Source organism: Ambystoma mexicanum, chromosome 9 (genome assembly GCF_040938575.1).
Source record: "Ambystoma mexicanum isolate Mex_15411 chromosome 9, UKY_AmexF1_1, whole genome shotgun sequence".
Taxonomy (NCBI): Eukaryota; Metazoa; Chordata; class Amphibia; order Caudata; family Ambystomatidae; genus Ambystoma; species Ambystoma mexicanum.
In genome coordinates, this window is record NC_090931.1 from 1,510,135,797 (window position 1) to 1,510,207,885 (window position 72,089).

A 72,089-nucleotide genomic window follows, 5' to 3' on the forward strand; every position below is an offset into this window, starting at 1 on the left:
GAACACGACTGCAACTTACACAGGTGAAAAAGGAGAAGACCCAGTGGTGTGTGAGGATGCTCTGAGCGAAGGGGAAGTGTACTTCGTAGACGGGTCAGCATCAATTGACATGGACACAGGAGAGAAACATGTGGGTATGGCAGTGGTGAGGTTAGAAGACGGTGAGTATGAGACACTAGTACAATACGGCCTCCCATCACATTACTCCGCGCAAGCAGCAGAACTGATTGCACTTATAGAAGCACTACATGCAGCCATGGGTTGTGCAGTGACAATATACACAGACTCAGCGTACATGACAACAACAGTACATGGGGGCCTAGCAAGATGGGGAAGGAGGGGGTTTCGACGAGCAGATGGAACACCAGTTCAACATGCAGAATTGTTGAAGGAGCTAATTGAGGCCCTACAAGATCCCACAGCGGTAGCAATAGTGAAGTGCCAAGCACATACATCAAACACAGATGTTGTGTCTTTGGGAAACGCGGCAGCAGACGCCGCCACCAAGGAAGCTTCCTACTTCCAGAAATTTGAGGCCGGTGAGTACGTGCTACAGCACAAAACAAATGAAGAGCTCCCAGAAGGCTACAATATGATGCCTGTATCACAGATACTAGAATTACAGGAGGGAGCTAGTGTAGATGAAAAATTGATGTGGGCAAAACGAGGATGCAGCAAGTCGGCCACAGATTTACTATGGCGACAAAATAACTCAGGAAAAGTGGTAATGCCAGTAAAATTATTGGAAATTGCATTTCAACAACTACACTTCCCTGCACACAATACGAAGCAGCACATTGCAGCAGAAATACAGGAAGAATGGTTTGTGCGCTGTCTCCAGGAGCACATATCCCGACTAACACTAGAATGCACAACATGTCAGATATACAATTCAGGAATGACACTACGTACACTCAGGGGAACAATTCCAAAACCGAATGGGCCATTCAGAGAGCTACATATTGACTACGTGGACATGGGAGAAAGGTGCAATGGGGCACGTTACATGATCGTGGTTGTATGCCCATTCTCAAGGTGGGTAGAAGCAGGCCCATGCGCACGACCTGATGCCAAAAGCGCTGCAAAATTCCTAGTGAGGGAGGTATTCCCACGCTGGGGGATTTGTGACGTAATACGCTCCGACAACGGCACTCACTTTGTAAATGAGCTTTTCAAGGAAGTGACTACATTATTAGGAATAAAACATAAATTGTGCTCGATTTATCATCCTCAAAGTAATGGCGTAGTAGAAAAGATGAACGGACTGTTAAAAGGCAGGTTATCAAAACTATGCTTTTCATTAAAAAAGAACTGGATTTACTGTTTACCCCTTGCACTTTTTGAACTGAGGAATCAGCCAAGCAAAGACCACCATTTGTCCCCGCACAAGATCGTGACTGGGAGACGAATGCATACAGCACACTCTCCACTACGGGAACACTCAGATGCGCACAGGAGCGCCGCGATATTGGGTGAGGAGTTCACAGATTATTTGAAGAAACTAACAAGGGCAGCGCGCGCAATATCAAAGCAGCTTTCTCCACCCTTCACGAGAGAGGAGGGAAACACAACAGAGCCTGTTACGCAGCCTGAACCACAGCCACAGCTGATGCCAGGCGAATTCATATATGTAAGGAGTTTTGTGCGTCGGTGGAATGCACCACAGTTCCATGGCCCATACGAGGTAGTGTTTTGCACGCCCACGGCAGTAAAGGTGAAGGGTCTGAAATATTGGGTGCATTTGACCGACGTACGAAGGGCATATAGCACTGTACAGGAGGAGGTGAACGAGGAGGCACAGACAACAGCAAACAATGACGCCGAGAAGAATGTCTGAATATGAGCTTGTCCGTGTGACAGTAATGAACTTGAATGAAACAGTAGCTGACAAGTATACTTGGATTAAAAAGATGGTACCAAAAAAAAAAAAGAACATAGAACGACTCTTTAACATGTGAACTTATATGTAATTACTGATGTAATGAAATGTACGAACTGTTTACTCCCTTGTCTGTGGATTCCCATCCCTACAACCCTACCCGCTCCCATTCCCGTTCTATATACAGTGGCACTCATAGTGCCAACAAAATGTTTACTTCCATGCACTTAATGCACTTTTATATCTCAAACAGGAGCTACCATGGCATCTAACGGGCAGCCTGCAACGGATAGACTTAGTAGATTGAGAGGATTATTAAATGAGAGATGTCGATATTCGTATGAGTGTGGATTATCTATATGCATCACGTTGTTTTTTACAATAATGTTTGGCCTGGTTACGTATTGGTTTATAGCGTTCATCTCTATCGAGATGAACGAGGGGGGAGGGAGTAACAGAACTACTGGGACCAATACAACTGCAAGTGTCAATACTAAGGAAGGTGATTTTTTGGTATGGGACGGAACTAAACTTGTATGGGGTTATTATACCACACCATCCAATGCTGTGATCTCGAAAAATAAGGAGCTGCAGGATGAAATGCAAAATGATACACTGTCCCTACCAGAAATGTCTAGTTACAATGCTCGCAGCCTGAACGACCGAAACTTATCTGCTATATTATGGTTGTATAGCACCCCCACTAGCCAACCTGCCCCCTTAGAAAAAAACGATCTGCCAGTTAATGAAAAAGACGGAAAGGAAAAAATGCTAGCAACACACGAAAAATTATATGATGATTGGGCAAAGGGGGGCGGGAATGAGGAAGGGGGGTCTATTTTGTCCCTTGCCCAGGAGGCTGGGAAGCACATAAGAAACAAGAATAACAGACGGAAAAGGGAAGCAGGGAGGAGGAAGTATGATGAGTACTATGGGTTAGGGCTAGATAAGATGGAAGACCCACGACACCCCCACCAAACAAATAAGTGGTATGCAGATATGAGTGCAACAGCCAAACAAACAACAAACGAGAGCTGCTATGTCTGCTCCCTCATTCCCCATGCTTCAGGCACACCCAAAGTATTGTTACCCAAAGAATTGCCTATTGTGGATGCCCAATGTCTCCTTCATCTCACACTATGCAGAATTAAGAACACCTTCCAGGCACATGAAGTTACTTTTAGAATGCTGCAGAATGAGAAGACCTGTTATCCAAAGACAGTAGGAGTGGTATGTCTGAAGGAACCATTTTTTGTGATACAAGGGACACTTTTTTCTGACAACAAGTGGAAGGATGAAGAAGTAATGTGTAAAGCTGAAGCACTGAGGGGTGTGGCACCAGAGAAATTGCAATGGATAGAAGAAACGTGCACACCAGTATGGAAGGAACACATTTCAAAATTAACGTGGGTAACAGCCATTGAAAAGCCCTTCAAGCTGCAGAATGAAATAGACTATGAACTGTGTTTTAAAGGAGAGGGGAAAACGTCCATGGGGACAAACAAGAATTGCAACAAGACCCTCACCATCCCAGATCTGAGAAAAGGGACAGCGGCTCTGATGGACACATACTGGGTATGCGGTAACCAGGCATACCTGCACCTTCCCCAGTCATGGAGTGGCAGCTGCTCAATGGCCACTCTGCACTCGGCCCTAATGGTGATCCCAGAAAGCCACATTGACGGGAACAAAAGAACACAAGGAAGCGTGCAACAGAGTGCGGCCCAGCCTACTGCAGAATCACATATCTATGTCCTGTCTTCCGGGGGCAAGGAAGAAGTACTATCCCAAAACAGACGAGCATCAAACTACATATCAAAGGCATCATCTGAATTGTTGGCACAGATCCCAGACAGGTATCGACTATTCAGCTCCGCAGAAACATTCTTTGCCTCACTCATCTCAAGTGTCCAAGCAAGAGCGAACGCAAAATGGCTCCAGATAACACGCTGGGAACTGATTCAGCTGGCAAATGACACTGAAGAAGGGTTCAACGTAATAAAAGTGGAACTAAGAGCTTTACGGCTGATGACCATGCAAAACAGGTATGTCCTGGACCTATTGACGGTGATGGATGGAGGTGTTTGCCGAAAAATCGGAAGTGCCTGCTGCACTTTCGTACCTTCTGAAGACGCAGAAAACAGCTCCCTGTCCCATGTGATCGAAGCAGTGCACAACCTAGGAGAAAGAATGAAGATGGAAGGTGGAGCAGAAGACAGTACGTGGTTTGACAATATTTTTTCCTGGGTCCCCTCATGGCTTGGAATGACTGTGACATTTTTGGTGCCAGCCGTGGTGTTCCTCCTCGTCATTTTTTGCCTGTGCCAGGTGGGTCTTCGATGTTGTGCTAACGCAGTACCAAATGGTGCAATGATGATGGTGACAATGGGCAACTCCCACGGTACAATAAAAACGATGCAAGAAGCACAAGTACAAACAGGAACAGATAACACACCCAGATATCAGCTAGTGCCTATATATCACGATAAGGATATTGTAGACAAATTGTGGCACACCACCATCAAAGAGCCCCGTATACTAGAATGGTACAAGGAAGTTTGGGTAGATTTGGAAGGAGATGGCGGATGCATATACTTAACGTGTACCCCAGATGAGTATGCCAGGAGAGGTGAGAGCTTAAGGGGGGTGTGCAGAGCATGGATGCCCATAAAAGGAACACCTGCATGGGATGAGGCAGTGATGGACGAAGCAGAGTGTAGGAGGATAGAAGATTTAAAGTATTCGTTACTTAAGTAACGAAAGGGGGAAATGTAGGGGAGGGAAGGTCCAAAAGACCCCCCTTTCCTACATCCCTCCCCAGTTGAGGACCATGGCTCACTGGGCGTTCCCCCATACCACCAGGGCCCAGGCGGTGGGGGGCTCACCTACTGAAGACATTGCCCACACGTTGAATTTAGAAAGGCCGCAGAAACGATTTTCGTCTAACAAAGATGGTGTGAGCTCAGCGCACTGCAGCGCGGCCCCCACCCTTGAAGAGTTTCAATTATCCCTGTTGCCGCAACACCCTGGCAGATCCGCTGTGAGCCTGTTCCCACGAACAAAGCGGACATGAGCTAGCGTACGATACTAACACTGTAACATTTCACCCCTCCACAGTGTATCACTGCTCCCAGCTTGACCCGGCCTGCAGGCCTGGGTGATGAGAAAAACTGCAAAATGGTCATCAGATGGCAGAAAGTCCCAAAATATTAATGCCAAGACCATTTGCAAAAATGTGCATTTCTCCACAAAACCTCTGCTATTACGAAAACCTGCAAAATGCATAACCATGATAGAATACATGCTTCCATGATATTAGCAATATAAGAGCCCACACCACTGCAGTTGGGTGCAAACAATGAAAGAGCGTTCAAGGGTTATTTGTTATGTGTATCACCAAAAAACCGACACTCCATGGTCCTGTGCCATAACCAGACTAATGCTGCTAGAGTACAAGAGAAGATGAATGTAACTATACAGAGCGCTCATGTGAAGAACGTGCGAGAATGCACTCATCATGTGTGTTCGTTTAAGCCCCTTATGTGCCAATTCCGTCACGTACGGTGGCGAGTCATTTTCTATGTGCTCCACCAACCTCACTGCTACCTCACCGACTGTAATTGTATATGCATATAACTAAATGCTGTAGTTGTTAAAACATAGTGCACGAATAAGGTGCTCCGACTGGTTATATTCGAGACACATGTAGTAAAATCGAAATGTATGTTATCAAGTGATTCAAATAAGTATTATAGAATGTTCAAATATTTGTGATGTTTTCACCTATAAAGTCGGCAACACACGAGGAAGATACCTTTGTGACTATGTGCAAGGTCATTCCCCCTCCCACCCTGCGAAGACTGCCCAGCAAGAAAGCAGAGGCCCGCGCCGCACTCCTCCACCTCCCCCGACCAGACTGGAGCCGCTTCAAAGATTTGTAGCCCCCTCTGCAGCTCCCAAGGCCACTGCCCGCCACCTGCGTTATTTACAACACAGCAGTAAACCTCTGCCTGAATACACAGATCCACCAGCGCCCCCTCGTAAACCCCACAGCCCACCGGATCATCTTAAGACTTATGACTCTGTGTAATCAAGACACCCAACACTGTGGCAACATACAGCGGCCCATTCATAATAACTTCTAACAAGACAGAAAGACATGTACCGCCCGTCCCATGCCCTAAGACCCAGCCCCTCGACCTATGGTACCGGTCAACAGGACACAGGTAATCGTGCCCTGACAAATGACCATCAGACCCCTCACAAGGTGCATTCCTCCTGTGTTGCATTAACCTGTAGAATAACCTATTGAAAGATTTACTAACGAGAATAATATTGCAATGACTGAATGACTGCGGTGTGCATGGCCTAGGGCAAATAAGTCAGGAAAGGTATTCATCTCTGACACAGGCCACATTGGCACAACAACACCGCCCGGATGAACTCAAGCCGACCTGCCAGGCCCAGCCCAACCCACGAGGCTGACCAGTGACGTCTTCCAGCCAAGACCAACCACACCACAGCAGCACCTATAGTTAGTCGTCGCCACCCAATCCCATTGAACTTGTGCCCCCTATAGTATGTAGGTTCTGATGACGTTTTTTGTAAATATATACGCCTGTCTTTGCTATTGTCAGACAGAGCGCTCTCGGAGTTTGCAGAGTTCTTTGCATGCCCTATTCTGATTGATAAACTCCCATTTACGCTCACCCGCACTCTGTCTTGGCCTTATTCCCATTCTGGGAGAGTCCTTCATTGTCTCTCATTGCGGGGAGGATCGTGCTGGTTGGGGACGCTTGCCTTCAGTGGTGACCCCGATAGCGTGATTTTTATTATTTCTTCCTAACCTATCATCACCGTCCCCTTTTGGCACGAGAATCTCCGGTCGAAAAGGGATACGCACGGTGCGCCGGCTCCGGGAGGCTGCCCGCCAACGGCGACCGGTACACTAAGAAGTGCGCACTCAACAAAGAGAGGGTACGGGATCCCGGTTGAAAAATCCCCTTTGAGTACCGCTCGCCGGAGCCGGGGCTGACTGTTGAGCGGACGGCAACACTGCCTGGACGGACCCAGTTTCGGAGACTATCGGTTCAAGACGGGCACGTGAGTACTGAGTGCGAGCGATCATAAAGGGAGTGGGAGAGGAAATCCAGGACAGGGGACGAGGACGGGTAGAAAGGGGGGAGCACGTGGGTCTACTAAAGACCATTTTAAACTTTCTTTGCTTTTTCTTTGCATATGGCCATTAGGATCAAGAGGTGAATAAGAGATAGAAGTGACGGGAACCTAGCTCCGCGAGGGGGTAGAAGGCGGCGCCGCATAGTGCTATCTTGACTAGTGCTGGGAATATATGAAGAAGTGGATAATGAGATAAAAGTGTCTGGCAAAGGGAGACACGGAGAATATATTAGTGATTGCTATTCTTTCTATTCTTTTCTTTAGGGTTGGGGAACAATAAGAGCAAGAACAGTGCAAAACTATAGAGACAGAGCAAGAGACAGAGAGAATTCTATTGCAAAAGTAAAGATTAAACTTAGATACGTATATACGTGTATACATATAACTGAATAAGACGGATAGGGACAGCCGGCCAGGGAGGAAAGGGAGGGAGAATTGAATTTTGAATAGCGTGTTACATAGAGGTGTGTGCACATCGTATGTGTTAGGAGAGGTTTTGGTGTTGTGAGTGTGTAAGAGTGGTCATAAATGTATAGCCACTGAAGGGTCATGGTAAGTGTGGCCGGATAGAGCTCCATGAAGACAAAGATAGTATGGTGATGTGAGTGTGCCCCTTTTTGGTTTCGGGACTTAACGTTGTCGAGATCACAGACGGTTTGCTCTTGTATGTGCCCCCTAAAAAAGAGAAGAAGATAAGAGAGAGTGCAAAGTTACTTTTTATGGTATGCAGATAGGGGGTAGAACATAAAGGTGTTCGTTACTAACTGAGAATTAGAAGACACATACTTATATGGTGACACGTCCTACAGTGCCATTTTTGGGGATACACACAGATACACAAATACTAGCAGGGCACAGAACATGGGGGCAGAAACACCCTTATCACATATTTGTAAGAACCTACCTGGGTACGTGGAGCGGATTAAGAAATATCATGACCAATGGATCACAGAGTTAAAGGGAGAGGGGTTGCCCCAGATATGGCCCGAGGGGGGATCATTTGACAAAAGCGTCCTGGATATGGTAGTCACATGCATTTGTCTGAAATATAAGGGGAAACAATTGCATAATAGGAGGGAAATATTAGACCTCTGGAGGTTATTTGAAGAAATACCACCACCCAAAGCTCCAGCATTAAACCCTGACCTACCATCCACCACTGACAATCCACTAATGATACCGAGAGATGGTAAGGAACTGCCAAATGTAGAGCCACCAGTGGAGGTAATAAGTTTGTACCCGATATTAAATAAGCCTGTGCCCGCAGAAGGGTACAGCGACCCCACTTATGTGCCTCCCCCGACGGCTACTACCCCCCAACGACCAACGGCGCCCCCGCCATATGAGAGCACAAGGGAGCGAGCCCAAACAAGTACACAAAGAGTGGATATAGAAAAATTAACAGATGATTTAGAGTCAAGGCTCTCAATAGCCAAAGATGAGCTCTCAAGAATAAAAGACATATGCGAACGAACAGCACTTAATACAGCAAGATCAGGGCGCACGTCTAGAGCGCTGAGTGAGAGTAGAACAGTTGAAGACGGGTGGAAGAAAGGTGAAATACTGTTTAGGATTGAGGAAGAACCGACACGAATAATAGAAGTAGGAACACAAGAGGGGTGTACTGGTGATGAAGAAAGGCCTACAGGGAACAGAGAAGAACTACTATGTGATATAAGGGGCGATCTGGAAGAGAGCGACAGGTTGAGTATGGCAATAGGAGGGGAAAGTGAAGGGTTAGATGGTGCATGTTCAATGGGAACACTGGACGATGAGTGGACAGGACGTTTGAGAAATAGGGTGGGGAAAATGGCGTCACTGGGATCATCAGCAGCCAAACTGGGTACAGATGCCACGACGAAAGGAAGGTTACAACTCCCATTAATACATAGGGGAGGGGGGAGGCCAAATTATATCCCATGGGCCCAGATGGATAAGGCAAATTTGTTAAAGCTATTGCCCCCGTTATCGGGAGGGGCAAGTAAGTGGATATACGCCTTTGAGAAACACACTGCTGGGGTACCCCTAGCAAGAGGTGATGTGAAGAGCTTGCTTGTATCAGCAGTGGGGGACCAGGCCGACAGAGTGTGGGTAAAAGCTGGTTTCCCGGGAGTAACATTGGACTGTGATCGCCATGATGGGGCGTCCTTTAACACAGTACGTGCGAGGGTGTGGGATGCTCTGCGGGAAACGTTCCCAGATACGCCAGACCTACAGTCAGTAATGCAATGTACCATGAATGACGGGGAAGATGCTATGGATTACATTTTCCGGGTTCAAGAAATGTGGAGAGCAGAAACGGGCACGCCCTGGTATCAATCAACATCATTATTTTACTTCATTATTAAAAGAGGGCTCCCAAAAGAGGTGCAAAAGGCGCTCGATAAGATAGCAGGCATTGAAGCGAAGGGGTGGCCGGAGATCCAGAGCATAATAGTGCACCACTGTAAGCGAATAAAAGAAAGGGAGAAGGAGGTGGCGCAGAAAAGATTGGCAGATGAAGCGAAACTAGTGCAGACAAAGTTGGTGAAGGTCGCAGCAGCAGTAGCAGCGCTCCCACACAGCAGGGAGGGGGATGAAGAGGAGGAGGGGCAGATCGCAATACAAGGAAGGATGGCAACTAATTGGGCTGGAGCAGGGCAGCGGCAGTGGAACGAGCAGGAGCAGAGCGGAGGTCCGATGTGGCAAGAGTGGGCCCCACGAGGGGGACGAGGTGGATACAGGGGCCGAAGGGGTGGACAGGGGTACGGGGGAATGGGAGGAAATGGATGGCAGGGTCCCAGAGGTCCACAAGGGAGTTGCTGGAACTGTGGAAGATGGGGACATTACTCTAGGGAGTGCAGAAGCAGACAAAACAATGGGTTCCAAGAGGCAGAGAATTATGGTCATCCCCACCCAGGGAGCCCATATGGTCTCCCGATGGGACAACAACAGCAGAGAAGCGCAGGCCAAGGGCCCAATGAGCAAATACAAGGGTATCATTATAGAACACAGAACCACCCACAAAAAATGACACTATGCAGTACACGCCAGGCAACCCTTTCGCAACAGCAGCAAACGGGGCCCCCGCACCAGCACCCTATAGTGGCGTGTCAGCGGTTTCAGGGAGCGTCTTCAATCAAGGGGGGGCAATGAGACACCCCGCATAGGACAGCCCACAGAGAACACTTGCGTGTCCAGTTCTATCTACCACCTACGATGCATCAGAGGAACCATTGCTAGGGGCGCAGATAGGAGACAAGCAATTTATATTCATGGTGGATTCGGGAGCGGAGAAATCATGTATTAAAGAGGGCCGGTTCCCGTTATCTAACCGGAAGTTAGAGACGCAGGGGTTCTCTGGGGCTGTAATCGAAGTTCCTTATACAGAAGCATTGGATGTAACAGTGGGGGGTAAAACGGTAAAAACACCCTTACTGTATTATGAACACTCACCAATAAATTTGCTAGGGAGGGATCTCCTGAGTAAACTCAACATGACCATATCCTTCACTGAGAGAGGCATAGTGTGTTCAACACCCGGAATATGCCCATTGCGCGCAATGTTGGTAGTACAGGCCCACACAACCACACAGGAAATACGAGGTTTGCCAGATAATGAGGAAATGTTTATTGAAGGGCTAAAGACATTGGCCCTCATAATCCCAGAGCTGAGGAGAATGGACTGGAGGATTCCAGCGGAGTTCCTCTTCCGCCCCATAGTGTGCCCGACACAGCACCAGGGTCAGTGGTATCGTTAGACTTGCACGCTGTGCAGGTATCAGCAAAAAGGATCTCTGTGATTGGAATTGACATGGATGGATCTGAGTGGCGTACAGTATTGTGTACAAATGCTAATATCGCCCTAAGAGAGTTATCAGATGAGGATCTCTTCTCGGAGGCGGAGGGGGATGGTGAAATAGTAATGGAAATAGCAATGCCCTGTGACATACTGATTCAAGCAAGGGAAATCCCTGTTCAGCTAATGGCAGTGGTGGGAGCACCACCGTCATTCTTCGATGATGACATGAGGCTCGTACCAAATAATTTGTGGACAACCGGCCCCCATGATGTAGGGCTATTACATGGAGTACAACCTGTAATAATAAAACTAAAACAAGGAGCAATTCTACCACGACTGAAACAGTATCCATTGTCCCGCGAAGCTGAGGAAGGGATAAAAGAGACAATAAATGCACTACTAGCACAAGGAATAATAGTGCCTTCAAACTCCCCATGTAACACATGTATTTACCCAATCAAAAAAGCAAAGGGAGGGTCCTGGAGAATGATACAGGATTTACGCCCCCTAAATGATGTGATTCAGAAAGAGTTCCCTTTGGTCCCAAACCCTGCATCAATATTATGCAGCATCCCAAAAACAGCATCACACTTCACAGTAGTCGACTTGAAAAATGCATTTTTCTCAATCCCCCTGGCTGAAGAGAGTAGATACTTGACAGCATTTACACTAGGGGGAAAGAGATACGAACACTGCAGGTTACCACAGGGGTACTGTGAGAGCCCGAGCATATTCAACAGAATATTACATGAAGACTTGGGAAACCTATCAGTTGAGAGTACAATAATTCAGTATGTTGACGATTTACTCGTCTGTGCACAAGACGAAGAGACATGCAGAAAAGACTCAATAACACTCCTGACTTTACTGGCCAATAAGGGGTACAAGGTAGACAAGGAAAAGCTACAGTACTGTCTGACAGAGGTCTTATACTTAGGACAGCTAATATCAAAAGATGGAAAGAGAATAATACCAGACAGGGTAGAAGCAATAAGATCAGTAGGAGAACCCACAACAGTGAAAGGCATGCAGAAATTCCTGGGAATGTGCAACTATTGCCGAGCATGGATATTAGATTACGCGGCATACACAAGGCCCTTACTACAAGCGCTCAAGGAAGCACAACAGGAGAACAAAAAAATAGAATGGTCAGAAGAAATGAGTGCCTCCTTTAATTCATTGAAAGAGTTAATTTCAAGCGCTCCAGTACTGGCAAATCCAGATTATGGACGCGAGTTCTACCTGTTCTCACACTGCAAGAGAACACTCATGACAGCTGTACTGACACAGAAGACGTCCCTAGGACACAAGCCTTTGGCTTACTATAGTGGCACTTTGGATGCTGTGATGCAAGGACATTTCGCGTGGGAGCAATCACTCGCTGCAGCCGCGTTCGCAATTGAGAAAAGTGCCACAATAGTAATGGGATGCCCGGTAACATTGTTTGTGGAACATTCATTATTTGCAATACTTGAGAGGTCAAAGAGTACACTGACAACACAGCGGGCGACAGCTTATGAAATAATATTGTCCAGCGCCAATATCCATGTGGTGAGATGTAAGACAGTGAACCCAGCGACATTTATCACAGAAGCGTGCACGATAGAGGACATGCAGGAACACGACTGCAACTTACACAGGTGAAAAAGGAGAAGACCCAGTGGTGTGTGAGGATGCTCTGAGCGAAGGGGAAGTGTACTTCGTAGACGGGTCAGCATCAATTGACATGGACACAGGAGAGAAACATGTGGGTATGGCAGTGGTGAGGTTAGAAGACGGTGAGTATGAGACACTAGTACAATACGGCCTCCCATCACATTACTCCGCGCAAGCAGCAGAACTGATTGCACTTATAGAAGCACTACATGCAGCCATGGGTTGTGCAGTGACAATATACACAGACTCAGCGTACATGACAACAACAGTACATGGGGGCCTAGCAAGATGGGGAAGGAGGGGGTTTCGACGAGCAGATGGAACACCAGTTCAACATGCAGAATTGTTGAAGGAGCTAATTGAGGCCCTACAAGATCCCACAGCGGTAGCAATAGTGAAGTGCCAAGCACATACATCAAACACAGATGTTGTGTCTTTGGGAAACGCGGCAGCAGACGCCGCCACCAAGGAAGCTTCCTACTTCCAGAAATTTGAGGCCGGTGAGTACGTGCTACAGCACAAAACAAATGAAGAGCTCCCAGAAGGCTACAATATGATGCCTGTATCACAGATACTAGAATTACAGGAGGGAGCTAGTGTAGATGAAAAATTGATGTGGGCAAAACGAGGATGCAGCAAGTCGGCCACAGATTTACTATGGCGACAAAATAACTCAGGAAAAGTGGTAATGCCAGTAAAATTATTGGAAATTGCATTTCAACAACTACACTTCCCTGCACACAATACGAAGCAGCACATTGCAGCAGAAATACAGGAAGAATGGTTTGTGCGCTGTCTCCAGGAGCACATATCCCGACTAACACTAGAATGCACAACATGTCAGATATACAATTCAGGAATGACACTACGTACACTCAGGGGAACAATTCCAAAACCGAATGGGCCATTCAGAGAGCTACATATTGACTACGTGGACATGGGAGAAAGGTGCAATGGGGCACGTTACATGATCGTGGTTGTATGCCCATTCTCAAGGTGGGTAGAAGCAGGCCCATGCGCACGACCTGATGCCAAAAGCGCTGCAAAATTCCTAGTGAGGGAGGTATTCCCACGCTGGGGGATTTGTGACGTAATACGCTCCGACAACGGCACTCACTTTGTAAATGAGCTTTTCAAGGAAGTGACTACATTATTAGGAATAAAACATAAATTGTGCTCGATTTATCATCCTCAAAGTAATGGCGTAGTAGAAAAGATGAACGGACTGTTAAAAGGCAGGTTATCAAAACTATGCTTTTCATTAAAAAAGAACTGGATTTACTGTTTACCCCTTGCACTTTTTGAACTGAGGAATCAGCCAAGCAAAGACCACCATTTGTCCCCGCACAAGATCGTGACTGGGAGACGAATGCATACAGCACACTCTCCACTACGGGAACACTCAGATGCGCACAGGAGCGCCGCGATATTGGGTGAGGAGTTCACAGATTATTTGAAGAAACTAACAAGGGCAGCGCGCGCAATATCAAAGCAGCTTTCTCCACCCTTCACGAGAGAGGAGGGAAACACAACAGAGCCTGTTACGCAGCCTGAACCACAGCCACAGCTGATGCCAGGCGAATTCATATATGTAAGGAGTTTTGTGCGTCGGTGGAATGCACCACAGTTCCATGGCCCATACGAGGTAGTGTTTTGCACGCCCACGGCAGTAAAGGTGAAGGGTCTGAAATATTGGGTGCATTTGACCGACGTACGAAGGGCATATAGCACTGTACAGGAGGAGGTGAACGAGGAGGCACAGACAACAGCAAACAATGACGCCGAGAAGAATGTCTGAATATGAGCTTGTCCGTGTGACAGTAATGAACTTGAATGAAACAGTAGCTGACAAGTATACTTGGATTAAAAAGATGGTACCAAAAAAAAAAAAGAACATAGAACGACTCTTTAACATGTGAACTTATATGTAATTACTGATGTAATGAAATGTACGAACTGTTTACTCCCTTGTCTGTGGATTCCCATCCCTACAACCCTACCCGCTCCCATTCCCGTTCTATATACAGTGGCACTCATAGTGCCAACAAAATGTTTACTTCCATGCACTTAATGCACTTTTATATCTCAAACAGGAGCTACCATGGCATCTAACGGGCAGCCTGCAACGGATAGACTTAGTAGATTGAGAGGATTATTAAATGAGAGATGTCGATATTCGTATGAGTGTGGATTATCTATATGCATCACGTTGTTTTTTACAATAATGTTTGGCCTGGTTACGTATTGGTTTATAGCGTTCATCTCTATCGAGATGAACGAGGGGGGAGGGAGTAACAGAACTACTGGGACCAATACAACTGCAAGTGTCAATACTAAGGAAGGTGATTTTTTGGTATGGGACGGAACTAAACTTGTATGGGGTTATTATACCACACCATCCAATGCTGTGATCTCGAAAAATAAGGAGCTGCAGGATGAAATGCAAAATGATACACTGTCCCTACCAGAAATGTCTAGTTACAATGCTCGCAGCCTGAACGACCGAAACTTATCTGCTATATTATGGTTGTATAGCACCCCCACTAGCCAACCTGCCCCCTTAGAAAAAAACGATCTGCCAGTTAATGAAAAAGACGGAAAGGAAAAAATGCTAGCAACACACGAAAAATTATATGATGATTGGGCAAAGGGGGGCGGGAATGAGGAAGGGGGGTCTATTTTGTCCCTTGCCCAGGAGGCTGGGAAGCACATAAGAAACAAGAATAACAGACGGAAAAGGGAAGCAGGGAGGAGGAAGTATGATGAGTACTATGGGTTAGGGCTAGATAAGATGGAAGACCCACGACACCCCCACCAAACAAATAAGTGGTATGCAGATATGAGTGCAACAGCCAAACAAACAACAAACGAGAGCTGCTATGTCTGCTCCCTCATTCCCCATGCTTCAGGCACACCCAAAGTATTGTTACCCAAAGAATTGCCTATTGTGGATGCCCAATGTCTCCTTCATCTCACACTATGCAGAATTAAGAACACCTTCCAGGCACATGAAGTTACTTTTAGAATGCTGCAGAATGAGAAGACCTGTTATCCAAAGACAGTAGGAGTGGTATGTCTGAAGGAACCATTTTTTGTGATACAAGGGACACTTTTTTCTGACAACAAGTGGAAGGATGAAGAAGTAATGTGTAAAGCTGAAGCACTGAGGGGTGTGGCACCAGAGAAATTGCAATGGATAGAAGAAACGTGCACACCAGTATGGAAGGAACACATTTCAAAATTAACGTGGGTAACAGCCATTGAAAAGCCCTTCAAGCTGCAGAATGAAATAGACTATGAACTGTGTTTTAAAGGAGAGGGGAAAACGTCCATGGGGACAAACAAGAATTGCAACAAGACCCTCACCATCCCAGATCTGAGAAAAGGGACAGCGGCTCTGATGGACACATACTGGGTATGCGGTAACCAGGCATACCTGCACCTTCCCCAGTCATGGAGTGGCAGCTGCTCAATGGCCACTCTGCACTCGGCCCTAATGGTGATCCCAGAAAGCCACATTGACGGGAACAAAAGAACACAAGGAAGCGTGCAACAGAGTGCGGCCCAGCCTACTGCAGAATCACATATCTATGTCCTGTCTTCCGGGGGCAAGGAAGAAGTACTATCCCAAAACAGACGAGCATCAAACTACATATCAAAGGCATCATCTGAATTGTTGGCACAGATCCCAGACAGGTATCGACTATTCAGCTCCGCAGAAACATTCTTTGCCTCACTCATCTCAAGTGTCCAAGCAAGAGCGAACGCAAAATGGCTCCAGATAACACGCTGGGAACTGATTCAGCTGGCAAATGACACTGAAGAAGGGTTCAACGTAATAAAAGTGGAACTAAGAGCTTTACGGCTGATGACCATGCAAAACAGGTATGTCCTGGACCTATTGACGGTGATGGATGGAGGTGTTTGCCGAAAAATCGGAAGTGCCTGCTGCACTTTCGTACCTTCTGAAGACGCAGAAAACAGCTCCCTGTCCCATGTGATCGAAGCAGTGCACAACCTAGGAGAAAGAATGAAGATGGAAGGTGGAGCAGAAGACAGTACGTGGTTTGACAATATTTTTTCCTGGGTCCCCTCATGGCTTGGAATGACTGTGACATTTTTGGTGCCAGCCGTGGTGTTCCTCCTCGTCATTTTTTGCCTGTGCCAGGTGGGTCTTCGATGTTGTGCTAACGCAGTACCAAATGGTGCAATGATGATGGTGACAATGGGCAACTCCCACGGTACAATAAAAACGATGCAAGAAGCACAAGTACAAACAGGAACAGATAACACACCCAGATATCAGCTAGTGCCTATATATCACGATAAGGATATTGTAGACAAATTGTGGCACACCACCATCAAAGAGCCCCGTATACTAGAATGGTACAAGGAAGTTTGGGTAGATTTGGAAGGAGATGGCGGATGCATATACTTAACGTGTACCCCAGATGAGTATGCCAGGAGAGGTGAGAGCTTAAGGGGGGTGTGCAGAGCATGGATGCCCATAAAAGGAACACCTGCATGGGATGAGGCAGTGATGGACGAAGCAGAGTGTAGGAGGATAGAAGATTTAAAGTATTCGTTACTTAAGTAACGAAAGGGGGAAATGTAGGGGAGGGAAGGTCCAAAAGACCCCCCTTTCCTACATCCCTCCCCAGTTGAGGACCATGGCTCACTGGGCGTTCCCCCATACCACCAGGGCCCAGGCGGTGGGGGGCTCACCTACTGAAGACATTGCCCACACGTTGAATTTAGAAAGGCCGCAGAAACGATTTTCGTCTAACAAAGATGGTGTGAGCTCAGCGCACTGCAGCGCGGCCCCCACCCTTGAAGAGTTTCAATTATCCCTGTTGCCGCAACACCCTGGCAGATCCGCTGTGAGCCTGTTCCCACGAACAAAGCGGACATGAGCTAGCGTACGATACTAACACTGTAACATTTCACCCCTCCACAGTGTATCACTGCTCCCAGCTTGACCCGGCCTGCAGGCCTGGGTGATGAGAAAAACTGCAAAATGGTCATCAGATGGCAGAAAGTCCCAAAATATTAATGCCAAGACCATTTGCAAAAATGTGCATTTCTCCACAAAACCTCTGCTATTACGAAAACCTGCAAAATGCATAACCATGATAGAATACATGCTTCCATGATATTAGCAATATAAGAGCCCACACCACTGCAGTTGGGTGCAAACAATGAAAGAGCGTTCAAGGGTTATTTGTTATGTGTATCACCAAAAAACCGACACTCCATGGTCCTGTGCCATAACCAGACTAATGCTGCTAGAGTACAAGAGAAGATGAATGTAACTATACAGAGCGCTCATGTGAAGAACGTGCGAGAATGCACTCATCATGTGTGTTCGTTTAAGCCCCTTATGTGCCAATTCCGTCACGTACGGTGGCGAGTCATTTTCTATGTGCTCCACCAACCTCACTGCTACCTCACCGACTGTAATTGTATATGCATATAACTAAATGCTGTAGTTGTTAAAACATAGTGCACGAATAAGGTGCTCCGACTGGTTATATTCGAGACACATGTAGTAAAATCGAAATGTATGTTATCAAGTGATTCAAATAAGTATTATAGAATGTTCAAATATTTGTGATGTTTTCACCTATAAAGTCGGCAACACACGAGGAAGATACCTTTGTGACTATGTGCAAGGTCATTCCCCCTCCCACCCTGCGAAGACTGCCCAGCAAGAAAGCAGAGGCCCGCGCCGCACTCCTCCACCTCCCCCGACCAGACTGGAGCCGCTTCAAAGATTTGTAGCCCCCTCTGCAGCTCCCAAGGCCACTGCCCGCCACCTGCGTTATTTACAACACAGCAGTAAACCTCTGCCTGAATACACAGATCCACCAGCGCCCCCTCGTAAACCCCACAGCCCACCGGATCATCTTAAGACTTATGACTCTGTGTAATCAAGACACCCAACACTGTGGCAACATACAGCGGCCCATTCATAATAACTTCTAACAAGACAGAAAGACATGTACCGCCCGTCCCATGCCCTAAGACCCAGCCCCTCGACCTATGGTACCGGTCAACAGGACACAGGTAATCGTGCCCTGACAAATGACCATCAGACCCCTCACAAGGTGCATTCCTCCTGTGTTGCATTAACCTGTAGAATAACCTATTGAAAGATTTACTAACGAGAATAATATTGCAATGACTGAATGACTGCGGTGTGCATGGCCTAGGGCAAATAAGTCAGGAAAGGTATTCATCTCTGACACAGGCCACATTGGCACAACAACACCGCCCGGATGAACTCAAGCCGACCTGCCAGGCCCAGCCCAACCCACGAGGCTGACCAGTGACGTCTTCCAGCCAAGACCAACCACACCACAGCAGCACCTATAGTTAGTCGTCGCCACCCAATCCCATTGAACTTGTGCCCCCTATAGTATGTAGGTTCTGATGACGTTTTTTGTAAATATATACGCCTGTCTTTGCTATTGTCAGACAGAGCGCTCTCGGAGTTTGCAGAGTTCTTTGCATGCCCTATTCTGATTGATAAACTCCCATTTACGCTCACCCGCACTCTGTCTTGGCCTTATTCCCATTCTGGGAGAGTCCTTCATTGTCTCTCATTGCGGGGAGGATCGTGCTGGTTGGGGACGCTTGCCTTCAGTGGTGACCCCGATAGCGTGATTTTTATTATTTCTTCCTAACCTATCATCACCGTCCCCTTTTGGCACGAGAATCTCCGGTCGAAAAGGGATACGCACGGTGCGCCGGCTCCGGGAGGCTGCCCGCCAACGGCGACCGGTACACTAAGAAGTGCGCACTCAACAAAGAGAGGGTACGGGATCCCGGTTGAAAAATCCCCTTTGAGTACCGCTCGCCGGAGCCGGGGCTGACTGTTGAGCGGACGGCAACACTGCCTGGACGGACCCAGTTTCGGAGACTATCGGTTCAAGACGGGCACGTGAGTACTGAGTGCGAGCGATCATAAAGGGAGTGGGAGAGGAAATCCAGGACAGGGGACGAGGACGGGTAGAAAGGGGGGAGCACGTGGGTCTACTAAAGACCATTTTAAACTTTCTTTGCTTTTTCTTTGCATATGGCCATTAGGATCAAGAGGTGAATAAGAGATAGAAGTGACGGGAACCTAGCTCCGCGAGGGGGTAGAAGGCGGCGCCGCATAGTGCTATCTTGACTAGTGCTGGGAATATATGAAGAAGTGGATAATGAGATAAAAGTGTCTGGCAAAGGGAGACACGGAGAATATATTAGTGATTGCTATTCTTTCTATTCTTTTCTTTAGGGTTGGGGAACAATAAGAGCAAGAACAGTGCAAAACTATAGAGACAGAGCAAGAGACAGAGAGAATTCTATTGCAAAAGTAAAGATTAAACTTAGATACGTATATACGTGTATACATATAACTGAATAAGACGGATAGGGACAGCCGGCCAGGGAGGAAAGGGAGGGAGAATTGAATTTTGAATAGCGTGTTACATAGAGGTGTGTGCACATCGTATGTGTTAGGAGAGGTTTTGGTGTTGTGAGTGTGTAAGAGTGGTCATAAATGTATAGCCACTGAAGGGTCATGGTAAGTGTGGCCGGATAGAGCTCCATGAAGACAAAGATAGTATGGTGATGTGAGTGTGCCCCTTTTTGGTTTCGGGACTTAACGTTGTCGAGAATCACAGACGGTTTGCTCTTGTATGTGCCCCCTAAAAAAGAGAAGAAGATAAGAGAGAGTGCAAAGTTACTTTTTATGGTATGCAGATAGGGGGTAGAACATAAAGGTGTTCGTTACTAACTGAGAATTAGAAGACACATACTTATATGGTGACACGTCCTACAGTGCCATTTTTGGGGATACACACAGATACACAAATACTAGCAGGGCACAGAACATGGGGGCAGAAACACCCTTATCACATATTTGTAAGAACCTACCTGGGTACGTGGAGCGGATTAAGAAATATCATGACCAATGGATCACAGAGTTAAAGGGAGAGGGGTTGCCCCAGATATGGCCCGAGGGGGGATCATTTGACAAAAGCGTCCTGGATATGGTAGTCACATGCATTTGTCTGAAATATAAGGGGAAAACAATTGCATTAGGAGGGAAATATTAGACCTCTGGAGGTTATTTGAAGAAATACCACCACCCAAAGCTCCAGCATTAAACCCTGACCTACCATCCACCACTGACAATCCACTAATGATACCGAGAGATGGTAAGGAACTGCCAAATGTAGAGCCACCAGTGGAGGTAATAAGTTTGTACCCGATATTAAATAAGCCTGTGCCCGCAGAAGGGTACAGCGACCCCACTTATGTGCCTCCCCCGACGGCTACTACCCCCCAACGACCAACGGCGCCCCCGCCATATGAGAGCACAAGGGAGCGAGCCCAAACAAGTACACAAAGAGTGGATATAGAAAAATTAACAGATGATTTAGAGTCAAGGCTCTCAATAGCCAAAGATGAGCTCTCAAGAATAAAAGACATATGCGAACGAACAGCACTTAATACAGCAAGATCAGGGCGCACGTCTAGAGCGCTGAGTGAGAGTAGAACAGTTGAAGACGGGTGGAAGAAAGGTGAAATACTGTTTAGGATTGAGGAAGAACCGACACGAATAATAGAAGTAGGAACACAAGAGGGGTGTACTGGTGATGAAGAAAGGCCTACAGGGAACAGAGAAGAACTACTATGTGATATAAGGGGCGATCTGGAAGAGAGCGACAGGTTGAGTATGGCAATAGGAGGGGAAAGTGAAGGGTTAGATGGTGCATGTTCAATGGGAACACTGGACGATGAGTGGACAGGACGTTTGAGAAATAGGGTGGGGAAAATGGCGTCACTGGGATCATCAGCAGCCAAACTGGGTACAGATGCCACGACGAAAGGAAGGTTACAACTCCCATTAATACATAGGGGAGGGGGGAGGCCAAATTATATCCCATGGGCCCAGATGGATAAGGCAAATTTGTTAAAGCTATTGCCCCCGTTATCGGGAGGGGCAAGTAAGTGGATATACGCCTTTGAGAAACACACTGCTGGGGTACCCCTAGCAAGAGGTGATGTGAAGAGCTTGCTTGTATCAGCAGTGGGGGACCAGGCCGACAGAGTGTGGGTAAAAGCTGGTTTCCCGGGAGTAACATTGGACTGTGATCGCCATGATGGGGCGTCCTTTAACACAGTACGTGCGAGGGTGTGGGATGCTCTGCGGGAAACGTTCCCAGATACGCCAGACCTACAGTCAGTAATGCAATGTACCATGAATGACGGGGAAGATGCTATGGATTACATTTTCCGGGTTCAAGAAATGTGGAGAGCAGAAACGGGCACGCCCTGGTATCAATCAACATCATTATTTTACTTCATTATTAAAAGAGGGCTCCCAAAAGAGGTGCAAAAGGCGCTCGATAAGATAGCAGGCATTGAAGCGAAGGGGTGGCCGGAGATCCAGAGCATAATAGTGCACCACTGTAAGCGAATAAAAGAAAGGGAGAAGGAGGTGGCGCAGAAAAGATTGGCAGATGAAGCGAAACTAGTGCAGACAAAGTTGGTGAAGGTCGCAGCAGCAGTAGCAGCGCTCCCACACAGCAGGGAGGGGGATGAAGAGGAGGAGGGGCAGATCGCAATACAAGGAAGGATGGCAACTAATTGGGCTGGAGCAGGGCAGCGGCAGTGGAACGAGCAGGAGCAGAGCGGAGGTCCGATGTGGCAAGAGTGGGCCCCACGAGGGGGACGAGGTGGATACAGGGGCCGAAGGGGTGGACAGGGGTACGGGGGAATGGGAGGAAATGGATGGCAGGGTCCCAGAGGTCCACAAGGGAGTTGCTGGAACTGTGGAAGATGGGGACATTACTCTAGGGAGTGCAGAAGCAGACAAAACAATGGGTTCCAAGAGGCAGAGAATTATGGTCATCCCCACCCAGGGAGCCCATATGGTCTCCCGATGGGACAACAACAGCAGAGAAGCGCAGGCCAAGGGCCCAATGAGCAAATACAAGGGTATCATTATAGAACACAGAACCACCCACAAAAAATGACACTATGCAGTACACGCCAGGCAACCCTTTCGCAACAGCAGCAAACGGGGCCCCCGCACCAGCACCCTATAGTGGCGTGTCAGCGGTTTCAGGGAGCGTCTTCAATCAAGGGGGGGCAATGAGACACCCCGCATAGGACAGCCCACAGAGAACACTTGCGTGTCCAGTTCTATCTACCACCTACGATGCATCAGAGGAACCATTGCTAGGGGCGCAGATAGGAGACAAGCAATTTATATTCATGGTGGATTCGGGAGCGGAGAAATCATGTATTAAAGAGGGCCGGTTCCCGTTATCTAACCGGAAGTTAGAGACGCAGGGGTTCTCTGGGGCTGTAATCGAAGTTCCTTATACAGAAGCATTGGATGTAACAGTGGGGGGTAAAACGGTAAAAACACCCTTACTGTATTATGAACACTCACCAATAAATTTGCTAGGGAGGGATCTCCTGAGTAAACTCAACATGACCATATCCTTCACTGAGAGAGGCATAGTGTGTTCAACACCCGGAATATGCCCATTGCGCGCAATGTTGGTAGTACAGGCCCACACAACCACACAGGAAATACGAGGTTTGCCAGATAATGAGGAAATGTTTATTGAAGGGCTAAAGACATTGGCCCTCATAATCCCAGAGCTGAGGAGAATGGACTGGAGGATTCCAGCGGAGTTCCTCTTCCGCCCCATAGTGTGCCCGACACAGCACCAGGGTCAGTGGTATCGTTAGACTTGCACGCTGTGCAGGTATCAGCAAAAAGGATCTCTGTGATTGGAATTGACATGGATGGATCTGAGTGGCGTACAGTATTGTGTACAAATGCTAATATCGCCCTAAGAGAGTTATCAGATGAGGATCTCTTCTCGGAGGCGGAGGGGGATGGTGAAATAGTAATGGAAATAGCAATGCCCTGTGACATACTGATTCAAGCAAGGGAAATCCCTGTTCAGCTAATGGCAGTGGTGGGAGCACCACCGTCATTCTTCGATGATGACATGAGGCTCGTACCAAATAATTTGTGGACAACCGGCCCCCATGATGTAGGGCTATTACATGGAGTACAACCTGTAATAATAAAACTAAAACAAGGAGCAATTCTACCACGACTGAAACAGTATCCATTGTCCCGCGAAGCTGAGGAAGGGATAAAAGAGACAATAAATGCACTACTAGCACAAGGAATAATAGTGCCTTCAAACTCCCCATGTAACACATGTATTTACCCAATCAAAAAAGCAAAGGGAGGGTCCTGGAGAATGATACAGGATTTACGCCCCCTAAATGATGTGATTCAGAAAGAGTTCCCTTTGGTCCCAAACCCTGCATCAATATTATGCAGCATCCCAAAAACAGCATCACACTTCACAGTAGTCGACTTGAAAAATGCATTTTTCTCAATCCCCCTGGCTGAAGAGAGTAGATACTTGACAGCATTTACACTAGGGGGAAAGAGATACGAACACTGCAGGTTACCACAGGGGTACTGTGAGAGCCCGAGCATATTCAACAGAATATTACATGAAGACTTGGGAAACCTATCAGTTGAGAGTACAATAATTCAGTATGTTGACGATTTACTCGTCTGTGCACAAGACGAAGAGACATGCAGAAAAGACTCAATAACACTCCTGACTTTACTGGCCAATAAGGGGTACAAGGTAGACAAGGAAAAGCTACAGTACTGTCTGACAGAGGTCTTATACTTAGGACAGCTAATATCAAAAGATGGAAAGAGAATAATACCAGACAGGGTAGAAGCAATAAGATCAGTAGGAGAACCCACAACAGTGAAAGGCATGCAGAAATTCCTGGGAATGTGCAACTATTGCCGAGCATGGATATTAGATTACGCGGCATACACAAGGCCCTTACTACAAGCGCTCAAGGAAGCACAACAGGAGAACAAAAAAATAGAATGGTCAGAAGAAATGAGTGCCTCCTTTAATTCATTGAAAGAGTTAATTTCAAGCGCTCCAGTACTGGCAAATCCAGATTATGGACGCGAGTTCTACCTGTTCTCACACTGCAAGAGAACACTCATGACAGCTGTACTGACACAGAAGACGTCCCCAGGACACAAGCCTTTGGCTTACTATAGTGGCACTTTGGATGCTGTGATGCAAGGACATTTCGCGTGGGAGCAATCACTCGCTGCAGCCGCGTTCGCAATTGAGAAAAGTGCCACAATAGTAATGGGATGCCCGGTAACATTGTTTGTGGAACATTCATTATTTGCAATACTTGAGAGGTCAAAGAGTACACTGACAACACAGCGGGCGACAGCTTATGAAATAATATTGTCCAGCGCCAATATCCATGTGGTGAGATGTAAGACAGTGAACCCAGCGACATTTATCACAGAAGCGTGCACGATAGAGGACATGCAGGAACACGACTGCAACTTACACAGGTGAAAAAGGAGAAGACCCAGTGGTGTGTGAGGATGCTCTGAGCGAAGGGGAAGTGTACTTCGTAGACGGGTCAGCATCAATTGACATGGACACAGGAGAGAAACATGTGGGTATGGCAGTGGTGAGGTTAGAAGACGGTGAGTATGAGACACTAGTACAATACGGCCTCCCATCACATTACTCCGCGCAAGCAGCAGAACTGATTGCACTTATAGAAGCACTACATGCAGCCATGGGTTGTGCAGTGACAATATACACAGACTCAGCGTACATGACAACAACAGTACATGGGGGCCTAGCAAGATGGGGAAGGAGGGGGTTTCGACGAGCAGATGGAACACCAGTTCAACATGCAGAATTGTTGAAGGAGCTAATTGAGGCCCTACAAGATCCCACAGCGGTAGCAATAGTGAAGTGCCAAGCACATACATCAAACACAGATGTTGTGTCTTTGGGAAACGCGGCAGCAGACGCCGCCACCAAGGAAGCTTCCTACTTCCAGAAATTTGAGGCCGGTGAGTACGTGCTACAGCACAAAACAAATGAAGAGCTCCCAGAAGGCTACAATATGATGCCTGTATCACAGATACTAGAATTACAGGAGGGAGCTAGTGTAGATGAAAAATTGATGTGGGCAAAACGAGGATGCAGCAAGTCGGCCACAGATTTACTATGGCGACAAAATAACTCAGGAAAAGTGGTAATGCCAGTAAAATTATTGGAAATTGCATTTCAACAACTACACTTCCCTGCACACAATACGAAGCAGCACATTGCAGCAGAAATACAGGAAGAATGGTTCGTGCCCTGTCTCCAGGAGCACATATCCCGACTAACACTAGAATGCACAACATGTCAGATATACAATTCAGGAATGCCACTACGTACACTCAGGGGAACAATTCCAAAACCGAATGGGCCATTCAGAGAGCTACATATTGACTACGTGGACATGGGAGAAAGGTGCAATGGGGCACGTTACATGATCGTGGTTGTATGCCCATTCTCAAGGTGGGTAGAAGCAGGCCCATGCGCACGACCTGATGCCAAAAGCGCTGCAAAATTCCTAGTGAGGGAGGTATTCCCACGCTGGGGGATTTGTGACGTAATACGCTCCGACAACGGCACTCACTTTGTAAATGAGCTTTTCAAGGAAGTGACTACATTATTAGGAATAAAACATAAATTGTGCTCGATTTATCATCCTCAAAGTAATGGCGTAGTAGAAAAGATGAACGGACTGTTAAAAGGCAGGTTATCAAAACTATGCTTTTCATTAAAAAAGAACTGGATTTACTGTTTACCCCTTGCACTTTTTGAACTGAGGAATCAGCCAAGCAAAGACCACCATTTGTCCCCGCACAAGATCGTGACTGGGAGACGAATGCATACAGCACACTCTCCACTACGGGAACACTCAGATGCGCACAGGAGCGCCGCGATATTGGGTGAGGAGTTCACAGATTATTTGAAGAAACTAACAAGGGCAGCGCGCGCAATATCAAAGCAGCTTTCTCCACCCTTCACGAGAGAGGAGGGAAACACAACAGAGCCTGTTACGCAGCCTGAACCACAGCCACAGCTGATGCCAGGCGAATTCATATATGTAAGGAGTTTTGTGCGTCGGTGGAATGCACCTCAGTTCCATGGCCCATACGAGGTAGTGTTTTGCACGCCCACGGCAGTAAAGGTGAAGGGTCTGAAATATTGGGTGCATTTGACCGACGTACGAAGGGCATATAGCACTGTACAGGAGGAGGTGAACGAGGAGGCACAGACAACAGCAAACAATGACGCCGAGAAGAATGTCTGAATATGAGCTTGTCCGTGTGACAGTAATGAACTTGAATGAAACAGTAGCTGACAAGTATACTTGGATTAAAAAGATGGTACCAAAAAAAAAAAAGAACATAGAACGACTCTTTAACATGTGAACTTATATGTAATTACTGATGTAATGAAATGTACGAACTGTTTACTCCCTTGTCTGTGGATTCCCATCCCTACAACCCTACCCGCTCCCATTCCCGTTCTATATACAGTGGCACTCATAGTGCCAACAAAATGTTTACTTCCATGCACTTAATGCACTTTTATATCTCAAACAGGAGCTACCATGGCATCTAACGGGCAGCCTGCAACGGATAGACTTAGTAGATTGAGAGGATTATTAAATGAGAGATGTCGATATTCGTATGAGTGTGGATTATCTATATGCATCACGTTGTTTTTTACAATAATGTTTGGCCTGGTTACGTATTGGTTTATAGCGTTCATCTCTATCGAGATGAACGAGGGGGGAGGGAGTAACAGAACTACTGGGACCAATACAACTGCAAGTGTCAATACTAAGGAAGGTGATTTTTTGGTATGGGACGGAACTAAACTTGTATGGGGTTATTATACCACACCATCCAATGCTGTGATCTCGAAAAATAAGGAGCTGCAGGATGAAATGCAAAATGATACACTGTCCCTACCAGAAATGTCTAGTTACAATGCTCGCAGCCTGAACGACCGAAACTTATCTGCTATATTATGGTTGTATAGCACCCCCACTAGCCAACCTGCCCCCTTAGAAAAAAACGATCTGCCAGTTAATGAAAAAGACGGAAAGGAAAAAATGCTAGCAACACACGAAAAATTATATGATGATTGGGCAAAGGGGGGCGGGAATGAGGAAGGGGGGTCTATTTTGTCCCTTGCCCAGGAGGCTGGGAAGCACATAAGAAACAAGAATAACAGACGGAAAAGGGAAGCAGGGAGGAGGAAGTATGATGAGTACTATGGGTTAGGGCTAGATAAGATGGAAGACCCACGACACCCCCACCAAACAAATAAGTGGTATGCAGATATGAGTGCAACAGCCAAACAAACAACAAACGAGAGCTGCTATGTCTGCTCCCTCATTCCCCATGCTTCAGGCACACCCAAAGTATTGTTACCCAAAGAATTGCCTATTGTGGATGCCCAATGTCTCCTTCATCTCACACTATGCAGAATTAAGAACACCTTCCAGGCACATGAAGTTACTTTTAGAATGCTGCAGAATGAGAAGACCTGTTATCCAAAGACAGTAGGAGTGGTATGTCTGAAGGAACCATTTTTTGTGATACAAGGGACACTTTTTTCTGACAACAAGTGGAAGGATGAAGAAGTAATGTGTAAAGCTGAAGCACTGAGGGGTGTGGCACCAGAGAAATTGCAATGGATAGAAGAAACGTGCACACCAGTATGGAAGGAACACATTTCAAAATTAACGTGGGTAACAGCCATTGAAAAGCCCTTCAAGCTGCAGAATGAAATAGACTATGAACTGTGTTTTAAATGAGAGGGGAAAACGTCCATGGGGACAAACAAGAATTGCAACAAAACCCTCACCATCCCAGATCTGAGAAAAGGGACAGCGTCTCTGATGGACACATACTGGGTATGCGGTAACCAGGCATACCTGCACCTTCCCCAGTCATGGAGTGGCAGCTGCTCAATGGCCACTCTGCACTCGGCCCTAATGGTGATCCCAGAAAGTCACATTGACGGGAACAAAAGAACACAAGGAAGCGTGCAACAGAGTGCGGCCCAGCCTACTGCAGAATCACATATCTATGTCCTGTCTTCCGGGGGCAAGGAAGAAGTACTATCCCAAAACAGACGAGCATCAAACTACATATCAAAGGCATCATCTGAATTGTTGGCACAGATCCCAGACAGGTATCGACTATTCAGCTCCGCAGAAACATTCTTTGCCTCACTCATCTCAAGTGTCCAAGCAAGAGCGAACGCAAAATGGCTCCAGATAACACGCTGGGAACTGATTCAGCTGGCAAATGACACTGAAGAAGGGTTCAACGTAATAAAAGTGGAACTAAGAGCTTTACGGCTGATGACCATGCAAAACAGGTATGTCCTGGACCTATTGACGGTGATGGATGGAGGTGTTTGCCGAAAAATCGGAAGTGCCTGCTGCACTTTCGTACCTTCTGAAGACGCAGAAAACAGCTCCCTGTCCCATGTGATCGAAGCAGTGCACAACCTAGGAGAAAGAATGAAGATGGAAGGTGGAGCAGAAGACAGTACGTGGTTTGACAATATTTTTTCCTGGGTCCCCTCATGGCTTGGAATGACTGTGACATTTTTGGTGCCAGCCGTGGTGTTCCTCCTCGTCATTTTTTGCCTGTGCCAGGTGGGTCTTCGATGTTGTGCTAACGCAGTACCAAATGGTGCAATGATGATGGTGACAATGGGCAACTCCCACGGTACAATAAAAACGATGCAAGAAGCACAAGTACAAACAGGAACAGATAACACACCCAGATATCAGCTAGTGCCTATATATCACGATAAGGATATTGTAGACAAATTGTGGCACACCACCATCAAAGAGCCCCGTATACTAGAATGGTACAAGGAAGTTTGGGTAGATTTGGAAGGAGATGGCGGATGCATATACTTAACGTGTACCCCAGATGAGTATGCCAGGAGAGGTGAGAGCTTAAGGGGGGTGTGCAGAGCATGGATGCCCATAAAAGGAACACCTGCATGGGATGAGGCAGTGATGGACGAAGCAGAGTGTAGGAGGATAGAAGATTTAAAGTATTCGTTACTTAAGTAACGAAAGGGGGAAATGTAGGGGAGGGAAGGTCCAAAAGACCCCCCTTTCCTACATCCCTCCCCAGTTGAGGACCATGGCTCACTGGGCGTTCCCCCATACCACCAGGGCCCAGGCGGTGGGGGGCTCACCTACTGAAGACATTGCCCACACGTTGAATTTAGAAAGGCCGCAGAAACGATTTTCGTCTAACAAAGATGGTGTGAGCTCAGCGCACTGCAGCGCGGCCCCCACCCTTGAAGAGTTTCAATTATCCCTGTTGCCGCAACACCCTGGCAGATCCGCTGTGAGCCTGTTCCCACGAACAAAGCGGACATGAGCTAGCGTACGATACTAACACTGTAACATTTCACCCCTCCACAGTGTATCACTGCTCCCAGCTTGACCCGGCCTGCAGGCCTGGGTGATGAGAAAAACTGCAAAATGGTCATCAGATGGCAGAAAGTCCCAAAATATTAATGCCAAGACCATTTGCAAAAATGTGCATTTCTCCACAAAACCTCTGCTATTACGAAAACCTGCAAAATGCATAACCATGATAGAATACATGCTTCCATGATATTAGCAATATAAGAGCCCACACCACTGCAGTTGGGTGCAAACAATGAAAGAGCGTTCAAGGGTTATTTGTTATGTGTATCACTAAAAAACCGACACTCCATGGTCCTGTGCCATAACCAGACTAATGCTGCTAGAGTACAAGAGAAGATGAATGTAACTATACAGAGCGCTCATGTGAAGAACGTGCGAGAATGCACTTATCATGTGTGTTCGTTTAAGCCCCTTATGTGCCAATTCCGTCACGTACGGTGGCGAGTCATTTTCTATGTGCTCCACCAACCTCACTGCTACCTCACCGACTGTAATTGTATATGCATATAACTAAATGCTGTAGTTGTTAAAACATAGTGCACGAATAAGGTGCTCCGACTGGTTATATTCGAGACACATGTAGTAAAATCGAAATGTATGTTATCAAGTGATTCAAATAAGTATTATAGAATGTTCAAATATTTGTGATGTTTTCACCTATAAAGTCGGCAACACACGAGGAAGATACCTTTGTGACTATGTGCAAGGTCATTCCCCCTCCCACCCTGCGAAGACTGCCCAGCAAGAAAGCAGAGGCCCGCGCCGCACTCCTCCACCTCCCCCGACCAGACTGGAGCCGCTTCAAAGATTTGTAGCCCCCTCTGCAGCTCCCAAGGCCACTGCCCGCCACCTGCGTTATTTACAACACAGCAGTAAACCTCTGCCTGAATACACAGATCCACCAGCGCCCCCTCGTAAACCCCACAGCCCACCGGATCATCTTAAGACTTATGACTCTGTGTAATCAAGACACCCAACACTGTGGCAACATACAGCGGCCCATTCATAATAACTTCTAACAAGACAGAAAGACATGTACCGCCCGTCCCATGCCCTAAGACCCAGCCCCTCGACCTATGGTACCGGTCAACAGGACACAGGTAATCGTGCCCTGACAAATGACCATCAGACCCCTCACAAGGTGCATTCCTCCTGTGTTGCATTAACCTGTAGAATAACCTATTGAAAGATTTACTAACGAGAATAATATTGCAATGACTGAATGACTGCGGTGTGCATGGCCTAGGGCAAATAAGTCAGGAAAGGTATTCATCTCTGACACAGGCCACATTGGCACAACAACACCGCCCGGATGAACTCAAGCCGACCTGCCAGGCCCAGCCCAACCCACGAGGCTGACCAGTGACGTCTTCCAGCCAAGACCAACCACACCACAGCAGCACCTATAGTTAGTCGTCGCCACCCAATCCCATTGAACTTGTGCCCCCTATAGTATGTAGGTTCTGATGACGTTTTTTGTAAATATATACGCCTGTCTTTGCTATTGTCAGACAGAGCGCTCTCGGAGTTTGCAGAGTTCTTTGCATGCCCTATTCTGATTGATAAACTCCCATTTACGCTCACCCGCACTCTGTCTTGGCCTTATTCCCATTCTGGGAGAGTCCTTCATTGTCTCTCATTGCGGGGAGGATCGTGCTGGTTGGGGACGCTTGCCTTCAGTGGTGACCCCGATAGCGTGATTTTTATTATTTCTTCCTAACCTATCATCACCGTCCCCTTTTGGCACGAGAATCTCCGGTCGAAAAGGGATACGCACGGTGCGCCGGCTCCGGGAGGCTGCCCGCCAACGGCGACCGGTACACTAAGAAGTGCGCACTCAACAAAGAGAGGGTACGGGATCCCGGTTGAAAAATCCCCTTTGAGTACCGCTCGCCGGAGCCGGGGCTGACTGTTGAGCGGACGGCAACACTGCCTGGACGGACCCAGTTTCGGAGACTATCGGTTCAAGACGGGCACGTGAGTACTGAGTGCGAGCGATCATAAAGGGAGTGGGAGAGGAAATCCAGGACAGGGGACGAGGACGGGTAGAAAGGGGGGAGCACGTGGGTCTACTAAAGACCATTTTAAACTTTCTTTGCTTTTTCTTTGCATATGGCCATTAGGATCAAGAGGTGAATAAGAGATAGAAGTGACGGGAACCTAGCTCCGCGAGGGGGTAGAAGGCGGCGCCGCATAGTGCTATCTTGACTAGTGCTGGGAATATATGAAGAAGTGGATAATGAGATAAAAGTGTCTGGCAAAGGGAGACACGGAGAATATATTAGTGATTGCTATTCTTTCTATTCTTTTCTTTAGGGTTGGGGAACAATAAGAGCAAGAACAGTGCAAAACTATAGAGACAGAGCAAGAGACAGAGAGAATTCTATTGCAAAAGTAAAGATTAAACTTAGATACGTATATACGTGTATACATATAACTGAATAAGACGGATAGGGACAGCCGGCCAGGGAGGAAAGGGAGGGAGAATTGAATTTTGAATAGCGTGTTACATAGAGGTGTGTGCACATCGTATGTGTTAGGAGAGGTTTTGGTGTTGTGAGTGTGTAAGAGTGGTCATAAATGTATAGCCACTGAAGGGTCATGGTAAGTGTGGCCGGATAGAGCTCCATGAAGACAAAGATAGTATGGTGATGTGAGTGTGCCCCTTTTTGGTTTCGGGACTTAACGTTGTCGAGATCACAGACGGTTTGCTCTTGTATGTGCCCCCTAAAAAAGAGAAGAAGATAAGAGAGAGTGCAAAGTTACTTTTTATGGTATGCAGATAGGGGGTAGAACATAAAGGTGTTCGTTACTAACTGAGAATTAGAAGACACATACTTATATGGTGACACGTCCTACAGTGCCATTTTTGGGGATACACACAGATACACAAATACTAGCAGGGCACAGAACATGGGGGCAGAAACACCCTTATCACATATTTGTAAGAACCTACCTGGGTACGTGGAGCGGATTAAGAAATATCATGACCAATGGATCACAGAGTTAAAGGGAGAGGGGTTGCCCCAGATATGGCCCGAGGGGGGATCATTTGACAAAAGCGTCCTGGATATGGTAGTCACATGCATTTGTCTGAAATATAAGGGGAAACAATTGCATAATAGGAGGGAAATATTAGACCTCTGGAGGTTATTTGAAGAAATACCACCACCCAAAGCTCCAGCATTAAACCCTGACCTACCATCCACCACTGACAATCCACTAATGATACCGAGAGATGGTAAGGAACTGCCAAATGTAGAGCCACCAGTGGAGGTAATAAGTTTGTACCCGATATTAAATAAGCCTGTGCCCGCAGAAGGGTACAGCGACCCCACTTATGTGCCTCCCCCGACGGCTACTACCCCCCAACGACCAACGGCGCCCCCGCCATATGAGAGCACAAGGGAGCGAGCCCAAACAAGTACACAAAGAGTGGATATAGAAAAATTAACAGATGATTTAGAGTCAAGGCTCTCAATAGCCAAAGATGAGCTCTCAAGAATAAAAGACATATGCGAACGAACAGCAAGATCAGGGCGCACGTCTAGAGCGCTGAGTGAGAGTAGAACAGTTGAAGACGGGTGGAAGAAAGGTGAAATACTGTTTAGGATTGAGGAAGAACCGACACGAATAATAGAAGTAGGAACACAAGAGGGGTGTACTGGTGATGAAGAAAGGCCTACAGGGAACAGAGAAGAACTACTATGTGATATAAGGGGCGATCTGGAAGAGAGCGACAGGTTGAGTATGGCAATAGGAGGGGAAAGTGAAGGGTTAGATGGTGCATGTTCAATGGGAACACTGGACGATGAGTGGACAGGACGTTTGAGAAATAGGGTGGGGAAAATGGCGTCACTGGGATCATCAGCAGCCAAACTGGGTACAGATGCCACGACGAAAGGAAGGTTACAACTCCCATTAATACATAGGGGAGGGGGGAGGCCAAATTATATCCCATGGGCCCAGATGGATAAGGCAAATTTGTTAAAGCTATTGCCCCCGTTATCGGGAGGGGCAAGTAAGTGGATATACGCCTTTGAGAAACACACTGCTGGGGTACCCCTAGCAAGAGGTGATGTGAAGAGCTTGCTTGTATCAGCAGTGGGGGACCAGGCCGACAGAGTGTGGGTAAAAGCTGGTTTCCCGGGAGTAACATTGGACTGTGATCGCCATGATGGGGCGTCCTTTAACACAGTACGTGCGAGGGTGTGGGATGCTCTGCGGGAAACGTTCCCAGATACGCCAGACCTACAGTCAGTAATGCAATGTACCATGAATGACGGGGAAGATGCTATGGATTACATTTTCCGGGTTCAAGAAATGTGGAGAGCAGAAACGGGCACGCCCTGGTATCAATCAACATCATTATTTTACTTCATTATTAAAAGAGGGCTCCCAAAAGAGGTGCAAAAGGCGCTCGATAAGATAGCAGGCATTGAAGCGAAGGGGTGGCCGGAGATCCAGAGCATAATAGTGCACCACTGTAAGCGAATAAAAGAAAGGGAGAAGGAGGTGGCGCAGAAAAGATTGGCAGATGAAGCGAAACTAGTGCAGACAAAGTTGGTGAAGGTCGCAGCAGCAGTAGCAGCGCTCCCACACAGCAGGGAGGGGGATGAAGAGGAGGAGGGGCAGATCGCAATACAAGGAAGGATGGCAACTAATTGGGCTGGAGCAGGGCAGCGGCAGTGGAACGAGCAGGAGCAGAGCGGAGGTCCGATGTGGCAAGAGTGGGCCCCACGAGGGGGACGAGGTGGATACAGTGGCCGAAGGGGTGGACAGGGGTACGGGGGAATGGGAGGAAATGGATGGCAGGGTCCCAGAGGTCCACAAGGGAGTTGCTGGAACTGTGGAAGATGGGGACATTACTCTAGGGAGTGCAGAAGCAGACAAAACAATGGGTTCCAAGAGGCAGAGAATTATGGTCATCCCCACCCAGGGAGCCCATATGGTCTCCCGATGGGACAACAACAGCAGAGAAGCGCAGGCCAAGGGCCCAATGAGCAAATACAAGGGTATCATTATAGAACACAGAACCACCCACAAAAAATGACACTATGCAGTACACGCCAGGCAACCCTTTCGCAACAGCAGCAAACGGGGCCCCCGCACCAGCACCCTATAGTGGCGTGTCAGCGGTTTCAGGGAGCGTCTTCAATCAAGGGGGGGCAATGAGACACCCCGCATAGGACAGCCCACAGAGAACACTTGCGTGTCCAGTTCTATCTACCACCTACGATGCATCAGAGGAACCATTGCTAGGGGCGCAGATAGGAGACAAGCAATTTATATTCATGGTGGATTCGGGAGCGGAGAAATCATGTATTAAAGAGGGCCGGTTCCCGTTATCTAACCGGAAGTTAGAGACGCAGGGGTTCTCTGGGGCTGTAATCGAAGTTCCTTATACAGAAGCATTGGATGTAACAGTGGGGGGTAAAACGGTAAAAACACCCTTACTGTATTATGAACACTCACCAATAAATTTGCTAGGGAGGGATCTCCTGAGTAAACTCAACATGACCATATCCTTCACTGAGAGAGGCATAGTGTGTTCAACACCCGGAATATGCCCATTGCGCGCAATGTTGGTAGTACAGGCCCACACAACCACACAGGAAATACGAGGTTTGCCAGATAATGAGGAAATGTTTATTGAAGGGCTAAAGACATTGGCCCTCATAATCCCAGAGCTGAGGAGAATGGACTGGAGGATTCCAGCGGAGTTCCTCTTCCGCCCCATAGTGTGCCCGACACAGCACCAGGGTCAGTGGTATCGTTAGACTTGCACGCTGTGCAGGTATCAGCAAAAAGGATCTCTGTGATTGGAATTGACATGGATGGATCTGAGTGGCGTACAGTATTGTGTACAAATGCTAATATCGCCCTAAGAGAGTTATCAGATGAGGATCTCTTCTCGGAGGCGGAGGGGGATGGTGAAATAGTAATGGAAATAGCAATGCCCTGTGACATACTGATTCAAGCAAGGGAAATCCCTGTCCAGCTAATGGCAGTGGTGGGAGCACCACCGTCATTCTTCGATGATGACATGAGGCTCGTACCAAATAATTTGTGGACAACCGGCCCCCATGATGTAGGGCTATTACATGGAGTACAACCTGTAATAATAAAACTAAAACAAGGAGCAATTCTACCACGACTGAAACAGTATCCATTGTCCCGCGAAGCTGAGGAAGGGATAAAAGAGACAATAAATGCACTACTAGCACAAGGAATAATAGTGCCTTCAAACTCCCCATGTAACACATGTATTTACCCAATCAAAAAAGCAAAGGGAGGGTCCTGGAGAATGATACAGGATTTACGCCCCCTAAATGATGTGATTCAGAAAGAGTTCCCTTTGGTCCCAAACCCTGCATCAATATTATGCAGCATCCCAAAAACAGCATCACACTTCACAGTAGTCGACTTGAAAAATGCATTTTTCTCAATCCCCCTGGCTGAAGAGAGTAGATACTTGACAGCATTTACACTAGGGGGAAAGAGATACGAACACTGCAGGTTACCACAGGGGTACTGTGAGAGCCCGAGCATATTCAACAGAATATTACATGAAGACTTGGGAAACCTATCAGTTGAGAGTACAATAATTCAGTATGTTGACGATTTACTCGTCTGTGCACAAGACGAAGAGACATGCAGAAAAGACTCAATAACACTCCTGACTTTACTGGCCAATAAGGGGTACAAGGTAGACAAGGAAAAGCTACAGTACTGTCTGACAGAGGTCTTATACTTAGGACAGCTAATATCAAAAGATGGAAAGAGAATAATACCAGACAGGGTAGAAGCAATAAGATCAGTAGGAGAACCCACAACAGTGAAAGGCATGCAGAAATTCCTGGGAATGTGCAACTATTGCCGAGCATGGATATTAGATTACGCGGCATACACAAGGCCCTTACTACAAGCGCTCAAGGAAGCACAACAGGAGAACAAAAAAATAGAATGGTCAGAAGAAATGAGTGCCTCCTTTAATTCATTGAAAGAGTTAATTTCAAGCGCTCCAGTACTGGCAAATCCAGATTATGGACGCGAGTTCTACCTGTTCTCACACTGCAAGAGAACACTCATGACAGCTGTACTGACACAGAAGACGTCCCTAGGACACAAGCCTTTGGCTTACTATAGTGGCACTTTGGATGCTGTGATGCAAGGACATTTCGCGTGGGAGCAATCACTCGCTGCAGCCGCGTTCGCAATTGAGAAAAGTGCCACAATAGTAATGGGATGCCCGGTAACATTGTTTGTGGAACATTCATTATTTGCAATACTTGAGAGGTCAAAGAGTACACTGACAACACAGCGGGCGACAGCTTATGAAATAATATTGTCCAGCGCCAATATCCATGTGGTGAGATGTAAGACAGTGAACCCAGCGACATTTATCACAGAAGCGTGCACGATAGAGGACATGCAGGAACACGACTGCAACTTACACAGGTGAAAAAGGAGAAGACCCAGTGGTGTGTGAGGATGCTCTGAGCGAAGGGGAAGTGTACTTCGTAGACGGGTCAGCATCAATTGACATGGACACAGGAGAGAAACATGTGGGTATGGCAGTGGTGAGGTTAGAAGACGGTGAGTATGAGACACTAGTACAATACGGCCTCCCATCACATTACTCCGCGCAAGCAGCAGAACTGATTGCACTTATAGAAGCACTACATGCAGCCATGGGTTGTGCAGTGACAATATACACAGACTCAGCGTACATGACAACAACAGTACATGGGGGCCTAGCAAGATGGGGAAGGAGGGGGTTTCGACGAGCAGATGGAACACCAGTTCAACATGCAGAATTGTTGAAGGAGCTAATTGAGGCCCTACAAGATCCCACAGCGGTAGCAATAGTGAAGTGCCAAGCACATACATCAAACACAGATGTTGTGTCTTTGGGAAACGCGGCAGCAGACGCCGCCACCAAGGAAGCTTCCTACTTCCAGAAATTTGAGGCCGGTGAGTACGTGCTACAGCACAAAACAAATGAAGAGCTCCCAGAAGGCTACAATATGATGCCTGTATCACAGATACTAGAATTACAGGAGGGAGCTAGTGTAGATGAAAAATTGATGTGGGCAAAACGAGGATGCAGCAAGTCGGCCACAGATTTACTATGGCGACAAAATAACTCAGGAAAAGTGGTAATGCCAGTAAAATTATTGGAAATTGCATTTCAACAACTACACTTCCCTGCACACAATACGAAGCAGCACATTGCAGCAGAAATACAGGAAGAATGGTTCGTGCGCTGTCTCCAGGAGCACATATCCCGACTAACACTAGAATGCACAACATGTCAGATATACAATTCAGGAATGACACTACGTACACTCAGGGGAACAATTCCAAAACCGAATGGGCCATTCAGAGAGCTACATATTGACTACGTGGACATGGGAGAAAGGTGCAATGGGGCACGTTACATGATCGTGGTTGTATGCCCATTCTCAAGGTGGGTAGAAGCAGGCCCATGCGCACGACCTGATGCCAAAAGCGCTGCAAAATTCCTAGTGAGGGAGGTATTCCCACGCTGGGGGATTTGTGACGTAATACGCTCCGACAACGGCACTCACTTTGTAAATGAGCTTTTCAAGGAAGTGACTACATTATTAGGAATAAAACATAAATTGTGCTCGATTTATCATCCTCAAAGTAATGGCGTAGTAGAAAAGATGAACGGACTGTTAAAAGGCAGGTTATCAAAACTATGCTTTTCATTAAAAAAGAACTGGATTTACTGTTTACCCCTTGCACTTTTTGAACTGAGGAATCAGCCAAGCAAAGACCACCATTTGTCCCCGCACAAGATCGTGACTGGGAGACGAATGCATACAGCACACTCTCCACTACGGGAACACTCAGATGCGCACAGGAGCGCCGCGATATTGGGTGAGGAGTTCACAGATTATTTGAAGAAACTAACAAGGGCAGCGCGCGCAATATCAAAGCAGCTTTCTCCACCCTTCACGAGAGAGGAGGGAAACACAACAGAGCCTGTTACGCAGCCTGAACCACAGCCACAGCTGATGCCAGGCGAATTCATATATGTAAGGAGTTTTGTGCGTCGGTGGAATGCACCACAGTTCCATGGCCCATACGAGGTAGTGTTTTGCACGCCCACGGCAGTAAAGGTGAAGGGTCTGAAATATTGGGTGCATTTGACCGACGTACGAAGGGCATATAGCACTGTACAGGAGGAGGTGAACGAGGAGGCACAGACAACAGCAAACAATGACGCCGAGAAGAATGTCTGAATATGAGCTTGTCCGTGTGACAGTAATGAACTTGAATGAAACAGTAGCTGACAAGTATACTTGGATTAAAAAGATGGTACCAAAAAAAAAAAAGAACATAGAACGACTCTTTAACATGTGAACTTATATGTAATTACTGATGTAATGAAATGTACGAACTGTTTACTCCCTTGTCTGTGGATTCCCATCCCTACAACCCTACCCGCTCCCATTCCCGTTCTATATACAGTGGCACTCATAGTGCCAACAAAATGTTTACTTCCATGCACTTAATGCACTTTTATATCTCAAACAGGAGCTACCATGGCATCTAACGGGCAGCCTGCAACGGATAGACTTAGTAGATTGAGAGGATTATTAAATGAGAGATGTCGATATTCGTATGAGTGTGGATTATCTATATGCATCACGTTGTTTTTTACAATAATGTTTGGCCTGGTTACGTATTGGTTTATAGCGTTCATCTCTATCGAGATGAACGAGGGGGGAGGGAGTAACAGAACTACTGGGACCAATACAACTGCAAGTGTCAATACTAAGGAAGGTGATTTTTTGGTATGGGACGGAACTAAACTTGTATGGGGTTATTATACCACACCATCCAATGCTGTGATCTCGAAAAATAAGGAGCTGCAGGATGAAATGCAAAATGATACACTGTCCCTACCAGAAATGTCTAGTTACAATGCTCGCAGCCTGAACGACCGAAACTTATCTGCTATATTATGGTTGTATAGCACCCCCACTAGCCAACCTGCCCCCTTAGAAAAAAACGATTTGCCAGTTAATGAAAAAGACGGAAAGGAAAAAATGCTAGCAACACACGAAAAATTATATGATGATTGGGCAAAGGGGGGCGGGAATGAGGAAGGGGGGTCTATTTTGTCCCTTGCCCAGGAGGCTGGGAAGCACATAAGAAACAAGAATAACAGACGGAAAAGGGAAGCAGGGAGGAGGAAGTATGATGAGTACTATGGGTTAGGGCTAGATAAGATGGAAGACCCACGACACCCCCACCAAACAAATAAGTGGTATGCAGATATGAGTGCAACAGCCAAACAAACAACAAACGAGAGCTGCTATGTCTGCTCCCTCATTCCCCATGCTTCAGGCACACCCAAAGTATTGTTACCCAAAGAATTGCCTATTGTGGATGCCCAATGTCTCCTTCATCTCACACTATGCAGAATTAAGAACACCTTCCAGGCACATGAAGTTACTTTTAGAATGCTGCAGAATGAGAAGACCTGTTATCCAAAGACAGTAGGAGTGGTATGTCTGAAGGAACCATTTTTTGTGATACAAGGGACACTTTTTTCTGACAACAAGTGGAAGGATGAAGAAGTAATGTGTAAAGCTGAAGCACTGAGGGGTGTGGCACCAGAGAAATTGCAATGGATAGAAGAAACGTGCACACCAGTATGGAAGGAACACATTTCAAAATTAACGTGGGTAACAGCCATTGAAAAGCCCTTCAAGCTGCAGAATGAAATAGACTATGAACTGTGTTTTAAAGGAGAGGGGAAAACGTCCATGGGGACAAACAAGAATTGCAACAAGACCCTCACCATCCCAGATCTGAGAAAAGGGACAGCGGCTCTGATGGACACATACTGGGTATGCGGTAACCAGGCATACCTGCACCTTCCCCAGTCATGGAGTGGCAGCTGCTCAATGGCCACTCTGCACTCGGCCCTAATGGTGATCCCAGAAAGCCACATTGACGGGAACAAAAGAACACAAGGAAGCGTGCAACAGAGTGCGGCCCAGCCTACTGCAGAATCACATATCTATGTCCTGTCTTCCGGGGGCAAGGAAGAAGTACTATCCCAAAACAGACGAGCATCAAACTACATATCAAAGGCATCATCTGAATTGTTGGCACAGATCCCAGACAGGTATCGACTATTCAGCTCCGCAGAAACATTCTTTGCCTCACTCATCTCAAGTGTCCAAGCAAGAGCGAACGCAAAATGGCTCCAGATAACACGCTGGGAACTGATTCAGCTGGCAAATGACACTGAAGAAGGGTTCAACGTAATAAAAGTGGAACTAAGAGCTTTACGGCTGATGACCATGCAAAACAGGTATGTCCTGGACCTATTGACGGTGATGGATGGAGGTGTTTGCCGAAAAATCGGAAGTGCCTGCTGAACTTTCGTACCTTCTGAAGACGCAGAAAACAGCTCCCTGTCCCATGTGATCGAAGCAGTGCACAACCTAGGAGAAAGAATGAAGATGGAAGGTGGAGCAGAAGACAGTACGTGGTTTGACAATATTTTTTCCTGGGTCCCCTCATGGCTTGGAATGACTGTGACATTTTTGGTGCCAGCCGTGGTGTTCCTCCTCGTCATTTTTTGCCTGTGCCAGGTGGGTCTTCGATGTTGTGCTAACGCAGTACCAAATGGTGCAATGATGATGGTGACAATGGGCAACTCCCACGGTACAATAAAAACGATGCAAGAAGCACAAGTACAAACAGGAACAGATAACACACCCAGATATCAGCTAGTGCCTATATATCACGATAAGGATATTGTAGACAAATTGTGGCACACCACCATCAAAGAGCCCCGTATACTAGAATGGTACAAGGAAGTTTGGGTAGATTTGGAAGGAGATGGCGGATGCATATACTTAACGTGTACCCCAGATGAGTATGCCAGGAGAGGTGAGAGCTTAAGGGGGGTGTGCAGAGCATGGATGCCCATAAAAGGAACACCTGCATGGGATGAGGCAGTGATGGACGAAGCAGAGTGTAGGAGGATAGAAGATTTAAAGTATTCGTTACTTAAGTAACGAAAGGGGGAAATGTAGGGGAGGGAAGGTCCAAAAGACCCCCCTTTCCTACATCCCTCCCCAGTTGAGGACCATGGCTCACTGGGCGTTCCCCCATACCACCAGGGCCCAGGCGGTGGGGGGCTCACCTACTGAAGACATTGCCCACACGTTGAATTTAGAAAGGCCGCAGAAACGATTTTCGTCTAACAAAGATGGTGTGAGCTCAGCGCACTGCAGCGCGGCCCCCACCCTTGAAGAGTTTCAATTATCCCTGTTGCCGCAACACCCTGGCAGATCCGCTGTGAGCCTGTTCCCACGAACAAAGCGGACATGAGCTAGCGTACGATACTAACACTGTAACATTTCACCCCTCCACAGTGTATCACTGCTCCCAGCTTGACCCGGCCTGCAGGCCTGGGTGATGAGAAAAACTGCAAAATGGTCATCAGATGGCAGAAAGTCCCAAAATATTAATGCCAAGACCATTTGCAAAAATGTGCATTTCTCCACAAAACCTCTGCTATTACGAAAACCTGCAAAATGCATAACCATGATAGAATACATGCTTCCATGATATTAGCAATATAAGAGCCCACACCACTGCAGTTGGGTGCAAACAATGAAAGAGCGTTCAAGGGTTATTTGTTATGTGTATCACTAAAAAACCGACACTCCATGGTCCTGTGCCATAACCAGACTAATGCTGCTAGAGTACAAGAGAAGATGAATGTAACTATACAGAGCGCTCATGTGAAGAACGTGCGAGAATGCACTTATCATGTGTGTTCGTTTAAGCCCCTTATGTGCCAATTCCGTCACGTACGGTGGCGAGTCATTTTCTATGTGCTCCACCAACCTCACTGCTACCTCACCGACTGTAATTGTATATGCATATAACTAAATGCTGTAGTTGTTAAAACATAGTGCACGAATAAGGTGCTCCGACTGGTTATATTCGAGACACATGTAGTAAAATCGAAATGTATGTTATCAAGTGATTCAAATAAGTATTATAGAATGTTCAAATATTTGTGATGTTTTCACCTATAAAGTCGGCAACACACGAGGAAGATACCTTTGTGACTATGTGCAAGGTCATTCCCCCTCCCACCCTGCGAAGACTGCCCAGCAAGAAAGCAGAGGCCCGCGCCGCACTCCTCCACCTCCCCCGACCAGACTGGAGCCGCTTCAAAGATTTGTAGCCCCCTCTGCAGCTCCCAAGGCCACTGCCCGCCACCTGCGTTATTTACAACACAGCAGTAAACCTCTGCCTGAATACACAGATCCACCAGCGCCCCCTCGTAAACCCCACAGCCCACCGGATCATCTTAAGACTTATGACTCTGTGTAATCAAGACACCCAACACTGTGGCAACATACAGCGGCCCATTCATAATAACTTCTAACAAGACAGAAAGACATGTACCGCCCGTCCCATGCCCTAAGACCCAGCCCCTCGACCTATGGTACCGGTCAACAGGACACAGGTAATCGTGCCCTGACAAATGACCATCAGACCCCTCACAAGGTGCATTCCTCCTGTGTTGCATTAACCTGTAGAATAACCTATTGAAAGATTTACTAACGAGAATAATATTGCAATGACTGAATGACTGCGGTGTGCATGGCCTAGGGCAAATAAGTCAGGAAAGGTATTCATCTCTGACACAGGCCACATTGGCACAACAACACCGCCCGGATGAACTCAAGCCGACCTGCCAGGCCCAGCCCAACCCACGAGGCTGACCAGTGACGTCTTCCAGCCAAGACCAACCACACCACAGCAGCACCTATAGTTAGTCGTCGCCACCCAATCCCATTGAACTTGTGCCCCCTATAGTATGTAGGTTCTGATGACGTTTTTTGTAAATATATACGCCTGTCTTTGCTATTGTCAGACAGAGCGCTCTCGGAGTTTGCAGAGTTCTTTGCATGCCCTATTCTGATTGATAAACTCCCATTTACGCTCACCCGCACTCTGTCTTGGCCTTATTCCCATTCTGGGAGAGTCCTTCATTGTCTCTCATTGCGGGGAGGATCGTGCTGGTTGGGGACGCTTGCCTTCAGTGGTGACCCCGATAGCGTGATTTTTATTATTTCTTCCTAACCTATCATCACCGTCCCCTTTTGGCACGAGAATCTCCGGTCGAAAAGGGATACGCACGGTGCGCCGGCTCCGGGAGGCTGCCCGCCAACGGCGACCGGTACACTAAGAAGTGCGCACTCAACAAAGAGAGGGTACGGGATCCCGGTTGAAAAATCCCCTTTGAGTACCGCTCGCCGGAGCCGGGGCTGACTGTTGAGCGGACGGCAACACTGCCTGGACGGACCCAGTTTCGGAGACTATCGGTTCAAGACGGGCACGTGAGTACTGAGTGCGAGCGATCATAAAGGGAGTGGGAGAGGAAATCCAGGACAGGGGACGAGGACGGGTAGAAAGGGGGGAGCACGTGGGTCTACTAAAGACCATTTTAAACTTTCTTTGCTTTTTCTTTGCATATGGCCATTAGGATCAAGAGGTGAATAAGAGATAGAAGTGACGGGAACCTAGCTCCGCGAGGGGGTAGAAGGCGGCGCCGCATAGTGCTATCTTGACTAGTGCTGGGAATATATGAAGAAGTGGATAATGAGATAAAAGTGTCTGGCAAAGGGAGACACGGAGAATATATTAGTGATTGCTATTCTTTCTATTCTTTTCTTTAGGGTTGGGGAACAATAAGAGCAAGAACAGTGCAAAACTATAGAGACAGAGCAAGAGACAGAGAGAATTCTATTGCAAAAGTAAAGATTAAACTTAGATACGTATATACGTGTATACATATAACTGAATAAGACGGATAGGGACAGCCGGCCAGGGAGGAAAGGGAGGGAGAATTGAATTTTGAATAGCGTGTTACATAGAGGTGTGTGCACATCGTATGTGTTAGGAGAGGTTTTGGTGTTGTGAGTGTGTAAGAGTGGTCATAAATGTATAGCCACTGAAGGGTCATGGTAAGTGTGGCCGGATAGAGCTCCATGAAGACAAAGATAGTATGGTGATGTGAGTGTGCCCCTTTTTGGTTTCGGGACTTAACGTTGTCGAGATCACAGACGGTTTGCTCTTGTATGTGCCCCCTAAAAAAGAGAAGAAGATAAGAGAGAGTGCAAAGTTACTTTTTATGGTATGCAGATAGGGGGTAGAACATAAAGGTGTTCGTTACTAACTGAGAATTAGAAGACACATACTTATATGGTGACACGTCCTACAGTGCCATTTTTGGGGATACACACAGATACACAAATACTAGCAGGGCACAGAACATGGGGGCAGAAACACCCTTATCACATATTTGTAAGAACCTACCTGGGTACGTGGAGCGGATTAAGAAATATCATGACCAATGGATCACAGAGTTAAAGGGAGAGGGGTTGCCCCAGATATGGCCCGAGGGGGGATCATTTGACAAAAGCGTCCTGGATATGGTAGTCACATGCATTTGTCTGAAATATAAGGGGAAACAATTGCATAATAGGAGGGAAATATTAGACCTCTGGAGGTTATTTGAAGAAATACCACCACCCAAAGCTCCAGCATTAAACCCTGACCTACCATCCACCACTGACAATCCACTAATGATACCGAGAGATGGTAAGGAACTGCCAAATGTAGAGCCACCAGTGGAGGTAATAAGTTTGTACCCGATATTAAATAAGCCTGTGCCCGCAGAAGGGTACAGCGACCCCACTTATGTGCCTCCCCCGACGGCTACTACCCCCCAACGACCAACGGCGCCCCCGCCATATGAGAGCACAAGGGAGCGAGCCCAAACAAGTACACAAAGAGTGGATATAGAAAAATTAACAGATGATTTAGAGTCAAGGCTCTCAATAGCCAAAGATGAGCTCTCAAGAATAAAAGACATATGCGAACGAACAGCAAGATCAGGGCGCACGTCTAGAGCGCTGAGTGAGAGTAGAACAGTTGAAGACGGGTGGAAGAAAGGTGAAATACTGTTTAGGATTGAGGAAGAACCGACACGAATAATAGAAGTAGGAACACAAGAGGGGTGTACTGGTGATGAAGAAAGGCCTACAGGGAACAGAGAAGAACTACTATGTGATATAAGGGGCGATCTGGAAGAGAGCGACAGGTTGAGTATGGCAATAGGAGGGGAAAGTGAAGGGTTAGATGGTGCATGTTCAATGGGAACACTGGACGATGAGTGGACAGGACGTTTGAGAAATAGGGTGGGGAAAATGGCGTCACTGGGATCATCAGCAGCCAAACTGGGTACAGATGCCACGACGAAAGGAAGGTTACAACTCCCATTAATACATAGGGGAGGGGGGAGGCCAAATTATATCCCATGGGCCCAGATGGATAAGGCAAATTTGTTAAAGCTATTGCCCCCGTTATCGGGAGGGGCAAGTAAGTGGATATACGCCTTTGAGAAACACACTGCTGGGGTACCCCTAGCAAGAGGTGATGTGAAGAGCTTGCTTGTATCAGCAGTGGGGGACCAGGCCGACAGAGTGTGGGTAAAAGCTGGTTTCCCGGGAGTAACATTGGACTGTGATCGCCATGATGGGGCGTCCTTTAACACAGTACGTGCGAGGGTGTGGGATGCTCTGCGGGAAACGTTCCCAGATACGCCAGACCTACAGTCAGTAATGCAATGTACCATGAATGACGGGGAAGATGCTATGGATTACATTTTCCGGGTTCAAGAAATGTGGAGAGCAGAAACGGGCACGCCCTGGTATCAATCAACATCATTATTTTACTTCATTATTAAAAGAGGGCTCCCAAAAGAGGTGCAAAAGGCGCTCGATAAGATAGCAGGCATTGAAGCGAAGGGGTGGCCGGAGATCCAGAGCATAATAGTGCACCACTGTAAGCGAATAAAAGAAAGGGAGAAGGAGGTGGCGCAGAAAAGATTGGCAGATGAAGCGAAACTAGTGCAGACAAAGTTGGTGAAGGTCGCAGCAGCAGTAGCAGCGCTCCCACACAGCAGGGAGGGGGATGAAGAGGAGGAGGGGCAGATCGCAATACAAGGAAGGATGGCAACTAATTGGGCTGGAGCAGGGCAGCGGCAGTGGAACGAGCAGGAGCAGAGCGGAGGTCCGATGTGGCAAGAGTGGGCCCCACGAGGGGGACGAGGTGGATACAGTGGCCGAAGGGGTGGACAGGGGTACGGGGGAATGGGAGGAAATGGATGGCAGGGTCCCAGAGGTCCACAAGGGAGTTGCTGGAACTGTGGAAGATGGGGACATTACTCTAGGGAGTGCAGAAGCAGACAAAACAATGGGTTCCAAGAGGCAGAGAATTATGGTCATCCCCACCCAGGGAGCCCATATGGTCTCCCGATGGGACAACAACAGCAGAGAAGCGCAGGCCAAGGGCCCAATGAGCAAATACAAGGGTATCATTATAGAACACAGAACCACCCACAAAAAATGACACTATGCAGTACACGCCAGGCAACCCTTTCGCAACAGCAGCAAACGGGGCCCCCGCACCAGCACCCTATAGTGGCGTGTCAGCGGTTTCAGGGAGCGTCTTCAATCAAGGGGGGGCAATGAGACACCCCGCATAGGACAGCCCACAGAGAACACTTGCGTGTCCAGTTCTATCTACCACCTACGATGCATCAGAGGAACCATTGCTAGGGGCGCAGATAGGAGACAAGCAATTTATATTCATGGTGGATTCGGGAGCGGAGAAATCATGTATTAAAGAGGGCCGGTTCCCGTTATCTAACCGGAAGTTAGAGACGCAGGGGTTCTCTGGGGCTGTAATCGAAGTTCCTTATACAGAAGCATTGGATGTAACAGTGGGGGGTAAAACGGTAAAAACACCCTTACTGTATTATGAACACTCACCAATAAATTTGCTAGGGAGGGATCTCCTGAGTAAACTCAACATGACCATATCCTTCACTGAGAGAGGCATAGTGTGTTCAACACCCGGAATATGCCCATTGCGCGCAATGTTGGTAGTACAGGCCCACACAACCACACAGGAAATACGAGGTTTGCCAGATAATGAGGAAATGTTTATTGAAGGGCTAAAGACATTGGCCCTCATAATCCCAGAGCTGAGGAGAATGGACTGGAGGATTCCAGCGGAGTTCCTCTTCCGCCCCATAGTGTGCCCGACACAGCACCAGGGTCAGTGGTATCGTTAGACTTGCACGCTGTGCAGGTATCAGCAAAAAGGATCTCTGTGATTGGAATTGACATGGATGGATCTGAGTGGCGTACAGTATTGTGTACAAATGCTAATATCGCCCTAAGAGAGTTATCAGATGAGGATCTCTTCTCGGAGGCGGAGGGGGATGGTGAAATAGTAATGGAAATAGCAATGCCCTGTGACATACTGATTCAAGCAAGGGAAATCCCTGTCCAGCTAATGGCAGTGGTGGGAGCACCACCGTCATTCTTCGATGATGACATGAGGCTCGTACCAAATAATTTGTGGACAACCGGCCCCCATGATGTAGGGCTATTACATGGAGTACAACCTGTAATAATAAAACTAAAACAAGGAGCAATTCTACCACGACTGAAACAGTATCCATTGTCCCGCGAAGCTGAGGAAGGGATAAAAGAGACAATAAATGCACTACTAGCACAAGGAATAATAGTGCCTTCAAACTCCCCATGTAACACATGTATTTACCCAATCAAAAAAGCAAAGGGAGGGTCCTGGAGAATGATACAGGATTTACGCCCCCTAAATGATGTGATTCAGAAAGAGTTCCCTTTGGTCCCAAACCCTGCATCAATATTATGCAGCATCCCAAAAACAGCATCACACTTCACAGTAGTCGACTTGAAAAATGCATTTTTCTCAATCCCCCTGGCTGAAGAGAGTAGATACTTGACAGCATTTACACTAGGGGGAAAGAGATACGAACACTGCAGGTTACCACAGGGGTACTGTGAGAGCCCGAGCATATTCAACAGAATATTACATGAAGACTTGGGAAACCTATCAGTTGAGAGTACAATAATTCAGTATGTTGACGATTTACTCGTCTGTGCACAAGACGAAGAGACATGCAGAAAAGACTCAATAACACTCCTGACTTTACTGGCCAATAAGGGGTACAAGGTAGACAAGGAAAAGCTACAGTACTGTCTGACAGAGGTCTTATACTTAGGACAGCTAATATCAAAAGATGGAAAGAGAATAATACCAGACAGGGTAGAAGCAATAAGATCAGTAGGAGAACCCACAACAGTGAAAGGCATGCAGAAATTCCTGGGAATGTGCAACTATTGCCGAGCATGGATATTAGATTACGCGGCATACACAAGGCCCTTACTACAAGCGCTCAAGGAAGCACAACAGGAGAACAAAAAAATAGAATGGTCAGAAGAAATGAGTGCCTCCTTTAATTCATTGAAAGAGTTAATTTCAAGCGCTCCAGTACTGGCAAATCCAGATTATGGACGCGAGTTCTACCTGTTCTCACACTGCAAGAGAACACTCATGACAGCTGTACTGACACAGAAGACGTCCCTAGGACACAAGCCTTTGGCTTACTATAGTGGCACTTTGGATGCTGTGATGCAAGGACATTTCGCGTGGGAGCAATCACTCGCTGCAGCCGCGTTCGCAATTGAGAAAAGTGCCACAATAGTAATGGGATGCCCGGTAACATTGTTTGTGGAACATTCATTATTTGCAATACTTGAGAGGTCAAAGAGTACACTGACAACACAGCGGGCGACAGCTTATGAAATAATATTGTCCAGCGCCAATATCCATGTGGTGAGATGTAAGACAGTGAACCCAGCGACATTTATCACAGAAGCGTGCACGATAGAGGACATGCAGGAACACGACTGCAACTTACACAGGTGAAAAAGGAGAAGACCCAGTGGTGTGTGAGGATGCTCTGAGCGAAGGGGAAGTGTACTTCGTAGACGGGTCAGCATCAATTGACATGGACACAGGAGAGAAACATGTGGGTATGGCAGTGGTGAGGTTAGAAGACGGTGAGTATGAGACACTAGTACAATACGGCCTCCCATCACATTACTCCGCGCAAGCAGCAGAACTGATTGCACTTATAGAAGCACTACATGCAGCCATGGGTTGTGCAGTGACAATATACACAGACTCAGCGTACATGACAACAACAGTACATGGGGGCCTAGCAAGATGGGGAAGGAGGGGGTTTCGACGAGCAGATGGAACACCAGTTCAACATGCAGAATTGTTGAAGGAGCTAATTGAGGCCCTACAAGATCCCACAGCGGTAGCAATAGTGAAGTGCCAAGCACATACATCAAACACAGATGTTGTGTCTTTGGGAAACGCGGCAGCAGACGCCGCCACCAAGGAAGCTTCCTACTTCCAGAAATTTGAGGCCGGTGAGTACGTGCTACAGCACAAAACAAATGAAGAGCTCCCAGAAGGCTACAATATGATGCCTGTATCACAGATACTAGAATTACAGGAGGGAGCTAGTGTAGATGAAAAATTGATGTGGGCAAAACGAGGATGCAGCAAGTCGGCCACAGATTTACTATGGCGACAAAATAACTCAGGAAAAGTGGTAATGCCAGTAAAATTATTGGAAATTGCATTTCAACAACTACACTTCCCTGCACACAATACGAAGCAGCACATTGCAGCAGAAATACAGGAAGAATGGTTTGTGCGCTGTCTCCAGGAGCACATATCCCGACTAACACTAGAATGCACAACATGTCAGATATACAATTCAGGAATGACACTACGTACACTCAGGGGAACAATTCCAAAACCGAATGGGCCATTCAGAGAGCTACATATTGACTACGTGGACATGGGAGAAAGGTGCAATGGGGCACGTTACATGATCGTGGTTGTATGCCCATTCTCAAGGTGGGTAGAAGCAGGCCCATGCGCACGACCTGATGCCAAAAGCGCTGCAAAATTCCTAGTGAGGGAGGTATTCCCACGCTGGGGGATTTGTGACGTAATACGCTCCGACAACGGCACTCACTTTGTAAATGAGCTTTTCAAGGAAGTGACTACATTATTAGGAATAAAACATAAATTGTGCTCGATTTATCATCCTCAAAGTAATGGCGTAGTAGAAAAGATGAACGGACTGTTAAAAGGCAGGTTATCAAAACTATGCTTTTCATTAAAAAAGAACTGGATTTACTGTTTACCCCTTGCACTTTTTGAACTGAGGAATCAGCCAAGCAAAGACCACCATTTGTCCCCGCACAAGATCGTGACTGGGAGACGAATGCATACAGCACACTCTCCACTACGGGAACACTCAGATGCGCACAGGAGCGCCGCGATATTGGGTGAGGAGTTCACAGATTATTTGAAGAAACTAACAAGGGCAGCGCGCGCAATATCAAAGCAGCTTTCTCCACCCTTCACGAGAGAGGAGGGAAACACAACAGAGCCTGTTACGCAGCCTGAACCACAGCCACAGCTGATGCCAGGCGAATTCATATATGTAAGGAGTTTTGTGCGTCGGTGGAATGCACCACAGTTCCATGGCCCATACGAGGTAGTGTTTTGCACGCCCACGGCAGTAAAGGTGAAGGGTCTGAAATATTGGGTGCATTTGACCGACGTACGAAGGGCATATAGCACTGTACAGGAGGAGGTGAACGAGGAGGCACAGACAACAGCAAACAATGACGCCGAGAAGAATGTCTGAATATGAGCTTGTCCGTGTGACAGTAATGAACTTGAATGAAACAGTAGCTGACAAGTATACTTGGATTAAAAAGATGGTACCAAAAAAAAAAAAGAACATAGAACGACTCTTTAACATGTGAACTTATATGTAATTACTGATGTAATGAAATGTACGAACTGTTTACTCCCTTGTCTGTGGATTCCCATCCCTACAACCCTACCCGCTCCCATTCCCGTTCTATATACAGTGGCACTCATAGTGCCAACAAAATGTTTACTTCCATGCACTTAATGCACTTTTATATCTCAAACAGGAGCTACCATGGCATCTAACGGGCAGCCTGCAACGGATAGACTTAGTAGATTGAGAGGATTATTAAATGAGAGATGTCGATATTCGTATGAGTGTGGATTATCTATATGCATCACGTTGTTTTTTACAATAATGTTTGGCCTGGTTACGTATTGGTTTATAGCGTTCATCTCTATCGAGATGAACGAGGGGGGAGGGAGTAACAGAACTACTGGGACCAATACAACTGCAAGTGTCAATACTAAGGAAGGTGATTTTTTGGTATGGGACGGAACTAAACTTGTATGGGGTTATTATACCACACCATCCAATGCTGTGATCTCGAAAAATAAGGAGCTGCAGGATGAAATGCAAAATGATACACTGTCCCTACCAGAAATGTCTAGTTACAATGCTCGCAGCCTGAACGACCGAAACTTATCTGCTATATTATGGTTGTATAGCACCCCCACTAGCCAACCTGCCCCCTTAGAAAAAAACGATCTGCCAGTTAATGAAAAAGACGGAAAGGAAAAAATGCTAGCAACACACGAAAAATTATATGATGATTGGGCAAAGGGGGGCGGGAATGAGGAAGGGGGGTCTATTTTGTCCCTTGCCCAGGAGGCTGGGAAGCACATAAGAAACAAGAATAACAGACGGAAAAGGGAAGCAGGGAGGAGGAAGTATGATGAGTACTATGGGTTAGGGCTAGATAAGATGGAAGACCCACGACACCCCCACCAAACAAATAAGTGGTATGCAGATATGAGTGCAACAGCCAAACAAACAACAAACGAGAGCTGCTATGTCTGCTCCCTCATTCCCCATGCTTCAGGCACACCCAAAGTATTGTTACCCAAAGAATTGCCTATTGTGGATGCCCAATGTCTCCTTCATCTCACACTATGCAGAATTAAGAACACCTTCCAGGCACATGAAGTTACTTTTAGAATGCTGCAGAATGAGAAGACCTGTTATCCAAAGACAGTAGGAGTGGTATGTCTGAAGGAACCATTTTTTGTGATACAAGGGACACTTTTTTCTGACAACAAGTGGAAGGATGAAGAAGTAATGTGTAAAGCTGAAGCACTGAGGGGTGTGGCACCAGAGAAATTGCAATGGATAGAAGAAACGTGCACACCAGTATGGAAGGAACACATTTCAAAATTAACGTGGGTAACAGCCATTGAAAAGCCCTTCAAGCTGCAGAATGAAATAGACTATGAACTGTGTTTTAAAGGAGAGGGGAAAACGTCCATGGGGACAAACAAGAATTGCAACAAGACCCTCACCATCCCAGATCTGAGAAAAGGGACAGCGGCTCTGATGGACACATACTGGGTATGCGGTAACCAGGCATACCTGCACCTTCCCCAGTCATGGAGTGGCAGCTGCTCAATGGCCACTCTGCACTCGGCCCTAATGGTGATCCCAGAAAGCCACATTGACGGGAACAAAAGAACACAAGGAAGCGTGCAACAGAGTGCGGCCCAGCCTACTGCAGAATCACATATCTATGTCCTGTCTTCCGGGGGCAAGGAAGAAGTACTATCCCAAAACAGACGAGCATCAAACTACATATCAAAGGCATCATCTGAATTGTTGGCACAGATCCCAGACAGGTATCGACTATTCAGCTCCGCAGAAACATTCTTTGCCTCACTCATCTCAAGTGTCCAAGCAAGAGCGAACGCAAAATGGCTCCAGATAACACGCTGGGAACTGATTCAGCTGGCAAATGACACTGAAGAAGGGTTCAACGTAATAAAAGTGGAACTAAGAGCTTTACGGCTGATGACCATGCAAAACAGGTATGTCCTGGACCTATTGACGGTGATGGATGGAGGTGTTTGCCGAAAAATCGGAAGTGCCTGCTGCACTTTCGTACCTTCTGAAGACGCAGAAAACAGCTCCCTGTCCCATGTGATCGAAGCAGTGCACAACCTAGGAGAAAGAATGAAGATGGAAGGTGGAGCAGAAGACAGTACGTGGTTTGACAATATTTTTTCCTGGGTCCCCTCATGGCTTGGAATGACTGTGACATTTTTGGTGCCAGCCGTGGTGTTCCTCCTCGTCATTTTTTGCCTGTGCCAGGTGGGTCTTCGATGTTGTGCTAACGCAGTACCAAATGGTGCAATGATGATGGTGACAATGGGCAACTCCCACGGTACAATAAAAACGATGCAAGAAGCACAAGTACAAACAGGAACAGATAACACACCCAGATATCAGCTAGTGCCTATATATCACGATAAGGATATTGTAGACAAATTGTGGCACACCACCATCAAAGAGCCCCGTATACTAGAATGGTACAAGGAAGTTTGGGTAGATTTGGAAGGAGATGGCGGATGCATATACTTAACGTGTACCCCAGATGAGTATGCCAGGAGAGGTGAGAGCTTAAGGGGGGTGTGCAGAGCATGGATGCCCATAAAAGGAACACCTGCATGGGATGAGGCAGTGATGGACGAAGCAGAGTGTAGGAGGATAGAAGATTTAAAGTATTCGTTACTTAAGTAACGAAAGGGGGAAATGTAGGGGAGGGAAGGTCCAAAAGACCCCCCTTTCCTACATCCCTCCCCAGTTGAGGACCATGGCTCACTGGGCGTTCCCCCATACCACCAGGGCCCAGGCGGTGGGGGGCTCACCTACTGAAGACATTGCCCACACGTTGAATTTAGAAAGGCCGCAGAAACGATTTTCGTCTAACAAAGATGGTGTGAGCTCAGCGCACTGCAGCGCGGCCCCCACCCTTGAAGAGTTTCAATTATCCCTGTTGCCGCAACACCCTGGCAGATCCGCTGTGAGCCTGTTCCCACGAACAAAGCGGACATGAGCTAGCGTACGATACTAACACTGTAACATTTCACCCCTCCACAGTGTATCACTGCTCCCAGCTTGACCCGGCCTGCAGGCCTGGGTGATGAGAAAAACTGCAAAATGGTCATCAGATGGCAGAAAGTCCCAAAATATTAATGCCAAGACCATTTGCAAAAATGTGCATTTCTCCACAAAACCTCTGCTATTACGAAAACCTGCAAAATGCATAACCATGATAGAATACATGCTTCCATGATATTAGCAATATAAGAGCCCACACCACTGCAGTTGGGTGCAAACAATGAAAGAGCGTTCAAGGGTTATTTGTTATGTGTATCACCAAAAAACCGACACTCCATGGTCCTGTGCCATAACCAGACTAATGCTGCTAGAGTACAAGAGAAGATGAATGTAACTATACAGAGCGCTCATGTGAAGAACGTGCGAGAATGCACTCATCATGTGTGTTCGTTTAAGCCCCTTATGTGCCAATTCCGTCACGTACGGTGGCGAGTCATTTTCTATGTGCTCCACCAACCTCACTGCTACCTCACCGACTGTAATTGTATATGCATATAACTAAATGCTGTAGTTGTTAAAACATAGTGCACGAATAAGGTGCTCCGACTGGTTATATTCGAGACACATGTAGTAAAATCGAAATGTATGTTATCAAGTGATTCAAATAAGTATTATAGAATGTTCAAATATTTGTGATGTTTTCACCTATAAAGTCGGCAACACACGAGGAAGATACCTTTGTGACTATGTGCAAGGTCATTCCCCCTCCCACCCTGCGAAGACTGCCCAGCAAGAAAGCAGAGGCCCGCGCCGCACTCCTCCACCTCCCCCGACCAGACTGGAGCCGCTTCAAAGATTTGTAGCCCCCTCTGCAGCTCCCAAGGCCACTGCCCGCCACCTGCGTTATTTACAACACAGCAGTAAACCTCTGCCTGAATACACAGATCCACCAGCGCCCCCTCGTAAACCCCACAGCCCACCGGATCATCTTAAGACTTATGACTCTGTGTAATCAAGACACCCAACACTGTGGCAACATACAGCGGCCCATTCATAATAACTTCTAACAAGACAGAAAGACATGTACCGCCCGTCCCATGCCCTAAGACCCAGCCCCTCGACCTATGGTACCGGTCAACAGGACACAGGTAATCGTGCCCTGACAAATGACCATCAGACCCCTCACAAGGTGCATTCCTCCTGTGTTGCATTAACCTGTAGAATAACCTATTGAAAGATTTACTAACGAGAATAATATTGCAATGACTGAATGACTGCGGTGTGCATGGCCTAGGGCAAATAAGTCAGGAAAGGTATTCATCTCTGACACAGGCCACATTGGCACAACAACACCGCCCGGATGAACTCAAGCCGACCTGCCAGGCCCAGCCCAACCCACGAGGCTGACCAGTGACGTCTTCCAGCCAAGACCAACCACACCACAGCAGCACCTATAGTTAGTCGTCGCCACCCAATCCCATTGAACTTGTGCCCCCTATAGTATGTAGGTTCTGATGACGTTTTTTGTAAATATATACGCCTGTCTTTGCTATTGTCAGACAGAGCGCTCTCGGAGTTTGCAGAGTTCTTTGCATGCCCTATTCTGATTGATAAACTCCCATTTACGCTCACCCGCACTCTGTCTTGGCCTTATTCCCATTCTGGGAGAGTCCTTCATTGTCTCTCATTGCGGGGAGGATCGTGCTGGTTGGGGACGCTTGCCTTCAGTGGTGACCCCGATAGCGTGATTTTTATTATTTCTTCCTAACCTATCATCACCGTCCCCTTTTGGCACGAGAATCTCCGGTCGAAAAGGGATACGCACGGTGCGCCGGCTCCGGGAGGCTGCCCGCCAACGGCGACCGGTACACTAAGAAGTGCGCACTCAACAAAGAGAGGGTACGGGATCCCGGTTGAAAAATCCCCTTTGAGTACCGCTCGCCGGAGCCGGGGCTGACTGTTGAGCGGACGGCAACACTGCCTGGACGGACCCAGTTTCGGAGACTATCGGTTCAAGACGGGCACGTGAGTACTGAGTGCGAGCGATCATAAAGGGAGTGGGAGAGGAAATCCAGGACAGGGGACGAGGACGGGTAGAAAGGGGGGAGCACGTGGGTCTACTAAAGACCATTTTAAACTTTCTTTGCTTTTTCTTTGCATATGGCCATTAGGATCAAGAGGTGAATAAGAGATAGAAGTGACGGGAACCTAGCTCCGCGAGGGGGTAGAAGGCGGCGCCGCATAGTGCTATCTTGACTAGTGCTGGGAATATATGAAGAAGTGGATAATGAGATAAAAGTGTCTGGCAAAGGGAGACACGGAGAATATATTAGTGATTGCTATTCTTTCTATTCTTTTCTTTAGGGTTGGGGAACAATAAGAGCAAGAACAGTGCAAAACTATAGAGACAGAGCAAGAGACAGAGAGAATTCTATTGCAAAAGTAAAGATTAAACTTAGATACGTATATACGTGTATACATATAACTGAATAAGACGGATAGGGACAGCCGGCCAGGGAGGAAAGGGAGGGAGAATTGAATTTTGAATAGCGTGTTACATAGAGGTGTGTGCACATCGTATGTGTTAGGAGAGGTTTTGGTGTTGTGAGTGTGTAAGAGTGGTCATAAATGTATAGCCACTGAAGGGTCATGGTAAGTGTGGCCGGATAGAGCTCCATGAAGACAAAGATAGTATGGTGATGTGAGTGTGCCCCTTTTTGGTTTCGGGACTTAACGTTGTCGAGATCACAGACGGTTTGCTCTTGTATGTGCCCCCTAAAAAAGAGAAGAAGATAAGAGAGAGTGCAAAGTTACTTTTTATGGTATGCAGATAGGGGGTAGAACATAAAGGTGTTCGTTACTAACTGAGAATTAGAAGACACATACTTATATGGTGACACGTCCTACAGTGCCATTTTTGGGGATACACACAGATACACAAATACTAGCAGGGCACAGAACATGGGGGCAGAAACACCCTTATCACATATTTGTAAGAACCTACCTGGGTACGTGGAGCGGATTAAGAAATATCATGACCAATGGATCACAGAGTTAAAGGGAGAGGGGTTGCCCCAGATATGGCCCGAGGGGGGATCATTTGACAAAAGCGTCCTGGATATGGTAGTCACATGCATTTGTCTGAAATATAAGGGGAAACAATTGCATAATAGGAGGGAAATATTAGACCTCTGGAGGTTATTTGAAGAAATACCACCACCCAAAGCTCCAGCATTAAACCCTGACCTACCATCCACCACTGACAATCCACTAATGATACCGAGAGATGGTAAGGAACTGCCAAATGTAGAGCCACCAGTGGAGGTAATAAGTTTGTACCCGATATTAAATAAGCCTGTGCCCGCAGAAGGGTACAGCGACCCCACTTATGTGCCTCCCCCGACGGCTACTACCCCCCAACGACCAACGGCGCCCCCGCCATATGAGAGCACAAGGGAGCGAGCCCAAACAAGTACACAAAGAGTGGATATAGAAAAATTAACAGATGATTTAGAGTCAAGGCTCTCAATAGCCAAAGATGAGCTCTCAAGAATAAAAGACATATGCGAACGAACAGCAAGATCAGGGCGCACGTCTAGAGCGCTGAGTGAGAGTAGAACAGTTGAAGACGGGTGGAAGAAAGGTGAAATACTGTTTAGGATTGAGGAAGAACCGACACGAATAATAGAAGTAGGAACACAAGAGGGGTGTACTGGTGATGAAGAAAGGCCTACAGGGAACAGAGAAGAACTACTATGTGATATAAGGGGCGATCTGGAAGAGAGCGACAGGTTGAGTATGGCAATAGGAGGGGAAAGTGAAGGGTTAGATGGTGCATGTTCAATGGGAACACTGGACGATGAGTGGACAGGACGTTTGAGAAATAGGGTGGGGAAAATGGCGTCACTGGGATCATCAGCAGCCAAACTGGGTACAGATGCCACGACGAAAGGAAGGTTACAACTCCCATTAATACATAGGGGAGGGGGGAGGCCAAATTATATCCCATGGGCCCAGATGGATAAGGCAAATTTGTTAAAGCTATTGCCCCCGTTATCGGGAGGGGCAAGTAAGTGGATATACGCCTTTGAGAAACACACTGCTGGGGTACCCCTAGCAAGAGGTGATGTGAAGAGCTTGCTTGTATCAGCAGTGGGGGACCAGGCCGACAGAGTGTGGGTAAAAGCTGGTTTCCCGGGAGTAACATTGGACTGTGATCGCCATGATGGGGCGTCCTTTAACACAGTACGTGCGAGGGTGTGGGATGCTCTGCGGGAAACGTTCCCAGATACGCCAGACCTACAGTCAGTAATGCAATGTACCATGAATGACGGGGAAGATGCTATGGATTACATTTTCCGGGTTCAAGAAATGTGGAGAGCAGAAACGGGCACGCCCTGGTATCAATCAACATCATTATTTTACTTCATTATTAAAAGAGGGCTCCCAAAAGAGGTGCAAAAGGCGCTCGATAAGATAGCAGGCATTGAAGCGAAGGGGTGGCCGGAGATCCAGAGCATAATAGTGCACCACTGTAAGCGAATAAAAGAAAGGGAGAAGGAGGTGGCGCAGAAAAGATTGGCAGATGAAGCGAAACTAGTGCAGACAAAGTTGGTGAAGGTCGCAGCAGCAGTAGCAGCGCTCCCACACAGCAGGGAGGGGGATGAAGAGGAGGAGGGGCAGATCGCAATACAAGGAAGGATGGCAACTAATTGGGCTGGAGCAGGGCAGCGGCAGTGGAACGAGCAGGAGCAGAGCGGAGGTCCGATGTGGCAAGAGTGGGCCCCACGAGGGGGACGAGGTGGATACAGTGGCCGAAGGGGTGGACAGGGGTACGGGGGAATGGGAGGAAATGGATGGCAGGGTCCCAGAGGTCCACAAGGGAGTTGCTGGAACTGTGGAAGATGGGGACATTACTCTAGGGAGTGCAGAAGCAGACAAAACAATGGGTTCCAAGAGGCAGAGAATTATGGTCATCCCCACCCAGGGAGCCCATATGGTCTCCCGATGGGACAACAACAGCAGAGAAGCGCAGGCCAAGGGCCCAATGAGCAAATACAAGGGTATCATTATAGAACACAGAACCACCCACAAAAAATGACACTATGCAGTACACGCCAGGCAACCCTTTCGCAACAGCAGCAAACGGGGCCCCCGCACCAGCACCCTATAGTGGCGTGTCAGCGGTTTCAGGGAGCGTCTTCAATCAAGGGGGGGCAATGAGACACCCCGCATAGGACAGCCCACAGAGAACACTTGCGTGTCCAGTTCTATCTACCACCTACGATGCATCAGAGGAACCATTGCTAGGGGCGCAGATAGGAGACAAGCAATTTATATTCATGGTGGATTCGGGAGCGGAGAAATCATGTATTAAAGAGGGCCGGTTCCCGTTATCTAACCGGAAGTTAGAGACGCAGGGGTTCTCTGGGGCTGTAATCGAAGTTCCTTATACAGAAGCATTGGATGTAACAGTGGGGGGTAAAACGGTAAAAACACCCTTACTGTATTATGAACACTCACCAATAAATTTGCTAGGGAGGGATCTCCTGAGTAAACTCAACATGACCATATCCTTCACTGAGAGAGGCATAGTGTGTTCAACACCCGGAATATGCCCATTGCGCGCAATGTTGGTAGTACAGGCCCACACAACCACACAGGAAATACGAGGTTTGCCAGATAATGAGGAAATGTTTATTGAAGGGCTAAAGACATTGGCCCTCATAATCCCAGAGCTGAGGAGAATGGACTGGAGGATTCCAGCGGAGTTCCTCTTCCGCCCCATAGTGTGCCCGACACAGCACCAGGGTCAGTGGTATCGTTAGACTTGCACGCTGTGCAGGTATCAGCAAAAAGGATCTCTGTGATTGGAATTGACATGGATGGATCTGAGTGGCGTACAGTATTGTGTACAAATGCTAATATCGCCCTAAGAGAGTTATCAGATGAGGATCTCTTCTCGGAGGCGGAGGGGGATGGTGAAATAGTAATGGAAATAGCAATGCCCTGTGACATACTGATTCAAGCAAGGGAAATCCCTGTCCAGCTAATGGCAGTGGTGGGAGCACCACCGTCATTCTTCGATGATGACATGAGGCTCGTACCAAATAATTTGTGGACAACCGGCCCCCATGATGTAGGGCTATTACATGGAGTACAACCTGTAATAATAAAACTAAAACAAGGAGCAATTCTACCACGACTGAAACAGTATCCATTGTCCCGCGAAGCTGAGGAAGGGATAAAAGAGACAATAAATGCACTACTAGCACAAGGAATAATAGTGCCTTCAAACTCCCCATGTAACACATGTATTTACCCAATCAAAAAAGCAAAGGGAGGGTCCTGGAGAATGATACAGGATTTACGCCCCCTAAATGATGTGATTCAGAAAGAGTTCCCTTTGGTCCCAAACCCTGCATCAATATTATGCAGCATCCCAAAAACAGCATCACACTTCACAGTAGTCGACTTGAAAAATGCATTTTTCTCAATCCCCCTGGCTGAAGAGAGTAGATACTTGACAGCATTTACACTAGGGGGAAAGAGATACGAACACTGCAGGTTACCACAGGGGTACTGTGAGAGCCCGAGCATATTCAACAGAATATTACATGAAGACTTGGGAAACCTATCAGTTGAGAGTACAATAATTCAGTATGTTGACGATTTACTCGTCTGTGCACAAGACGAAGAGACATGCAGAAAAGACTCAATAACACTCCTGACTTTACTGGCCAATAAGGGGTACAAGGTAGACAAGGAAAAGCTACAGTACTGTCTGACAGAGGTCTTATACTTAGGACAGCTAATATCAAAAGATGGAAAGAGAATAATACCAGACAGGGTAGAAGCAATAAGATCAGTAGGAGAACCCACAACAGTGAAAGGCATGCAGAAATTCCTGGGAATGTGCAACTATTGCCGAGCATGGATATTAGATTACGCGGCATACACAAGGCCCTTACTACAAGCGCTCAAGGAAGCACAACAGGAGAACAAAAAAATAGAATGGTCAGAAGAAATGAGTGCCTCCTTTAATTCATTGAAAGAGTTAATTTCAAGCGCTCCAGTACTGGCAAATCCAGATTATGGACGCGAGTTCTACCTGTTCTCACACTGCAAGAGAACACTCATGACAGCTGTACTGACACAGAAGACGTCCCTAGGACACAAGCCTTTGGCTTACTATAGTGGCACTTTGGATGCTGTGATGCAAGGACATTTCGCGTGGGAGCAATCACTCGCTGCAGCCGCGTTCGCAATTGAGAAAAGTGCCACAATAGTAATGGGATGCCCGGTAACATTGTTTGTGGAACATTCATTATTTGCAATACTTGAGAGGTCAAAGAGTACACTGACAACACAGCGGGCGACAGCTTATGAAATAATATTGTCCAGCGCCAATATCCATGTGGTGAGATGTAAGACAGTGAACCCAGCGACATTTATCACAGAAGCGTGCACGATAGAGGACATGCAGGAACACGACTGCAACTTACACAGGTGAAAAAGGAGAAGACCCAGTGGTGTGTGAGGATGCTCTGAGCGAAGGGGAAGTGTACTTCGTAGACGGGTCAGCATCAATTGACATGGACACAGGAGAGAAACATGTGGGTATGGCAGTGGTGAGGTTAGAAGACGGTGAGTATGAGACACTAGTACAATACGGCCTCCCATCACATTACTCCGCGCAAGCAGCAGAACTGATTGCACTTATAGAAGCACTACATGCAGCCATGGGTTGTGCAGTGACAATATACACAGACTCAGCGTACATGACAACAACAGTACATGGGGGCCTAGCAAGATGGGGAAGGAGGGGGTTTCGACGAGCAGATGGAACACCAGTTCAACATGCAGAATTGTTGAAGGAGCTAATTGAGGCCCTACAAGATCCCACAGCGGTAGCAATAGTGAAGTGCCAAGCACATACATCAAACACAGATGTTGTGTCTTTGGGAAACGCGGCAGCAGACGCCGCCACCAAGGAAGCTTCCTACTTCCAGAAATTTGAGGCCGGTGAGTACGTGCTACAGCACAAAACAAATGAAGAGCTCCCAGAAGGCTACAATATGATGCCTGTATCACAGATACTAGAATTACAGGAGGGAGCTAGTGTAGATGAAAAATTGATGTGGGCAAAACGAGGATGCAGCAAGTCGGCCACAGATTTACTATGGCGACAAAATAACTCAGGAAAAGTGGTAATGCCAGTAAAATTATTGGAAATTGCATTTCAACAACTACACTTCCCTGCACACAATACGAAGCAGCACATTGCAGCAGAAATACAGGAAGAATGGTTCGTGCCCTGTCTCCAGGAGCACATATCCCGACTAACACTAGAATGCACAACATGTCAGATATACAATTCAGGAATGCCACTACGTACACTCAGGGGAACAATTCCAAAACCGAATGGGCCATTCAGAGAGCTACATATTGACTACGTGGACATGGGAGAAAGGTGCAATGGGGCACGTTACATGATCGTGGTTGTATGCCCATTCTCAAGGTGGGTAGAAGCAGGCCCATGCGCACGACCTGATGCCAAAAGCGCTGCAAAATTCCTAGTGAGGGAGGTATTCCCACGCTGGGGGATTTGTGACGTAATACGCTCCGACAACGGCACTCACTTTGTAAATGAGCTTTTCAAGGAAGTGACTACATTATTAGGAATAAAACATAAATTGTGCTCGATTTATCATCCTCAAAGTAATGGCGTAGTAGAAAAGATGAACGGACTGTTAAAAGGCAGGTTATCAAAACTATGCTTTTCATTAAAAAAGAACTGGATTTACTGTTTACCCCTTGCACTTTTTGAACTGAGGAATCAGCCAAGCAAAGACCACCATTTGTCCCCGCACAAGATCGTGACTGGGAGACGAATGCATACAGCACACTCTCCACTACGGGAACACTCAGATGCGCACAGGAGCGCCGCGATATTGGGTGAGGAGTTCACAGATTATTTGAAGAAACTAACAAGGGCAGCGCGCGCAATATCAAAGCAGCTTTCTCCACCCTTCACGAGAGAGGAGGGAAACACAACAGAGCCTGTTACGCAGCCTGAACCACAGCCACAGCTGATGCCAGGCGAATTCATATATGTAAGGAGTTTTGTGCGTCGGTGGAATGCACCTCAGTTCCATGGCCCATACGAGGTAGTGTTTTGCACGCCCACGGCAGTAAAGGTGAAGGGTCTGAAATATTGGGTGCATTTGACCGACGTACGAAGGGCATATAGCACTGTACAGGAGGAGGTGAACGAGGAGGCACAGACAACAGCAAACAATGACGCCGAGAAGAATGTCTGAATATGAGCTTGTCCGTGTGACAGTAATGAACTTGAATGAAACAGTAGCTGACAAGTATACTTGGATTAAAAAGATGGTACCAAAAAAAAAAAAGAACATAGAACGACTCTTTAACATGTGAACTTATATGTAATTACTGATGTAATGAAATGTACGAACTGTTTACTCCCTTGTCTGTGGATTCCCATCCCTACAACCCTACCCGCTCCCATTCCCGTTCTATATACAGTGGCACTCATAGTGCCAACAAAATGTTTACTTCCATGCACTTAATGCACTTTTATATCTCAAACAGGAGCTACCATGGCATCTAACGGGCAGCCTGCAACGGATAGACTTAGTAGATTGAGAGGATTATTAAATGAGAGATGTCGATATTCGTATGAGTGTGGATTATCTATATGCATCACGTTGTTTTTTACAATAATGTTTGGCCTGGTTACGTATTGGTTTATAGCGTTCATCTCTATCGAGATGAACGAGGGGGGAGGGAGTAACAGAACTACTGGGACCAATACAACTGCAAGTGTCAATACTAAGGAAGGTGATTTTTTGGTATGGGACGGAACTAAACTTGTATGGGGTTATTATACCACACCATCCAATGCTGTGATCTCGAAAAATAAGGAGCTGCAGGATGAAATGCAAAATGATACACTGTCCCTACCAGAAATGTCTAGTTACAATGCTCGCAGCCTGAACGACCGAAACTTATCTGCTATATTATGGTTGTATAGCACCCCCACTAGCCAACCTGCCCCCTTAGAAAAAAACGATCTGCCAGTTAATGAAAAAGACGGAAAGGAAAAAATGCTAGCAACACACGAAAAATTATATGATGATTGGGCAAAGGGGGGCGGGAATGAGGAAGGGGGGTCTATTTTGTCCCTTGCCCAGGAGGCTGGGAAGCACATAAGAAACAAGAATAACAGACGGAAAAGGGAAGCAGGGAGGAGGAAGTATGATGAGTACTATGGGTTAGGGCTAGATAAGATGGAAGACCCACGACACCCCCACCAAACAAATAAGTGGTATGCAGATATGAGTGCAACAGCCAAACAAACAACAAACGAGAGCTGCTATGTCTGCTCCCTCATTCCCCATGCTTCAGGCACACCCAAAGTATTGTTACCCAAAGAATTGCCTATTGTGGATGCCCAATGTCTCCTTCATCTCACACTATGCAGAATTAAGAACACCTTCCAGGCACATGAAGTTACTTTTAGAATGCTGCAGAATGAGAAGACCTGTTATCCAAAGACAGTAGGAGTGGTATGTCTGAAGGAACCATTTTTTGTGATACAAGGGACACTTTTTTCTGACAACAAGTGGAAGGATGAAGAAGTAATGTGTAAAGCTGAAGCACTGAGGGGTGTGGCACCAGAGAAATTGCAATGGATAGAAGAAACGTGCACACCAGTATGGAAGGAACACATTTCAAAATTAACGTGGGTAACAGCCATTGAAAAGCCCTTCAAGCTGCAGAATGAAATAGACTATGAACTGTGTTTTAAATGAGAGGGGAAAACGTCCATGGGGACAAACAAGAATTGCAACAAAACCCTCACCATCCCAGATCTGAGAAAAGGGACAGCGTCTCTGATGGACACATACTGGGTATGCGGTAACCAGGCATACCTGCACCTTCCCCAGTCATGGAGTGGCAGCTGCTCAATGGCCACTCTGCACTCGGCCCTAATGGTGATCCCAGAAAGTCACATTGACGGGAACAAAAGAACACAAGGAAGCGTGCAACAGAGTGCGGCCCAGCCTACTGCAGAATCACATATCTATGTCCTGTCTTCCGGGGGCAAGGAAGAAGTACTATCCCAAAACAGACGAGCATCAAACTACATATCAAAGGCATCATCTGAATTGTTGGCACAGATCCCAGACAGGTATCGACTATTCAGCTCCGCAGAAACATTCTTTGCCTCACTCATCTCAAGTGTCCAAGCAAGAGCGAACGCAAAATGGCTCCAGATAACACGCTGGGAACTGATTCAGCTGGCAAATGACACTGAAGAAGGGTTCAACGTAATAAAAGTGGAACTAAGAGCTTTACGGCTGATGACCATGCAAAACAGGTATGTCCTGGACCTATTGACGGTGATGGATGGAGGTGTTTGCCGAAAAATCGGAAGTGCCTGCTGCACTTTCGTACCTTCTGAAGACGCAGAAAACAGCTCCCTGTCCCATGTGATCGAAGCAGTGCACAACCTAGGAGAAAGAATGAAGATGGAAGGTGGAGCAGAAGACAGTACGTGGTTTGACAATATTTTTTCCTGGGTCCCCTCATGGCTTGGAATGACTGTGACATTTTTGGTGCCAGCCGTGGTGTTCCTCCTCGTCATTTTTTGCCTGTGCCAGGTGGGTCTTCGATGTTGTGCTAACGCAGTACCAAATGGTGCAATGATGATGGTGACAATGGGCAACTCCCACGGTACAATAAAAACGATGCAAGAAGCACAAGTACAAACAGGAACAGATAACACACCCAGATATCAGCTAGTGCCTATATATCACGATAAGGATATTGTAGACAAATTGTGGCACACCACCATCAAAGAGCCCCGTATACTAGAATGGTACAAGGAAGTTTGGGTAGATTTGGAAGGAGATGGCGGATGCATATACTTAACGTGTACCCCAGATGAGTATGCCAGGAGAGGTGAGAGCTTAAGGGGGGTGTGCAGAGCATGGATGCCCATAAAAGGAACACCTGCATGGGATGAGGCAGTGATGGACGAAGCAGAGTGTAGGAGGATAGAAGATTTAAAGTATTCGTTACTTAAGTAACGAAAGGGGGAAATGTAGGGGAGGGAAGGTCCAAAAGACCCCCCTTTCCTACATCCCTCCCCAGTTGAGGACCATGGCTCACTGGGCGTTCCCCCATACCACCAGGGCCCAGGCGGTGGGGGGCTCACCTACTGAAGACATTGCCCACACGTTGAATTTAGAAAGGCCGCAGAAACGATTTTCGTCTAACAAAGATGGTGTGAGCTCAGCGCACTGCAGCGCGGCCCCCACCCTTGAAGAGTTTCAATTATCCCTGTTGCCGCAACACCCTGGCAGATCCGCTGTGAGCCTGTTCCCACGAACAAAGCGGACATGAGCTAGCGTACGATACTAACACTGTAACATTTCACCCCTCCACAGTGTATCACTGCTCCCAGCTTGACCCGGCCTGCAGGCCTGGGTGATGAGAAAAACTGCAAAATGGTCATCAGATGGCAGAAAGTCCCAAAATATTAATGCCAAGACCATTTGCAAAAATGTGCATTTCTCCACAAAACCTCTGCTATTACGAAAACCTGCAAAATGCATAACCATGATAGAATACATGCTTCCATGATATTAGCAATATAAGAGCCCACACCACTGCAGTTGGGTGCAAACAATGAAAGAGCGTTCAAGGGTTATTTGTTATGTGTATCACTAAAAAACCGACACTCCATGGTCCTGTGCCATAACCAGACTAATGCTGCTAGAGTACAAGAGAAGATGAATGTAACTATACAGAGCGCTCATGTGAAGAACGTGCGAGAATGCACTTATCATGTGTGTTCGTTTAAGCCCCTTATGTGCCAATTCCGTCACGTACGGTGGCGAGTCATTTTCTATGTGCTCCACCAACCTCACTGCTACCTCACCGACTGTAATTGTATATGCATATAACTAAATGCTGTAGTTGTTAAAACATAGTGCACGAATAAGGTGCTCCGACTGGTTATATTCGAGACACATGTAGTAAAATCGAAATGTATGTTATCAAGTGATTCAAATAAGTATTATAGAATGTTCAAATATTTGTGATGTTTTCACCTATAAAGTCGGCAACACACGAGGAAGATACCTTTGTGACTATGTGCAAGGTCATTCCCCCTCCCACCCTGCGAAGACTGCCCAGCAAGAAAGCAGAGGCCCGCGCCGCACTCCTCCACCTCCCCCGACCAGACTGGAGCCGCTTCAAAGATTTGTAGCCCCCTCTGCAGCTCCCAAGGCCACTGCCCGCCACCTGCGTTATTTACAACACAGCAGTAAACCTCTGCCTGAATACACAGATCCACCAGCGCCCCCTCGTAAACCCCACAGCCCACCGGATCATCTTAAGACTTATGACTCTGTGTAATCAAGACACCCAACACTGTGGCAACATACAGCGGCCCATTCATAATAACTTCTAACAAGACAGAAAGACATGTACCGCCCGTCCCATGCCCTAAGACCCAGCCCCTCGACCTATGGTACCGGTCAACAGGACACAGGTAATCGTGCCCTGACAAATGACCATCAGACCCCTCACAAGGTGCATTCCTCCTGTGTTGCATTAACCTGTAGAATAACCTATTGAAAGATTTACTAACGAGAATAATATTGCAATGACTGAATGACTGCGGTGTGCATGGCCTAGGGCAAATAAGTCAGGAAAGGTATTCATCTCTGACACAGGCCACATTGGCACAACAACACCGCCCGGATGAACTCAAGCCGACCTGCCAGGCCCAGCCCAACCCACGAGGCTGACCAGTGACGTCTTCCAGCCAAGACCAACCACACCACAGCAGCACCTATAGTTAGTCGTCGCCACCCAATCCCATTGAACTTGTGCCCCCTATAGTATGTAGGTTCTGATGACGTTTTTTGTAAATATATACGCCTGTCTTTGCTATTGTCAGACAGAGCGCTCTCGGAGTTTGCAGAGTTCTTTGCATGCCCTATTCTGATTGATAAACTCCCATTTACGCTCACCCGCACTCTGTCTTGGCCTTATTCCCATTCTGGGAGAGTCCTTCATTGTCTCTCATTGCGGGGAGGATCGTGCTGGTTGGGGACGCTTGCCTTCAGTGGTGACCCCGATAGCGTGATTTTTATTATTTCTTCCTAACCTATCATCACCGTCCCCTTTTGGCACGAGAATCTCCGGTCGAAAAGGGATACGCACGGTGCGCCGGCTCCGGGAGGCTGCCCGCCAACGGCGACCGGTACACTAAGAAGTGCGCACTCAACAAAGAGAGGGTACGGGATCCCGGTTGAAAAATCCCCTTTGAGTACCGCTCGCCGGAGCCGGGGCTGACTGTTGAGCGGACGGCAACACTGCCTGGACGGACCCAGTTTCGGAGACTATCGGTTCAAGACGGGCACGTGAGTACTGAGTGCGAGCGATCATAAAGGGAGTGGGAGAGGAAATCCAGGACAGGGGACGAGGACGGGTAGAAAGGGGGGAGCACGTGGGTCTACTAAAGACCATTTTAAACTTTCTTTGCTTTTTCTTTGCATATGGCCATTAGGATCAAGAGGTGAATAAGAGATAGAAGTGACGGGAACCTAGCTCCGCGAGGGGGTAGAAGGCGGCGCCGCATAGTGCTATCTTGACTAGTGCTGGGAATATATGAAGAAGTGGATAATGAGATAAAAGTGTCTGGCAAAGGGAGACACGGAGAATATATTAGTGATTGCTATTCTTTCTATTCTTTTCTTTAGGGTTGGGGAACAATAAGAGCAAGAACAGTGCAAAACTATAGAGACAGAGCAAGAGACAGAGAGAATTCTATTGCAAAAGTAAAGATTAAACTTAGATACGTATATACGTGTATACATATAACTGAATAAGACGGATAGGGACAGCCGGCCAGGGAGGAAAGGGAGGGAGAATTGAATTTTGAATAGCGTGTTACATAGAGGTGTGTGCACATCGTATGTGTTAGGAGAGGTTTTGGTGTTGTGAGTGTGTAAGAGTGGTCATAAATGTATAGCCACTGAAGGGTCATGGTAAGTGTGGCCGGATAGAGCTCCATGAAGACAAAGATAGTATGGTGATGTGAGTGTGCCCCTTTTTGGTTTCGGGACTTAACGTTGTCGAGATCACAGACGGTTTGCTCTTGTATGTGCCCCCTAAAAAAGAGAAGAAGATAAGAGAGAGTGCAAAGTTACTTTTTATGGTATGCAGATAGGGGGTAGAACATAAAGGTGTTCGTTACTAACTGAGAATTAGAAGACACATACTTATATGGTGACACGTCCTACAGTGCCATTTTTGGGGATACACACAGATACACAAATACTAGCAGGGCACAGAACATGGGGGCAGAAACACCCTTATCACATATTTGTAAGAACCTACCTGGGTACGTGGAGCGGATTAAGAAATATCATGACCAATGGATCACAGAGTTAAAGGGAGAGGGGTTGCCCCAGATATGGCCCGAGGGGGGATCATTTGACAAAAGCGTCCTGGATATGGTAGTCACATGCATTTGTCTGAAATATAAGGGGAAACAATTGCATAATAGGAGGGAAATATTAGACCTCTGGAGGTTATTTGAAGAAATACCACCACCCAAAGCTCCAGCATTAAACCCTGACCTACCATCCACCACTGACAATCCACTAATGATACCGAGAGATGGTAAGGAACTGCCAAATGTAGAGCCACCAGTGGAGGTAATAAGTTTGTACCCGATATTAAATAAGCCTGTGCCCGCAGAAGGGTACAGCGACCCCACTTATGTGCCTCCCCCGACGGCTACTACCCCCCAACGACCAACGGCGCCCCCGCCATATGAGAGCACAAGGGAGCGAGCCCAAACAAGTACACAAAGAGTGGATATAGAAAAATTAACAGATGATTTAGAGTCAAGGCTCTCAATAGCCAAAGATGAGCTCTCAAGAATAAAAGACATATGCGAACGAACAGCAAGATCAGGGCGCACGTCTAGAGCGCTGAGTGAGAGTAGAACAGTTGAAGACGGGTGGAAGAAAGGTGAAATACTGTTTAGGATTGAGGAAGAACCGACACGAATAATAGAAGTAGGAACACAAGAGGGGTGTACTGGTGATGAAGAAAGGCCTACAGGGAACAGAGAAGAACTACTATGTGATATAAGGGGCGATCTGGAAGAGAGCGACAGGTTGAGTATGGCAATAGGAGGGGAAAGTGAAGGGTTAGATGGTGCATGTTCAATGGGAACACTGGACGATGAGTGGACAGGACGTTTGAGAAATAGGGTGGGGAAAATGGCGTCACTGGGATCATCAGCAGCCAAACTGGGTACAGATGCCACGACGAAAGGAAGGTTACAACTCCCATTAATACATAGGGGAGGGGGGAGGCCAAATTATATCCCATGGGCCCAGATGGATAAGGCAAATTTGTTAAAGCTATTGCCCCCGTTATCGGGAGGGGCAAGTAAGTGGATATACGCCTTTGAGAAACACACTGCTGGGGTACCCCTAGCAAGAGGTGATGTGAAGAGCTTGCTTGTATCAGCAGTGGGGGACCAGGCCGACAGAGTGTGGGTAAAAGCTGGTTTCCCGGGAGTAACATTGGACTGTGATCGCCATGATGGGGCGTCCTTTAACACAGTACGTGCGAGGGTGTGGGATGCTCTGCGGGAAACGTTCCCAGATACGCCAGACCTACAGTCAGTAATGCAATGTACCATGAATGACGGGGAAGATGCTATGGATTACATTTTCCGGGTTCAAGAAATGTGGAGAGCAGAAACGGGCACGCCCTGGTATCAATCAACATCATTATTTTACTTCATTATTAAAAGAGGGCTCCCAAAAGAGGTGCAAAAGGCGCTCGATAAGATAGCAGGCATTGAAGCGAAGGGGTGGCCGGAGATCCAGAGCATAATAGTGCACCACTGTAAGCGAATAAAAGAAAGGGAGAAGGAGGTGGCGCAGAAAAGATTGGCAGATGAAGCGAAACTAGTGCAGACAAAGTTGGTGAAGGTCGCAGCAGCAGTAGCAGCGCTCCCACACAGCAGGGAGGGGGATGAAGAGGAGGAGGGGCAGATCGCAATACAAGGAAGGATGGCAACTAATTGGGCTGGAGCAGGGCAGCGGCAGTGGAACGAGCAGGAGCAGAGCGGAGGTCCGATGTGGCAAGAGTGGGCCCCACGAGGGGGACGAGGTGGATACAGTGGCCGAAGGGGTGGACAGGGGTACGGGGGAATGGGAGGAAATGGATGGCAGGGTCCCAGAGGTCCACAAGGGAGTTGCTGG